We start from the raw sequence: 61044 nt of genomic DNA, 5'->3' as shown, positions 1-61044 counted from the left end.
TTCTCAGCCTGGGGGCCCTGGAAGGCAGCTGTCATGGTATCCCTGTGCCCCAGCACCCAGCATGGTGTCCCTGTGCCCTGCACCCAGCACAGTGTCCCGGTGCCCTGCACCCAGCACCCAGCACCCAGCACGGTGTCTCTGTGCCCTGCACCCAGCACCCAGCACCCAGCACCCAGCACGGTGTCCCTGCACTCAGCACCCAGCACCCAGCACCCAGCACGGTGTCCCTGTGCCCAGCACCCAGCACCCAGCACAGTGTCCCTGCACCCAGCACCCACCACGGTGTCCCTGTGCCCAGCACCCAGCATGGTGTCCCTGTGCCCCTGCACCCAGCACGGTGTCCCTGTGCCCCTGCACCCAGCACCCAGCATGGTGTCCCTGCACCCAGCACGGTGTCCCTGTGCCCCTGCACCCAGCACCCAGCACGGTGTCCCTGTGCCCCTGCACCCAGCACCCAGCACGGTGTCCCTGTGCCCTGCACCCAGCACGGTGTCCCTGTGCCCCTGCACCCAGCACCGTGTCCCTGCACCCAGCACGGTGTCCCTGTGCCCCTGCACCCAGCACGGTGTCCCTGTGCCCCTGCACCCAGCACCCAGCATGGTGTCCCTGCACCCAGCACGGTGTCCCTGTGCCCCTGCACCCAGCACGGTGTCCCTGCACCCAGCATGGTGTCCCTGTGCCCCTGCACCCAGTACCCAGCACCCATCACGGTGTCCCTGTGCCCTGCACCCATCACGGTGTCCCTGTGCCCCTGCACCCAGCACCCAGCACCCAGCACGGTGTCCCTGTGCCCTGCACCCAGCACGGTGTCCCTGTGCCCCTGCACCCAGCACCCAGCACCCAGCACGGTGTCCCTGTGCCCCTGCACCCAGCACGGTGTCCCTGCACCCAGCATGGTGTCCCTGTGCCCCTGCACCCAGTACCCAGCACCCATCACGGTGTCCCTGTGCCCCTGCACCCAGCACCCAGCACCCAGCACCCAGCACGGTGTCCCTGTGCCCTGCACCGAGCACTGTGTCCCTGGGCCCCTGCACCCAGCACGGTGGGCGCCCCGGGTCAGGCAGGAGGCCTGGCTCCGGGCAGGAGTTGACTGACCACGTGAATAAGCAGCTGCCTGTTGTGTGAAGCTGAAAACACCAGCAGAGCTGTCTTGGTGCTGTTTATCTCACTTTCATCCCTTCTGGACTTGGAGTTTCATGAACATAGTGCTCATATCTGTTCTGGCAGCAGATTTTGGCGAAGCGTGATCATCAGTGAGGGAATTAGGAGATATTTGGCTGTAAGTGGCAATGGCAACAGATTAAATAAATGTGTTTATTTATCTTATCCAGAGAAATCTGGAGGGCAGATCCCAGGCTGAACCACAGTGTCTGGGATCCAGACTCCTGATATCTTTCCGTCTGGGACCTAGACTCCATCAGCCCAGCCTCCATCATAAAGCACCTCATGGCCCAAGGTGGCTGCTCTGGTTCGTCAACACATCTTCATTCCAGCCTGCAGGGAGGAGGAGTGAAGTGAGGAAAGGCACAGAGCCTGTGCCGGCTCTTTATTAAGGAAGCTCTGGCCCACCCTGGCCAGTTTTGCTCAGCGGATAGAGCGTTGGCCTGTAGACTCAAGGGTCCCGGGTTTGATTCCAGTCAAGGGCACATGCCCAGGTTACAGGCTCCATCCCCAGTAGGGGGCGTGCAGGAGGCAGCCAATCAATGATTCTCTCTCATCATTGATGTGTCTTTCTCAATCTCCCTCTCCCTTCCTCTCTGAAATCAATAAAAATATAGTTTTTAAAAAAATAAATAAAAAGAAAGCTCTGCCCAGCTGGTGCGGCTCCGTGGTTGAGAGTGGACCTCTGAACCCAGAGGCCATGGTTTGATTCCCTGTCAGGGCACTAGGGGGCGCGCAGGAGGAAGCTGATCACTGATTCTCATCATTGATGTTTCTATCTCTACCGTGTTTCCCCAAAAATAAGACATCCTCCGAAAATAAGACCTACTTCCAGGTTTCCTTCTGAGTGAAATATAAGGCACCCCCCGAAAATAAGGCCCCCCTAGGCTAAACATGAGAGATTTGGTCCACTGATTCTGAAAGAAATGGAGTCACAAGAAATTCACCAGGAAATTCAGGAATTGGATTGTTATGATGATGCTCCAAAAGATGATGACATGATTGTCATTGAATAAATGAGTAAATTCTTGATATGTAGGATTCACAGTTTGTCTAGTTTGTGTTGACAACTACCGTACTACCATACCGTATACAGGTAATAAATTTCCTTTATTTTCATTTAACAATAAATGTGTACCGTATTCTTCTTCATGGAAAAATAAGACATTTCCTGAAAATAAGACCTAGCGCATCTTTGGGAGCAAAAATTAATATAAGACACTGTCTTATTTTTGGGGAAACAGGGTATCTCCCTTTCCTTTTCTTTCTGAAATCAATAAAATATATTTAAAAGAATCATCGATAGGCTTAACGAGCATTCATTTGTTGACTGCCCTGTCAGACTTTAGTAATCCTGTATATACACATAGCCATGCATACTTATATACTTCTTTTAATATGAAACGTATATACTTTCCATGGGATCACAGTACACACAGGCTACTTGAAAACCTCAAAATGCTAAAAACGATCTTGTTGAAAAATAACTTTCCCACCGCTTCACATACCAACATCGCTAGTATTTGTGCTGGTTTCATAGGACCAAGATGTTCTCCCCTGGGGCTCTGTCTCACATACAAGTTTTGTGGGATTGAAAATAATGCTGCAGTGAGCATCCTTGTACACAAATATTTGTGTGAATTTCTGGTTATTTGCTTAGGCTAGCCTCCTACCAGTGGGCCTCTCCTATGTTTTAAAATGTTTGGCCTCACACAAGCCAGGAATAAGAGATTCCCACATTTAAAAAACTGAGCGGAGCCATATGGAGCTCGCAGTCAGAGCTGCAGATCGGCAGGAGAAGGCCCACTCACTGTTCCCGCCCTGCACTGACCTACATCGGAGCCAGAAGTAAAGACGCTGCGCACATTTGTGAGTCTCTGCTGCCTTATTGTGGGCAAACACATCATTTCTGTCCCGGAGTCTGAAATACCAACAGTGGTGACAGCAGCTAATGCTACACGGATTGTGTGTCAGACTCTCACATATGCATTATGTCCATATTACATGCACCTACATTTATGTACGGATGTGCATGTGCAGTCTTCACCAACACTCTCCCAGGTAGGTGTCATTATTACCCCCGGTTCACGGTGGCGGGCGGGGGAGGGGGCATTGAGGCACAGAAGGGCCAGTTGCCCAGCATCTCATACCCACGAGGGGTGGGTGGGATGTAACCCGGGCCCCGTGGTCTGTGGAGCGTGGACCTGGCCGCGGTGCTGGACTCAGTCGGCTTCTAGTGGGCTAGTGAGGTCCAGCTCCAGCCAAACCCTGAGTCTACAGGAGAGAGTTCACGGCCCAGAGAGGGTTAGCAAACAACTTTAGGGCACACAGCAGACTTAGGTGCTTCTCACCCCTCCGTTACCTTCTAAGGTGTGTTTAAAGGGACCAAAACCACCAAAACCGGTTTGGCTCAGTGGCTAGAGCGTCAGCTTGTGGACTGAAAGGTCCCGGGTTCGATTCCGGTCAAGGGCATGTACCTTGGTTGCGGGCATATTCCCAGTGGGGGGCGTGCAAGAGGCAGCTGACTGATGATTCTCTCTCATTGATGTTTCTAACTATCTCTCTCCCTTCCTCTCTGTAAAAAAATCAGTAAAATATATTTTTAAAAAATAATAATAATAAATAAATAAAGGGACCAAAACCTTTCTGAAGCCCACACCTCTCCGGAGCCGCTCCTGGCTTCCCACCAGCACACCTGCAGGCAGTGATGCCAGCTGCGTTTGGGCCCAGGTGGGCATGGCCCTGGCCAGATAGCAGCCGGGCCTGGTGTGTGGGCCTCCTCGCCGCCCCAGGCGCCCCAGCCTCTGCTCCGGGGCCATTTGGCTGCTGGTACCGGTCAGGCACCGGCGAGTGCGGGTGAGAGTGTGGGGCATGGGGTACGAAAACACTGCAGTGGCTGCCTCAGCCCTTTCCAGCCGCAAGAGACTGTGACTCCAATATCTTCTCCTTTACAATGCTAACCACCGTGGGCGTTCTCTGCTGCATCTGGTTCTCCTGAATCCTGTGAGTCCAGAAACCTGTCCTTTATCCCCAGACGCTGCGGCCAAGCAAGGCCCTGCCCTGGCAGCCAGGCAGCGGGCTGCGGGGGCCTCGGCCGCGGGCCGCTGCGTCAGGTCTCTCGGGGGGAAGGGGCCACAACCTCTGAACTTTGGCCTCTTCCCCTGGAACCTGTGGGCTTGTTTTATGTTGTGTGTGGCTCCCAGGAGGTCCTAGTCTTCCTGCCGGGGACCCTCCTTATCTCCCCCTGCAGGCGGGCTGCTGCTCACGTGAGGGGCCCCAAGGTCAAGCTCAGCTGACCGCTCCAAGAGCAGAGTCCGTGTCCCGGGGTGAGGAAATGAGCTCGTGCCGACGCCGGGTGTTACTGCTTTTTGGAAGAGAAACATGAACACCTTGTCCATGTGCCCTGGGCCTCGGGGTCTCGATGAGGAGGGGTGCTCCAGGGCTTCTCCTGGGAGCCCCCCGTCTCTGGACTCCTGACCTTCCTGTTGGGGCTGCCCGCCCCATGGTGCCCACGGCTGGAAAGACAGACTCTGAGTGTTCAGGGTGATGGATGGCACGTCTGGGGAGAAAATGGCCCCAGGGTAGGGCCGGCAGGGACACGGGTAGAACCAGCACCGGACTCGGCCTCCCTGGCACAGCCGGGGGTGAGTGCCGTGTCTGGGTTCCAGGGAGGGTCTGGCCTTATCCGGGCCGACGTGGGATGAGGGGTTGAGTGGAAAAGACTGGCTCGGGCTGAGGGGCTGGAGTAGGACCAGGTGGGGAAGGCGGCATGTGCCTGGGGGCCTCTAGGCGGGGGGACAGTCTGAAAGGGGGCTCCAGGCTGGCGAAGCTGAGGTGGGGCTCTGAGGACGGGGCCAGAGCCAGGGTCAGCCTCACCGGCTGGCAGCCTGCCTCTCAGCTGCTGGGCTGAGAATGACCTTGAATACCTTTCCGCCAACTTACTCTGAACATTTAAAATTACCGACGAGCGGCAAGGATATAGGACAATAAGCACCCGCACATCCTCTGCCCGGGCTCTCCGATGCGGTCATTCCGCCACCTTTGCTCTCTCTCCGGTGTCATGTCCTCCATGTCTACACACACAGACCTGTCAGCGCTCTCCGTCTGGACACATATGTTTTGCCGAACGTTGTGTTGCAGACAGCCTGACACTCCATCCTCCAGTATCCGTCTCTTAAAAGGATGTCCAGCCCTAGCTGTTTGGCTCAGTGGATAGTGCGTCAGTCTGTGGACTGAAGGGGCCCAGGTTTGATTCCAGCCAAGGGCCAGTGCCTGGGTTGTGGGCTCAGTCCCCAGTGGGGAGCATGCAGGAGGCAGCCAATCAATGGTTCTCTCTCTCATTGATATTTCTACCTCTCCCTTCCTCTCTAAAACCAATAAAATATATATGTTTTTTAAAAAGGACATCCACCCACATGACCCATGAGCACCCTCAGGAAATGAAACACTGGCACAATATTATCTCATTTACAATCCGCATTCAAATGTCCTCAATTGTTTCCATAATATCTTTTTAAATATACATATATTTTATCGATTTTTTTATAGAGAGGAAGAGAGAGGGATAGAGAGCTAGAAACATCTATGAGAGAGAAACATCGACCAGCCTCCTCCTGCACACCCCCCACAGGGGATGTGCCTGCAACCAAGGATGCCCTTGACCGGAATCGAACCCGGGACCCTTCAGACGCAGGCTGACGTCTATCCACCGAGCCAAACCGGTTTTGGCCCATAATGTGTTTTTTTTTGTTTTGTTTTGTTTTGTTTTTTTAATTAAGGTCCAGCTCTAGATGGCTTGGCTCAATGGATAGAGCATTGGCCTGTGGACTAAAGGGTCCCGAGTTCAATTCCAGCCAAGGTCACATGCCCAAGTTGTGCGCTCAATCCTCAAGTAGGGGGTGTGCAGGAGGCAGCTGATCAATGATATTCTCAACATTGATAATTCTATCTCTCTCTCTCCCTTTCCTTTCATCATATTTACTCTGAAGGTTTTTTTTTTTTTGTTGTTGGTTTTTTTTTTGCCTTTCCTCATACGTATGTTTTTGACATTATAAAGGTTCTTTCTTTTTTGCAAAAGGAAGAACCCTGGCTGCGTGGCTCTGTTTGTTGGAGTGTCATCCGTATACCAAAAGGTTGCAGGTTCAATCCCCTGTCCAAGGGCAGATGGGAGGCAAACAATTAATTTTTTTTCTCTCTTTCCCTTCCTCTCTCTCTAAAAACATTTTTTTAAATTAAAACTGGTGTATAAATTAAAACTAGTGTGTAATGAAGTTATACTAGTATGTAAAATTAAAACGCTTTTGGGCAGTGATTTTCAACCCTTTTCCTCTCATGGCACACATAAACTAATAACTAAATTTCTGAGACCCGCTAAACAATATAGTATACTTTTTGCTGATCTGACACAAAAAAAAACAGGCATCATTTTCATTCACTCACACTGGGCGGCTGTGGTGTTGGCTGTTGTCATGTTTTTGTTTGACAATCCAGGGAAGAGAGGTCAGTGCTCCTGACGAGTCAGGTATTGCATGTTTTAAAAATTCTTGCAGCACCCCGGTGGAAAATTACTGCCTTTAGGGTATAAAATAAAAAACAAAGGCCTGCCGTGACCGCTTCCACGTCCACAGGAAACAGTGAGTAATGACGTGGTGTGGACCCACGCACACTCACGGGCATTTGCCCGGCTTGGCGGAGCTGCTCAGTGTGTGCCTGTTTATCTAACCAGCCTCTCCTGCGCGCATGAAGCCATCGGTACGAAGCCCAGCATCTCCCTCTGGAGGTCTCTTCCAGAATAGTCTGAGATCCCAGGGCTCCCTGTCAAAGGAGGCCGGTCCCACTGCCACAGGCCCGGCCTCCTGCCAGGCCTCCGGGGACAGCCCTCTCTGCACACCCTCAGCTCGGTCCTCACTCCCTGAAGCGGGAATGATGCCAGCAAGGGCGGATCCGGCAAAACCTCCAGCCCAAGCCACTCCTGGCGTCTGTGCCCCACAATGCCCAGCCTCCGGCTCTGAGCTTGGGTCACCTGCCACACCAGCACCGTGCCAGGCACACAGTAACTATCAGGGAATGTGGGCTGTTGTTATGTGCCCTGCAGGGAGCTCCTGGACCCCCTATTTTATAAAATGGGATCCTCCACACATATCTCCGATAGGTTGCTTTCCTCAGCACCCCCTAGCCCTGTGGTCGGCCAACTGCAGCTCGAGAGCCACATGTGGCTCTTTGGCCCCTTGAGTGTGGCTCTTCCACAAAATACCATGGCCTGGGCGAGTCTGTTTTGGAGAAGTGGCGTTAGAAGAAGTTTAAGTTTAAAAAATTTGGCTCTCAGAAGAAATTTCAATTGTTGTACTGTTGATATTTGGCTCTGTGGGCTTAATGAGTTTGCAGACCACTGAGCTAGACATTTGGAGATTAAACTATGGCTAAGGGTCAAAACCTCCCGTCTTTGTCTCCGTGATGTGTTCTGTTGCTTTAAATCTTAGGAGTTAAAGTTCAGTTCAGTTAAACTAGTTAACGCTTAACTGTGAAAGCTGTCACCTGCTGTTCATTCCTCTGTCCCGGAGTGTGTCTGTCCATCATTTGATTCTCAGCCATGAAGGGTGTCAGGGAGGGCCAGCTCCCTCGGCGTGAGGCGGAGAGGGCCCAGGAGAGCGGTGGAAAGGGCAGGGGAGCAGAAGGCCCATGGAGCAAGGACCCGGAGCCAGGCTCCCAGCATCACCACCGCGGGGTCCCACCCTTCCTTGCTTCTGCTCTAGGAACTTGGGAGTCTTTCTGGTTCCTCCCGAAACCCCCAGCCATGAAGCCTTAAGGAAGTCCTGTGGACGTGTTCCCCTAAATATTCCTCACACCTGCCCCTTCTTCCCCCTCCACTGCCCGCTCCTTCGTTCAGTATCTGCGTAGCTGAGATGGCCCCTTCCGGTCTTGCCACCCTCATCCTGCCCTTTCCTACTCCAGCACCCACAGGGTGGCTAGTGAAAAGCACAGGCAGGACCTGGTAAAGCGGGAGCCCCGCCTTCTGCAGCTCCTCCCTGTTGGCACCAGGACCTGCCCAGCAGAAAACTCACAGCAACACTGGAGAGCAAGAAACTGGAAACCACCCAAGTGTCCGACCAACCAACATGGCGGTGTATGAGCTTCCTCCGGCTGCTGTAACAAATGGTCCCAAACGCGGTGGCTTACAACAACACAGATTCACTCACTACCTTATGGTGCCGGAGGCCAGGAGTCCAAAATGGGTCTCACGGGGCTAAGCGCAGGGTGCTGGAAGGGGTGTGCTTCCTCGGAGGCTCCAGGGGGAGCGTGTTATTTACCTTTTCCAATTTCCAGAAGCCGCCTGCATTCCTTCTCCCTTACAAGCTAGAGAAGGTGGGTCAGGTCTCTCCTGCTGCCATCGCTCTGGGTCTGATTCTTCCCCTCCCCCTTTCCCGATTCAAGGACTCTTTTGAGCCCTAACTGGTTTGGTTCAGTGGATACAGTGTCAGCCTGCAGATTACAGGTCCCAGGTTCGATTCTGGTCAAGGGCAGATGTTTCTCTTTCGTTGATGTTTCTAACTCTCTATCCCTCTCCCTTCCTCTCTGTAAAAAAATCAATAAAATATATATTTTTTAAAAGGACTTTTGTGATTACGTTGAACCACCTGGATAATCCAGGAGAGTCTCCTATCTCCAGCTCAGCAACCTTGATCCCATCTGCTACCGTAATTGCTCCTTGTCAGGTGACAGAGCATATTCACAGGCTCCGGGAACCGGGGCATCTTGGGGAGCCATCCTGTCACGAGTAGAATGGAGATGGGTTGTGTCCTCTTCCAGGACCACATTCTGGGACAGGTTCACTGTGAAGTTGGTCTCACTGAAGTTTTAGGGTCCTCCCCTTGCCCAGCCCCCTGTCAAGGCCCTGAGAGGAACCCCCAAGCCCTTGTAAGGCTCTGTGAGGGACCTTCGTCAAGTGGATCAGACAATAATTAGTAAGAATAATATATTTCTGGATTTCGTGATGCTTGTGATCTTTACCAGTTTTTTTTTTTAAATATACAACTGTGAGTTCTCTTCTTCTAAATATAAATTCAGTTTTTACCTAATATTTTATTAAAATTTACATATTTTTTAAAAGGACCCCCAAATTTGTAGAAACTTTAGGCCCCACCAAAGCAGCATGTGCTCTGACCACAGCAGTGAAAACAAATGAGCCTCGGCTGCTAGCACCAGTGTGATGACCTTCAACAACACAGCGCTGAGCGAAAGAAGCAGGTCACAGAGAAACACCCACACTGGAGGCCATCGGTATGTGGTCCCACGCCAGGCAACAGGAAGCTGTACAGTGTCTGGGAAGAAGTCCATATATGGGAAAACCATAAAGAAAACAAGAGAACTGTTTACGTAACTTGAGGGTAAAGGTCAGAGAGATTGGATCAGGGAGAGACACAGAGCAGGCATCTCAGGGGCTGGTGGTGTTTGTTGTGTGCACTTGGGCGATGGGAACAGTCAGTTCCATGTCAGTTTTAGAATCACAAGTACATTGCGTCGTCTCTAGCTTTAATGATATTGGTTATCAACTAAATTTTTATCTTAAAATAACTGGATTAATTTTTAATTTTTAAATTTTTTTTAATTTTTTAAAAATATATTTGATTGATTTCTTACAGAGAGGAAGGGAGAGAGATAGAGAGTTAGGAACATCAATCAGCTGCCTCCTGCACACCTCCTACTGGGGACGTGCCCGCAACCAAGGTACACGCCCCTGACCAGAATCGAACCTGGGACCCTTGAGTCTGCAGGCTGTCGCTCTATCCACTGAGCCAAACCAGTTAGGGCTGGATTAATTTTTTAAAAGAAACTTAAAATTTTGAGCTTAAAATTCTGCAGTGTGCCAAAACCTGTTTGGCTCAGTGGATAGAGCGTCGGACTGCGAACTGAAGGGTCTTAGACTCTTTACATTAAACAGTGGTGGACAGCCCTGGCCACTTTTTCTCAGAGCACTGGCCCTCAGACCTCAGGGTCCCGGGTTTGATTCCTGGCCAAGGTCATGTACCTCGGTTGCGGGTGTGATCCCCAGCCCCAGTCAGGGCACATGTAGGAGGCAGCCAGTCAATGTGTCTCTCACATGGGTGTTTCTCTCCCCCTCCTCCTTCCCTCCCACTCTCTCTCTAAAGGCCACTGGAAGAAATATCCTCGGGTGAGGACTGAAAAAAGAAAAAGTGATGGGCATTTAGGGACATGAGGAATCTGACAGAGCCCGGCCAGAGGGTTCTACAGTCTCCCCTCCTTCCTGCCAGCCACACTGCTGCCAGGTGACCGAAAAGTGCCCGCCTCCTCAGCTCTGCCCAGCCAGGGCTTTTCCGAACAGGATCAGCCCTGGATGCGAGCTGAGCCCCACTCCGGGCCACAGCGGGTGCGGAAGGATACTGCTCACCTCCCCCAGCCCCTGCCCACGCAGGCATGTGGGTAGCTGCGTGTGGGAAGTAGAATCACGGCTCCCCAAAGACGTTTGGGTCCTGATCCCTGGAACCTGGGGAGATGTTATGTCGCATGAGAAGGGGGGATTAAGGTTGTTAATTGATTGACCTTGGATTATCTACGTAGCCCAATGGAATCTCAAAGGTCCTTACGTGAGGGAAGAGGAAGAAGGTGGGAGTGTCAGAGCTGGAAAGATAGCAGCAGAAAAAACAATCAGTTATTGACAACTTTTGTGATGGAAAGGGTCCACAGCCAGGGAATGCAGGCGCCTGGACTTGGGAAAAAGCAGCAAATGGGTTTTCCCTCCAGCCCAAGGAGACCCATTTTGGACTACTGACCTCTGGAACTGTAAGATAACAAACGTGTTGTTTAAAGCCACCAAGTTTGGAATAATGGTTAGAGCAGCAGCAGGAGACTATACAGCGGGTAATTTATTCTTCCCTCTCCTCCGGGGTAACAGGCAGAGCCCCCAGGACAGCCAGCCACAACTCTCTGACCCCCATCCGGGCGCTGGGAGGCAAAATTTCCTCTACTCTTAAAAGAAGCCTGAATACCGTCATGCGCCGTGTAACCACACTGCAGTCATCACAGGACCACACGTATGACAGCCATCCCACCCTAGGAATGTGTAAAGTATTACAGAAATACTTACCATTGTGTCACATTGCCTGCAGGCTTCAGCCCATCACGTGCTGCACAGGCTTAAAACGTAGGAGCCGCAGGGGAACAGAATCTGTCACCCCAACACAGGTCTCGTTGGCGTAAGGGTTATTTGAGGTTGGTTAATTTTAAGAGGTCCTACCTATCTCAGCGCCTGACACACGTCCAGTGAATTCCTTAAGGTCCCAAAGCCCAGAGTGTGTGCCCTCTGTACAGGAGACCACAGCAGGCCATGGGAAAGTCACTGGCTTGGGAGTCGGTCAGCAGTCACCCTCCTGGGTCACCCTCCTTCACGCTGCCCCCCCTCCCCCACCCATCCCCCTTGGGCACGTCCCTTAGCCATTCCAGACCTCCTGCCTGAAAAACGAAGATGTGATGGGTCAAGGCTCAGTAAACGTGGCTCATGCACATTAGTGAAAGCATGACTCCTGGCACTCTAATGCGATCTCCGCTCTTCCATAAGGGATTTCATTTCACCTCACACCAGCCCACAGAGAGCTGGAGCCCCCTTTTAACAGGTTGAACAAAAACAAACAAACAAACAAACAAACAGCAGGGAGGCCGGGGGTTTCTCCGCACCCGCCCGGCTGGGCGTCTGACCTTCGCCCCGCGCCCTGGGCGCGCGGCTGTGCCCGGTTCCCCGGTCCGGGCTGGGGGCGCAGTGCGGGGCTGGCGCCCGCGGAGACTACATTTCCCAGGAGGAGTTGCCCGCATCTCTGCGGCTCCGGGATCTTAAAGGGCTCGCGTTGGAGGGGAGGAGGGAGTTCCGCCTCCGCCGGGGGCAGCCCTTCCCGGGCCGGGTGGGGCCCTACAGAGGCCAAGTGCGGCCAGGCTAACCCGGAGGCAGCCTCGCCTCACCTGGCCTCCCTCGACCTCGGACTCTGCGCCCCACTCCGGGGCAACCCCTGCCGAGCCCGCCCCTCCTCCCAAATCTCCCCAGCAGGGGAGGTGGGCTGCCAGCCGGTGGAAAGCCCGGGCGACCCTCCCCTCCATTTCTGGCTCCGGTTCCGGGGGGGCGGGGGGGAGAGTTTGCAGGGCGCTGGGACGGGCAGGGATAGGGATGGGGCAGCTACAAAATCAAATCCAAGCCTGGGGTCGCCGGGAGCTGACCTTAACAGCGCGCCCCCCCTCACCCACCCGAAGGAGTCCCTCCGCCGCCCCGGAAAAATAGGGGTGACAGGGGCAGTGATCACGTTGTCTGTCTCCCCAGGCTGGAGGCGCAAAGGTTCAAAGTAACGGTGGAGAGCACTTTGCAAATTGTAGTGCGCCCTGAAAATAAAATTATTCCGTCATGATGGCACTGGATTGATCCATCGGTGCTGGTTCTAAGAGGTGCGCGGATGTGGGGGCGCAGGGTGACACGTCCCTGAAAGCGCAGGATGTTGGTGAACATCTGGGGGTGTCTTCATCTGGATACCTGTTTCCCCATCCAGATCTTGGGAGCCTGGAGAACTGCCTTTGAAAACAGCCAAAGCAAACCCACCAGAACGCTGTGTTTTCAAGTCAGGGAACTTCGGGGTCACTGACACCAAATAAGAACTTGGCCTTCGTCACGTCCCTCCCCACCTGTGCCACCAAGATCACCAGGCTTCAGAATGTCTCTGGCCTCCTCCTCCCCTCCCCCCTCCCCCAATCATTTGGATTAATCCATCCCTTGGTGTGGGGGGAACCCACTAATTTCCCTGGCCTCCGAGTCCTGCACGAGCCTTTCCCCCTCCCCGCATCCTCGCTAAGACCCCGTCCCGCACCTAAACCCTCCATCCCTCCCCCTTCCCTGCGCCACAGCCAAGGCTCCAGAGCAGGGCGCAGACCCGTTCTTTTCCGGGACCAGCTACCCCCCTCCCCCGCCCAGGGCATTGTTTGGGGTGAAGAGTGATGGGCCTCCGCTTAGGGAATGCCAGCGGGTCTGATGCGGGGAGGTGGCTCAGGCACCGGGCATCCCAGGATCCCAACCCAGGACCCTGCCCGAGTGGGAAATTAGACCCTGGGATGCCCAACGTCCGTCGCAAACCAGGGGCTCCGTCCCAGGCGTCCTGAGGGCCCCTCTGCTGGCCTCTGAGCCCCCACATGCCCCCAGAGCCCCTCCAGGCCCTCTGAGGCCGATGGCACCCCTCGCTGGCCTCGCCCATACCTGCCAGAGACGGGGAGAGATGTGTGCATTTTAACAAAGACACTGCATCCTCCCAGCAAAATGGCGGTGGTCCCGGCCCCGGCTCCCCGAGCGACCGCACACTTTCCGAGGGGGAGTGAGGACCACGGGCCGACCCCCTCCTCGCCCCCTTCTCCTCGCCCCGCTCCCCCGCGCCCCGCAGCTCGCAGCGCCTGGTCCCTGCAGGCGCCCCCAGGACCGGCTCTGCTTAGAGCCTGCGGGGCAGCCCCGGGGTCCTGGTCCTTCCGCCCCAGACCCCCCGGGCCTGGAGGGTTCCTGGGAGGGGGACTGCACCCCCAGGCTGGGCCCTGGGGTGGGGGCAACGGGCTCTGCCTCGGACACCCCAAAACCAGGCTGAGGGAGGCATATAAAAGAATTCCCGGTTAAGATCTATGGGAAGTGTGGGGGGCCTTGGAGGGGTGCAGGCGACTCGGAGGACCCCTCCTCACTGTCTCGGGGGGCCCTGGCAGCCCTGGGGGTTCGGCCTCCGGAGAGAACCCCCACCGCAGGGGTCAGGGGGCCCGCTGGGGGAGAGCCGATGGAGGAGGGGGAAGGGACAAAGTTTGAAAGTGCCCTTCCAACTCTTCCAGAGAAAGTTTGCTCAGGGGCCCCATGGGCAGAGATGGGGTAGAGGCGCGGGGGGCCCGGTCGCGGGATGACCCCCGAGAGGTGACCGGACCCCGGGGGAGCGACCCCTCCCCCCTGTCCCGGCTCGGCCCGGCTGGGAGTCGCCCGGCTCGGGGCCGCGTGTGTTAGTTGGGGTCGCTTTCCGGCCACACCGCCGGGCTGCGGGAGCCCGCAGCGGGCCGGGAGCGGGGTCCCCGGGAGCCCCAGGGTGGGGGCTTTGCTCCGGGGGGTTTCCCGCACCCGGGCTCCCCGGCTCCGCAGAGCCAGCCCCCCGCAAAGGGGAAATGTGCCGGCGCAGCAGCGGTCCTCGGCGCCGTTTGGGGCGCCTCGCGGGCTCGGGGGGCGGCGGCCAGGCCGGCGAGCCGCCTGGCGGGGGAGCCCAGGGAGCCGGGCAGCGACCCCGGGCGGCGGCGGGGAGCGGGGAGGCCCGGGGCGAGGGGAAAGGTCGGATTTGCTCGGCGGAAGAAACACAGATGGCGGCGGCGCAGCGCCATTCCGGGCCGGGAGCAGGCAGCCAGCAGCCCTGTCCTCACCGCGGTCCGCCCGCCGCCGCTAAATACCCGGATGCGCCGCCCGAGCGCCAGACGCGGAGCTGGGAAAAGAGAGGCAGCGGAGGCGGAGGCAGGACCAGAGCCGCAGCCGCCGCGCGCGCAGGGACAGACAGACAGACTGACCGACCGAGCGGCTGGCGGGGCCGAGCCACGCAGAACCGGCGCAGCGAGCTCTGCCTGCGCCCGAGCCCGGTCCCAGTTAACCCGGGTGCGAAAGCAGCCGCTCGTGACGCTCCCCTCGGCCTCCGACGGGGGCCGGCCCTTTTGAAGGCGCCTTCTCCAGCGGCGGGACCGGGCGGCCCACCATGACCGAGAACTCCACGTCGGCCCCTGCGGCCAAGCCCAAGCGGGCCAAGGCCTCCAAGAAGTCCACGGACCACCCCAAGTACTCGGACATGATCGTGGCCGCCATCCAGGCGGAGAAGAACCGCGCCGGCTCCTCGCGCCAGTCCATCCAGAAGTACATCAAGAGCCACTACAAGGTGGGCGAGAACGCCGACTCGCAGATCAAGTTGTCCATCAAGCGCCTGGTGACCACCGGGGTCCTCAAGCAGACCAAAGGCGTGGGCGCCTCGGGCTCCTTCCGCCTGGCCAGGGGCGACGAGCCCAAGCGGTCGGTGGCCTTCAAGAAGACCAAGAAGGAGGTCAAGAAGGTGGCCACGCCAAAGAAGGCGGCCAAGCCCAAGAAGGCGGCCGCCAAGGCCCCCAGCAAGAAGCCCAAAGCCACCCCGGTCAAGAAGGCCAAGAAGAAGGCGGCCGCCACGCCCAAGAAAGCCAAAAAGCCCAAGACTGTCAAAGCCAAGCCGGTCAAGGCATCCAAGCCGAAGAAGGCCAAGCCGGTGAAGCCCAAAGCCAAGTCCAGTGCCAAGCGGGCCGGCAAGAAGAAGTGACAATGAGGCTTTTCTTGGACACTCCTGCCTGCCTGCCTCCTGTTTTCTGTAAATACTTTCCTCCTTCCTTCTCTCTTAACGCCTCACCTGCACCCCTCGCCCCTTTCTATATTCTGACTTTATGTGAGACAATTCGGATTCCTTAGACATTAGGGAATAGTTCCTTTTTCCTTAACCAGTCGTGCAAGGACAGCAAAAAACTATCTCATCTCTGTAATGATGAGAATGTACTTATATTTTGTTCTGTTAATTTGTTATTAATCTACTTAGGGTTTGGGGAGGGTTTGTGTGTTTTGTTTAGGTGGATGGCTTGTTCGCTATGAAGGTAAATGGAGGATGGGGGGGGGTTGTTTTGGCTAGTTGAGAGGGAGGGAGCCCAGGAATGGTAAGGTTTGTAGGAATTATCTTTGAGACAAAGTGAGTTTTCTTTTAAGTTGAGCGGCCCTTGTGCGTTTCAGGACCTTGTTGGGAAGCAGGGGGTCGGCAGCCGCTGGACACCGGGTTAGGGAGGTGGGATAAGCCCTCTCCGGCAGACTGCCACCTCCCGGGCTGAGCAGGGGGGTGGGGATGGGGGTCCAAGTCCAGTTTCCTTCACTTGTGTGAGTCTGTCCCGGGGCTTCCTATTGTCCTGGGGGGGGGGGGGGGTGACAGCTGGTCTGAGAAGCTGTGGCTTCTCAGCTGGAAACTAGCCATGGGGGGGGGGGGGGGTCTTTGTGGCTTCGGAAAGCCTGTTGTTCGATGGAAACTTTGGGGTAAGGGTGGGGAGTCAGTCAGCCAAGTGCCTCAGTGTGCCCTGTCGAAACCTGGGTTTTTCCACACAATTGGATTGTGTTCCCGGTGTTTTGGTTCCTCCTGTACCAGAGGTGGCTTGGTGGTCTGGTGAGTCTCCAGCCCTGCCAGCGCCACACACGTCCGACCTCGTTGTTTCCGAGTCTTTTCTAGGTAGTGGGGGGCGGGGGCGGGGAGTGGACAGTAAGACATACCGCAGTGACTTTGAATCGCTCAGTAGTTCACAAGCTAGTCCGTGTCTGTGTAAATGTGTACATACCTCCTTAGGCTAGCGCTTAGGTCCACCGGGAGCGGGAGAAAAAACCTGTACAGTCTCTCAAAATAGGAAAAGGCGCAGTTCGCGTCCTATTCCCCCCCCCCACCTTTTGTAAAAAAACAAAACAAAAACCCACAAGTGTTATTTGTGCCGGGAAGAATTGCTGTCTTTGTAATTTTGAAACTTTAAAATAAAAATTTGGAAAAGGATAAAACCTGGGCGGTGTTTTCCTCACTTCTGACACTGGAGAAGGCGGAGCACTGGGCGGGGGAGTCCTGGGGGGATGTGGGGGCCTTCGCACCTGAGGGCGGAGGGAGGGTCCCAAGAGCTCCCCAAAACGGGAGTCTCGGGGCTGAGGGCACCGGGCGTGCCTCCGGCTGCTGCCCTGGGGTCCGGAGCGGTCCTCCCAGGGCTGGGCGTGTGGGCGGGCCGGGGGCCGGGGGCCGGGCTCCGGGCCCCGCCGCGTGGCCTCCCGCTTCAACTGGAGAGTCCGCTCCGCGCACCGCGCTGGCCCCGCCCACCGCCCCTGGGCCCGCCCTCCCGCCCCTCGAGGGCGCTCTCGTCGCTCCGATTGGCTGTCCGGGTCCGGCCCCCGCCACGTGACGCGGCCGCGGTGTGCTGGGCTCCGGCGGCGCGCTCGCGGGCAGGCGAAGTGGCGCGATGTGGGCCGTGTCCGCGCTCGGCGCCGCGCTCTCCCGGGACCCCGGCCGCCGCGCGCACTCCGCGCTGAGCCGGCTGCGTGGCATCCTGGAGGGGGAGCTGGACAGCATCCGCGGGGCCGGCACCTGGAAGAGCGAGCGGGTCATCACGTCGCGTCAGGGGCCGCGCATCCGCGTCTCCGGCGTCTCCGGAGGTAACTCCCCTCCCAGGCGTTGGGCGTGGGCGGCTGTTGAAAAGGCCGTTGCGAGGCCTTGGCTGGAGGTCCTGCGCTCGTAGCCGCGGGTCCCTTTTCCAGCTATCACACTCAGTGTTTGTTCTGGCTGAACCTGTTTCCACAAAGGGAGGCGATTTGCCCTTGAGCACTTGTTTGACTCGGAGGGCAGAGGGGGCCCTGGAAGACTGTGGGAAAAGAGACGTGCCCACCTGGGACCCCAGCTGCTTCGAGGAAGGGTGATGGGAAGGTGAAACGAGAAACCTGGCATTGCTAGTCAGAGCTGCACGTGACTTCTGTAAACTTCTCCGCTTTACACTAAAAAAGCCCAGGAGGGAGCTGCCCCAAAGCCCCCAGCGAGCCGCCGGCAGAGCTGGGCGCAGTCCGGGTCCCCTGGTGCAGTGCAGCTGGAAGGCCAGCTAATGGGCCGGAGAGGCCAACTTCCTGGCCAGTCTCGGCGAGCAAGGGGCGCATGGGCTGCTGCAGGAGTCACACCAGGAGTTGGACCACCTGGTCTCCCTCCGTGCCAGGTCCCAAATGGTACTGGTTAGAAAGGCTGTCCTCTGGAAGTAGGCATGGAATCCTTGGCGCTGTTGCACTCATTTGTAAAATGGCGGTCCCAGGAAATCCCTCTTTCCCTCCCCCTCCCCCAAGGAAGCTTGGAGCAGGTCAAAAGATGGGAAATTAGGAGACCCCAGATGCTCATCCCTTTTTGCCTCTCCCCGGCTGAGGGAACCTTCCTCAAGCCTCCTTTTCCTCCTCGGGGATAATTCAAGGTCCAGGTCTCCGAGGCACCCCTTTCTGACCTGTAATTCTGTATCGGGCAGCAAAGTCAAGTGAAGTTTGAGAACCACAGTGAGCATCTGACCAAACCCTGTTCATTTACCCCTGAGTAACCAAGACTCAGATGAGGGGTTGTGGTGTCCTCAGGGACAGAAGGAGTTCCTCCTGGGGGGAGGAGGGGGGCAGAATTTAAATTTCTCATCTTTCAAGAGGCCACTCAGACCCATTCCTGACCCTTCCTCTCCTGTAGCTGGTGATTCAGTGCCTCCTAGGGGCCCCAGCTCCCCCTCCTGGCCTCTGCCCCAGAATGGGTCATACTGTGTGGTTGTTGCCTCCTCCAGGGTGAATCCAGACTCATTTACTGCCTGGGTCCCCGGGGCCCAGCACTGACACCTTTTAAGGCCTTTCCTTAGGGCCTTGGGCTGCTGTCTGCTCTCTGTCCCCCCCTTCAGAAATCCTTAACTTCTGTGCCAACAACTACCTGGGCCTGAGCAGCCACCCCGAGGTGATCCAGGCAGGCTTGCAGACCCTGAAGGAGTTCGGAGCTGGCCTTAGTTCTGTCCGCTTCATCTGTGGGACCCAGGTATACAGCGCTGATGTGGGGAAGGGGGCGGGCGGGTAGAGGGGGGCCTTGTCCCCGGCATTGGGCACTGACCCCAGCTGTCTGCTTCCCACAGTCGGCAGGACTGGTTTAGCCAGCTCAGCTCATTCCCTCCCAGGGCTGTGGGCCACTCTCGGCCCAGAGCTGTTCACTAGAAAGACTGGGTTCAGGCTTCTGTCTGCTGTGAAACACCTCCTCCGGCATGTTTTCCCACCTGCCGAACAGAGCCCACCTGTCCCCCAGGGAAGGAAGAACAGAAGGCAGGGATTGAGGGATACGGCTCTGGAGCAATTGGGCTAAAGCCCAATTCCCAGCACCACCTTTTTTTCCTTTGATCCTCACCTGAGGATGTGTTTACTGATTTAAGAGAGAGAGGAAAGGAGAGAGGGAGAGACTTGGATGTGAGAAAGAAACAGCGTTCGTTGCCTCCCACACACACCCCAGTAGGGAACTGAACCCGAAACCTAGGTATGTGCCCGGACCGGGATTCGAACACAAAACTTTTTCGTGTATGGGACAACACTCCAACTGATTGAATCACCCGGCCGGGGCCCAGCAACACCTTTTATTGACTGTTACTCTGGGCAAGTGACTTAACCTCTCTGATTCTCAATCCTTTTATTGATAAAATTGGGATAATAGTACTTATTAGGTCTTTACAAATTAAAGAGTTAATACATTTAAAAATGCTTAGAACAGTGCTTGACACACAGCAGTGCTCAATGAATGTTGGTTATTGTTTTATTTTGTAGTGTTTCAAAATAAACATGTAAACATGAAACTTACTGTGCTTACTATGTGTCAGGTACTGTTTTAAGAACATTACATTAATGCTCAGAACTATCCTCAGTGATCAGTGTTGTCCCTGTTAAAGAGGACACTGAGGCCCAGAGTCTTACTGAAGGGCACACAGGCCTTCATGGTAGGATTTGAACCCAGGTGGCCTGGCTCAGGAGTCCATGCTCAAAATCCTCACCCAGACTGGGCAGTTCTCAATCTAAGATTTCAAGATCCAAATGAGCTTAGAGTTACTTATGTAATTCTCTTCTTTTCCATAAAGCGGTGTTTCCCAAGCTTCTCTCATGATGAGAATCACCTGGTGGAGTTGTTAAAATACAGATTCCTGAATCCCAACTAAAAAGTGCTAAACTAGAATTTTTGGGAACATATAAGTAAAATTGTATACTTACTTAGTAAGTATACAATTTTACCTATATGTTCCCAAATTGTATAATTGTATACTTACTAGTTAAGTATACAATTATACCTATATGTTCCCAAAAATTCTATTGTAGTTTAGTACTTCTTAGTTGGGATTCAGGAATCTGTATTTTAACAACTCCACCAGGTGATTCTCATGAGAGAAGTTTGGGAAACACTGCCATAAAGCAACCAAAAAAGACACTCAGCTTGATATTAGCAAGACACATCTTTTTTTGCCATCAGTACCCATAGTTTCACTGTCCACCCCTCATTACAAAAAGAAGAGCCGACCAGGAAGGGCCCCCGAGCAAGTCCCTAGCTCCTCAGTGAGAACCATTTGCCTGATTCCTGTGGGCTCTGAGGAACCTTGTGAAGCAAGGAGGGAGCCTCCTAGGCTGGGTGTGTTTATGACCTTCTGTCCCCAGGACTTGTGCCATGGGCCCCTGCAGGCATTAACCCGTCTCACTCGCTTTCTTCAGAGCATCCACAAGGATCTAGAAAAAAAGATAGCCCACTTCCACCAGCGCGAGGATGCCATTCTTTATCCCAGCTGTTTTGATGCCAATGCCGGCCTCTTTGAGGTATGTCGGGGCCATGGGTGGGAGTTGGTGAGGCTTGCTAGGCTGTAGAAGGAGTGGGCAGTCAGGAGACCCTGACAGGCTGCCAGTGCCATGGCTAGAGGCTCCAGTGGTCATTTCTTAGGGAGGTCAGGTTAGGCCAGTATGTGCTTCAGAAAGGATCCGGAGGCTTGCAAGGAGGCGAACTTTCAGGGTATCTGGGGGATAACCTACATCAGCTGGAAGGCTGGGGGTGGCAGGGGCCCCAGAGAGAGGCAGAGGGCTCCTTGCCGCCCTGCCCCCCTGCCCAACGAAATGCCGTGGTTGGCAGTGAAATGTGGACTCGGGGGAATCAGAGAGGGAGAACACCAGGAGGCTGGGTGATGGTCTACCCCCCTGCCTTCTTCCAGGCCCTGCTGACCGCGGAGGACGCAGTCCTGTCCGATGAGCTGAACCACGCCTCCATCATCGATGGCATTCGTCTTTGCAAGGCCCACAAGTTCCGCTACCGCCACCTGGACATGGCCGACCTAGAGGCCAAGCTGAAGGAGGCTCAGGTGCGGCAAGCCCAGGTCCACACAGACAGCCTGCACATTGGAAACAGCCCGGATTGGAACCCATGTCCCTCAGACCCAGAGCTCTTTTCCATTGCATCCTGCCACCTTGGTACCTTAGTGTGGCAGGCTCTTAGGCATGGTGATGCGATGAACTTATGGGAAGAACTGGCCCCACCCCACGCTGCCCTCTGAAGGGGACACAGGGCATCGGGGCTGTGTGCTCCCACTGCCCTGGCAGGGATGGGTGCGGCCCAGAGAGGAGGGATGAGGAAGATGTTCCAGTCCCAATACTATAGTGCTTATGTACCCACCTCTGTGCTGGGCACCGGGCAAAGTGAGCTCTTTGAGCCCCAAGTAGCTCAGAAGGTGGGTGGTTTCACCCAGCTCATGACACCAGCCGCCACCTGTCCTCGCCTTACCCTGCAGAAGCATCGACTACGCCTGGTGGCCACTGACGGGGCCTTCTCTATGGATGGCGACATTGCACCCCTGCAGGAGATCTGCAACCTCGCATCTCGATACGATGCCCTGGTCTTTGTGGACGAATGCCATGCCACTGGCTTCCTGGGGCCCACAGGACGGTGGGAGCATGTGGCCCCTGAGGCCTTGGGTCGGGCTCCTGAGGGTGGGAGGGAAACCAGGAGGCCAGCCTCCAGCTCCTCCGTGACTGCTGAGGGCTCAGGCGGCCAGTGGGGGCAGTGGCAGCTTTCCTTGCAGGGGCACGGATGAGCTGCTGGGCGTGAAGGACCAGGTCACCATCATCAACTCCACACTGGGGAAGGCGCTGGGCGGAGCATCAGGTGCCTATGGGTTGTGCCCCTGAGGTCCCCTTGTCCACATGCAGGGCCCTAGAGGAGTCTCCGGGGAGGTGAGGAGGGGACAGCTGGGACTGCGGACAGAGGGCAGCATGGACTATCCTCTCGGCTACCCCCACCTCTGCCCTTGTTTCTCAGGGGGCTACACGACGGGGCCTGGGCCCCTGGTGTCCCTGCTCCGGCAGCGGGCCCGGCCCTACCTCTTCTCCAATAGCCTGCCGCCTGCTGTCGTCGGCTGTGCCTCCAAGGCCTTGGACATGCTCATGGAAGACAACTCCATTGTCCAGTCTATGGCAGCCAAGACCGAGCGGTGCAGTCCCTGGCGGGGGTGGGAAAGGCTGGGGGGGAGCTGATGAGGCCTGCCTTATGTGCTGGCCCAGCCCTGCCTACAGGTGCCACCTCTGCTCACACCACATCTCCCGCCTGTTTCACTGGGACGCAGCTTGGCGTCTGCCCATCTTATGTAATTCTGTCTTTCAACCTCTTTCTGGTCTGTTTCTTCCTCTGCCTGGCTCCCCATTTGACTTTCTGACTGCACCTCTGTCTGTGGTCTCTGCAGACTTCGGCACAGATCTGTGCCCATCAGGAGTGGGTGTGAAAGATCCCTAGCCCCCAGTGGGCCTGTGACACCGTTTGTGCCCACAGGTTCCGCAGTAAGATGAAGGCTGCTGGCTTCACCATCTCGGGAGTCAATCACCCCATCTGCCCGGTGATGCTGGGTGATGCCCGGCTGGCCTCTGGCATGGCGGACGACATGCTAAAGAAAGGTGAGGAGACCAGACGAAAGGACTGGCTGTGGGTCCTGAGAGAAAAGAGGGAGGAACGAACCCTTAGACTGTGATACTCCCCATTGTCCCCACCCTACTCCCCTTTTTGACCAGCTGTCCTAATGCGGAAACCCAGCCACGAGGCAGTCCATGTCGAAGAGACCATGGGCTGCCCCCTTGCTCTCTGCGATCCTTAGGAAGTAGGAGCTGTGTGTCATGCCCCAAAGCCTGCAGGCTCCAGTGAGTCCCAGGTTGGCTCTCTCCACCTTCCCAGGCATCTTTGTCATCGGGTTCAGCTACCCAGTGGTCCCCAAGGGCAAGGCCCGGATCCGGGTGCAGATCTCCGCGGTGCACAGCGAGGAGGACATCGACCGTTGCGTGGAGGCCTTCGTGGAGGTGGGGCGGCGGCACGGGGCATTGCCCTGAGCCCGCCCTCCACGTCAGCCCAGGCCGGAGGCTCAGCCCTGTCCGAGTCCTGGGGCCAGGCCGGTGCTTGTGGCCCTGAGTGTGAAACAAACGTGGAAATTGCTGTGACGCGTTGGTCTGCTTTATTCTCTCTGAGCAGTGAAGCAGCAGGCAGGACGGGGCTCTGGGCAGGCTCCTGCAAGCAGACCTCAGAGCTGAACACCTCCCCACATTAAGAGGAGACCCAGGCTGCTGGGCTGATACAGCAGGGGCCGCCCCTGCTCTGCAGCCTCCGGAGTCTAGCCTTGGGTGTTCCTCCCATCTGAAGGACCACTTACAGCTGCCAGAATAGAAGGATGGACCCCATCCCATGTTTGTGCGAGAGGCTGAGGATTCAAGCCCCAAAGGAAAGATTGTGGGTCACTCCTGGAGAGGCCCCTGTGCCTGGAACCTTGTGTTCCAGCCACTCTGGGCCCCATTCTCTGTGTGTGCCTCATCCCCTCACCCCCCTGCCAGCACGGAGCCTGGATTTATGTTAATGCCGGCCTTCTTGCACCCTCATCTCAAGGCCTAATGGCCTGATGATCAGCCGCCAGGGGGCGCCGCGAGCTAAGACTCCGGCCGCTATGGCCCCGCCCCTCCAGACTCCAGGCCTTGGACTCCGGGCTGCTTCGCGGGCAAGGCCAGGAGGTGATTGGCTGCTGTGAAGGCCCCATCCACCTTTGTCCACCACGCCTCGCTGCGTTCCTATTGGAGATAGTACCCCCATCCCCCCAACACACACACACACACACACACACACACACACACACACACGGTCTTTTCCCCTTGCCCTCCCCACTCAGCCTTATGGGCACTGGTGCGGGCGGGGGCTGGCTCTCGGTGATTAGCCTTGGGAAGCTCTTGCGCAGTTTGCTGCTAGAGCAGGAAGGCTGATAAGGCCTTATTAACAGGGAACTAGGACAAGGTCTGTGATGCCCTGCATCCCAGCCTCCCCTTTCCTTGGAAATGATGGGGTGGACTATCTGATTGAGCTCCAGCCCAACCCTGCAGGATCTTAACACGGGGGTTCTGGAGTCCTAACCTGTGATCTGGAAGAGCTTGAAGGTGGGGTCAAGGAGCCCAGGGTGCTGGGGGATGCAGCAAGGGGGAGGGGCTGCTGTGGCCACATCAGCAAGAACCCTTGAATGCTCCTGCCACCAGTGGAAGGCACCTGGTGCCACATGCACTGCTATAGCAGCAAGGGTGCATAGACTGTAGCTTGATATGTAAAGTCTGCCGGTGGCACGATACATTCCTGGCAGCCACGATCATAGTCACTGTAGGTGCGCCCTACCCAGCAGAGCCAGAGCGCCCGGCTCAGGCCCACTAGCTGTTGGCTAGCTTCCCCCAATGGACACCATAAGCAGCTGGGACATCCTGGGCCTGGCCACTAGTGCACCGTGCAGCTGGCCAGTATGTGGTGGCCTGGTCCATGGCCGTCCGGAAGGGGCCATGGGAAGCACTGAGGAGCAGCAGCTCTGGTTGCATGCAGTTGGGCTTGGCACATACTAGACACTCGCAAGAGGCTTGAGGGCCGGTCATGGGTCAGTGGCATTTCTTACAGCAGGGCTGGCGGCTCAGAGGACCGCTCCCAGGGCACACCACCCACATCCTTTGCAGTGGGCACGGGTTCAAGCTGTGGCCGCCGGGAACAGAAGTCGGAGTGGAGGGAGGAGGGTGCTAGAGGCACGCTGGTGCTGGCCATGAGGACATGCCTTCTTGCCTGCCCCGAGGCCAGGCTTTCCATGTCCCCTCTATCCTCCCTCTGCATCTACCATCAAAGCTGCTCAGCTTCACCGCTGCTGGGAGTGCCCTCGTTTGCCAGAGCCCAGCTAGGGGTAAGGAGTGGCCTTGTGGGCTGGGGGCCCCCAAGGGGAGGTAGGACAGTATGTCAGGGATCTCAGGGCTCCCCAGGTGCAGGCATTGCCACATTAGGGAGCCCGGGCTTCTGGGAGTCGATTGGCACATTCAATTCATAAAGGGTGATTGTGATTCTAAAACCCAGCACTCTTGAGTCTAGGATCCTACAGCCTGCCTTTCAGTGCTCATAAGAGCCCGCGGCAATGCCTTAATTCAGCCTGCTAGCTCTGAATTCAGATTTGGAGTCTAGGTCTGAGTCCTAATATCTTCAGTTTAGGGGTTGTCTGCACCTGGTGAGAGCCATAGGCTAGAGCAGCACTGCTGAGCGCTCCCAGAAACCCCGGGCCTAGCTCCTCTGGCCTTGATGCAAGGCTTGGCTTGGTCAGCACCCCTCATACTACTTCCACCCTCCCAGACTTCCCCCTGGACGTTCGTTCCACCCTCCCAGCTTCTAGAAAGACCATGCAGTCCCTCCCACCTCTTCACTCCCTGCGGTCAGCACCGCACCCCTAGGTGCCGGCCTGTATCCCTTTGGCCATGTGGTCCACTCCTCTGAGAGGTCCGGCCGGAACCCCTGGACTAAGCCGCCATTCTCCAAGACCTTTAACCTGTCTGGCTGTTGGCATGTGAAGAGGCCTCTAACAGCCCTGATTGGTTCGGCTCAGTGGATAGAGTGTCAGCCTGGGGACTGAAGGGTCCCAGGTTCGATTCGGGTCAAAGGCATGTACCTTGGTTGCGGGCACATTCTCAGAAGGGGGTGTGCAAGAGGCAGCTGAATCGATGTTTCTAACTCTCTATCCCTCCCCTTTCCTCTCTGTAAAAAATCAATAAAATATGTTAAAAAAAAAAAAAAAAAGGCATCTAACAGGTCACTTGTTAGATCACTGCCAATCTGTGCATCCTTTTCACCGCAGCCGTGATAAGTTAATTACAAAATAAAGTGGCAGGTTATATCCCTGCTCTAAAACTTCTTCCTAGTTCCCCATTGCCCTCTGGCTAAGCCAGACTCCTCAGGCTGATACACACTCTCCAGTGTCCAGCCAGACTTAACCCCTGGGCCGCACTGATACGTCTCCAGGTTCTCGGGGTCTGGGGAGGGGCCTCACCTGAAGAATGCAGAAAAGGCACTCATTCTGCTTTCCCAGCCTACGACACCCCATTCAAGACTAGGAATCCTTTCTGGACTTGGGTCGGAGCAGGGAGAGGGGAGGATGGGGAGTGGAATCCTCAGGCAGGGCCCTGGGCACAGAGGGGTTAACTACAAAGCAATTCTCAGAGAGCAAGATCAATGGGTTACTCACTGCCCAAAGGAAGCAAAGAGGAGAGCCTGGCAGAAGAGCATGCACCTGGGGGATGTCCGGGGCTGAGGGGGGTGGCCACTGGGCACTCGGGAGCGACTGCCCAAGTCCCGCTCGGCAGAGGAGGGGCCTTAAAGGAGAAGAGGGAGGCGTGAGAGGCAGCTCTGCATCTGAGGGAGGCACCAAGCGGTGGCCACGGAGCTGGGGCAGCCCCAGCCTGACGGTTCACCCAGGATCGAGCGGGAGCCTAGAGCCCAGGACCCAGGTAAGAGTTACCCATCCTGCACTGGGAGGGTCTGGTGCATGCTGGCTGGGGGGAGGGGGGGTACAGCACATCTATTTTCTTACCTCCCCCTGCCTGTTCCCCTTGCCCTAAATTTGTCCCACCCACCTAGGGGTCCCAGGCTTCAGGGGGAATCCGCAGGTAGGAGCCGATGTGGGGTGGGGTAGGGTGAGGGAGGACACAGCTTGCACAAACACACGTGCACATGCACGCACACAGGTTTTCTCAGCGGCACCGGTTACAGACAGGCTCTCGGGAGCGCTCCAGCCCGGGAGTCAGCACCAGGATGGCAGCAGCCCCACTTCTGCCGCTCAGAGTGTGATCCTCAGCTTCCCTGTGCCCGCTCTCGGCCCAGACTTTCTCATGTGCGGGGAGGGGTGGGGAGGGGGACCTATATTTGGAGTTCCCAGCTGTGCTACTGGGGGCTCTCACCAAACTGGACTCCCCCAGGTTTTGCTGGCCTTGACCCATGTCCAAGAGTCTCCCCTGAGCTTCAGATGCCCCACTGAAAAGGAAATATACCTGCTCCCGAGGATGGGGTGCCCCTCTACTCACCCCCTCCGCCTGTGTCTACCTGCACCATTGGTTGGAGGTGTCCATCACCTCCCCAGTCAGCCCTTCTCACTTAGCACTAGGGGGTGTTCTCTAGGAAGCTGGCAAACCCACCTCAGACACCAATGTAACTGCCAGGCGCTTGCACCATAGGGCTCTTCCCCCCCCCCCCCCCCCCCCCCCCCCCGCCCCAGGAGCATCTAGCCCAGGGGATCTAGCCAGGCCCAGGCTGAGGAAACCAGACCCTGTGACCAGGGCTGGGAGCCCTGCCTGAGAAGTCCAGCTTCTCTCCCCAGGTGGTCATCTGCTGGAGAGATGGCTGATGCCCAGAACAGTTCGCTGGACAGCCCAGGGAGCGTGGGGGCTGTGGCAGTGCCCGTGGTCTTTGCCCTCATCTTCCTGCTGGGCACGGTGGGCAACGGGCTGGTGCTGGCCGTGCTGCTGCAGCCCGGCCCCGGGGTGTGGCAGGAGCCGGGCAGCACTACTGACCTGTTCATCCTCAACCTGGCCGTGGCCGACCTCTGCTTCATCCTGTGCTGCGTGCCTTTCCAGGCCGCCATCTACACGCTGGACGCCTGGCTCTTCGGGGCCCTCGTCTGCAAGGCTGTGCACCTGCTCATCTACCTCACCATGTATGCCAGCAGCTTCACGCTGGCCGCCGTCTCCGTGGACAGGTGTGCCTGGGACCGGGCTGGGCCGGGGCGGGAAGACCTGACCAGCGCTCACTGGCCTCAGGACAGAGAGAACCGGGGACCCAAAAGGGAGATGGGAGAGAGGAAAGGAGCAGCTCTGGCCATCACCTACCAGCCTCTGGGCACCTGCAGGGCGGGCTTGCAGGGACCATCCTGCCCTTCCCAACTCCGTTAGGACCTTCCCCTAAAGGTCTCTGTGTCTCAAGCGCCCTCACCAGGTCTGGCACATGCTAGGGGCCCTGTGAGGGAAATGAATGAGGAAAGGGATACACGAACGAACTCAGATATGTATTACCACCCATGCCTGGCCTGGTTGACATCATCCATGGCTGCCTTCATGGCTTGAAACTTGGGGTCAAATCCAGGCTCACTGTCTAGCTGATGACCTTGGCCAAGTCATTTTACTCTGCACTTCCCGGCACTTCTCTAAGCGCTTGGCCCGTAAACCCCCTTAATCACTACCACCCGGGGGGCAGGTTGAGTGGTGACCCCCTGCTCCACCAACCCCCAGGCTCCATTTCCGCGGTGGGGGCGCGGATGCGGCTGACCGCCCCCCCCCCGCAGGTACCTGGCCGTGCGGCACCCGCTGCGCTCGCGGGCCCTGCGCACCCCGCGCCACGCGCGCGCCGCCGTGGGGCTGGTGTGGCTGCTGGCGGCGCTGCTGGCGGCGCCCTACCTCAGCTACTACGGCACGGTGCGCTACGGCGCCGGCGAGCTCTGCGTGCCCGCCTGGGAGGACGCGCGCCGCCGCGCCCTGGACGTGGCCACCTTCGCGGCCGGCTACCTGCTGCCCGTGGCCGTGGTGAGCCTGGCGTACGCGCGCGCGCTGCGCTGCCTGCGGGCGGCCGTGGGCCCGGCGGGCGCGGCGGCGGCGGCGGCGGCGGGGGCGCGGCGCAGGGCGGCGGGCCGCGCGGGGCGCGCCATGCTGGCGGTGGCGGCGCTGTTCGCGCTGTGCTGGGGCCCGCACCACGCGCTCATCCTGTGCTTCTGGTTCGGCCGCTTCGCCTTCAGCCCGGCCACCTACGCCTGCCGCCTGGCCTCGCACTGCCTGGCCTACGCCAACTCCTGCCTCAACCCGCTGGTCTACGCGCTCGCCTCCCGCCACTTCCGCGCGCGCCTCCGCCGCCTGTGGCCCGGGGCGCGCCGCCCCCCGCGCTCCCGCCGCGCCCGCCGCCGCGTCCGGCCCGTGTCCCCGGGCCCCGACGGCTGCCCCTGCCCCGGGGACGCCAGGCCTCCGGGCGGCGGCTGGGACGGGGAGCCCGGGGAGGAGGCTGGCCCCGCCCTGACTCCCGCCGGAGCGAAATAAACCGTGTCCGCCGCACTCCGCTGGTGTCCTGTGTCTGTCACCCCCTCCCCCGGGCCAGGCGCTGCCAGGGGAGGGGATGCGGCAAAGCCAGAGCCCAGGAGGGTGGCTGAGCTGGGGTTCCAGCCCAGGGGACACCCCTGGGTGGTGAAATGAATGGATACAGCTTAGAGCACCCCCAGACGGGCAGCCCCCAGACTGTCGGGCAGGAGAGCAGGCCCGCTCCCGTCCCTGCATCAGCAGCTCCTACACCCTGCCTCCCCCTCCACCTTCACCAAGCCCTTCCCCTCCACGCCCCGTTCTGGTTAATACTAGCAGCCAATGTGGCCAGTACTAGTGAGCACTTCCTAAGACTCTTCTGTGGAGTTACATTCTCCAACCTAATTATCAAAACAGCTTTGCGGGATCATTATAATGTGTCCATTTTACAGCTGAAGAAATCAACAGTCCGAGGGACCTAGTGGTTTGCCTCAGGCCACATAGCTGGTGCTGCGCAGAGGCCGGATTCAGCCGGCTGCGGTGTAATTCTCCAGAGAGCCGCCCCTCCTCCGCCTCCCAGGCCTCTGCTCTCGGTTTCCATGGTTTCCAAGGTGTGTTTATTTTGTTCTTTCTGGTTCTGGATCAGCCCTCTTCCCCACCCCACAGCTCCCCACACCCTAACCTCCGGCTCGCAGTCCCCTTCCTTAGGAGAGTGCCCTTCAGATCCTCGGGCCTCATGGGCTTCAGGTCCTAGGCCCACGCCTGACCCAAACCCCGTGCTCCTGCCTTGGCCAGGCAGTGCTCCTGGCTCAGGAGACACTGTCACATGGGGTCCCAGCTGGCCTCCCCGCAGCCCTGGCTGCCCTGTGGCCCCTCCCCTTTCCCAGCACAGCCTGTGGCGGTGGAAACCTCCGCATTAACCCATCAATCAGTTTCAGTGGTTGCAGAGCCGACCACTTCCCTCCCTCCCTCACCGCTCGCCAATAAGCTTGATCAGCTCCGGCTGGGGCCTGAGACCTTGCGGCCTCCGTGCCTCCCCAGCACACCTTCTGGCTGCCGGGCACCTGGGAGGGCCCCTCCCTGACCACAGGCAGCTGTTGGGCCTGGTCACTGCCTGCCACCTGCCATCTGCCGCAGGCCCAGGGGTCAGAGTGGCAGTCGCCTCTCCCAGGGAGGCAGGGACCCAGCTGGGGGAGCAGCTGCTTCAATGGCCCGGCCCCAGGGCCTGACCCGGGTCCAGTGCTCCTCCTCCCATGTCTCTGCCAAGGTTTCCACCCCACATGCAGGCCGCAGGCTGCAGCGGAGTGTGCCCTGGAGGGCAGCACCAAACGGCCCGGGTCTCCCTGCGGCCTCACACCTCCAGCCCGAGCAGGCAAGGAATATTGCCTCCATCCTCAGAAGCCAAAGCTGAGGCTCCAGAAGGTGAGGCAGCTTGACCGGAGCCAAGTAGTAAATCTGGGCAGAGCTGGTATCCGGGCCTGGTCCTGGGGCTGGCTCTACCAGCGCCAGGCAGCATCGGGAAAACATCAGCGCATCCGACAGAGCCCGATCCTTGGTGACGGTGAGAGCCTGCACAGTAAAGGGAGGGACTAACATCCACGCTGGGCTGCGGCTCCTCACAGTCACCTCTGAGGCACTGACAGGCGACCGACTGGGATGGCCTCCATCTGGGACGGGCAGGAGACAAGCTCTCCCAGCCAGAGAGCCACAGCTTCCCAGTCTGAACCTGCATGAAACCCCAGGCCCCGGGGAGGGGCTGCTCCGTGGAAACCCTCCCCAGCGGCCTGGTCTCTCCTCAACTCTCAGGCAGCCAGGCCTCTGGCAGGACTTTGAGGCCTCCTACATTAAAAATAAAAATAAAAAAAATTTAATATTTAAAGAGAGGAAGGCAGGGAGGGGGAGAGAGAGTGAGAGAGAAACATTGATGTGGGATAGAAGCATCAATTGGTTGCCTCCCGTACATGCCCCCACTGGGATGGAACCCCTAACCTGGGTATGTGCCCTTTTTGGTGTGAGACAAAGCTTCAACTAACTGAGCCACCGGCCAGGGCAGGGCCTCCTACTTCTGAAGGTCTCTTTGGCCCCTGGAGCCGAATAAAGAAGCCAGAGGCCCTGGTTAATGGAGGGCAGTGCAGCCTGGCCCAGAGTGGCACACAGCAGATATCTGATACACGAGGTCAGAGATGCCAGGGAAAGAAAGACACGATCTGTCCCTCCTTTAGCCCCCAAACATTGGAGTGCCTGCCCTGAGCTAGGCCTTTGGGGGAAGACACAGGTGGCATGAGTTTGACCTGGTCTCTCCCTTCTAGGAGACAAAAAGCAAAAGAAGAGAGGACAGCATGTGGGGGGGGGCTGTGAGAGAGCAGGCAGTCTGAACCGGCAGAGGCCACTCCAGCCTTCCCGGGCAATCCGAGCAGGAGTCCAGAGAAGATAGCAATCAACATGCACTTTTCTGGGAAAAGGTAGGGAGGGCCTGAAGGTGGAGCAACAGCCTGTGCCAAGGCAGGGTGCAGGCAGGAGCAATAAGTGGGCTCCTGCCACTGAAGCCAGGCGGGCGGGGTCCAGGGTGGTTGGGAGGGGCTGCAGTGAGACCCCGAGGGCTCCCAGGCCTGCTGGAGCACAGGAGCTTTCACCAGGCGGGTTTCAGGAGGGGCGGGACCCCATCGGACATGAGGTCAGAGAGCCCCAGGGTCACAGTGTGAGGCTGGCTACCCAGAGGCTGCCCTGGGAGCCGGTGGCTAGGAAAACTGCCGCCCAGGGCCCAGCCCGGGGCTGGGAATCGATGTTCGCTGAGGGTTTGGCAGGAAGATGGATGGACTGCTGCTGGGCTTGGGGTTGGCCCCAGAGACGCCGGGTCAGCGTCAGGGGGCTAATGAGATGCTTGGAAGAGCAGATGGCCTTAATACAGCAGGTGCCTGGATAACGTCATTTTGTTCAATGTCGTCGAATTATAACATTGAGGAGATGCCATGGGAACCTCACGCTAGTTGATATCTATTAGGCTGAAATAAAACTGGTTTTGTTAGATGTCATTTTGCTTAAAGTCACGGAACCTATGGACGATGTTCAGTGAGAAGTTACTGAGCTTTGGCTAGGAGAGCACTGTGAGGCCTCAGGGCCCGGGGCAGGCAGCAGGGGCTGGAGGAGAGGCTGAGCGAGCCCTGGCTGCTGTCCCAGAGCCCAGGAGAAGCCACCTGACCGGAGCCCCCTGCCAGGTCTCAGCCCGGGCCTGGGGCGCGAGGGGCCTGCGAAGGAACCCGTTAGTTGGAGGGAGATTATACTCTGCATCCCTTCCTCCCTATTTGTGCAAACCTCTTAGGGAGGGGCCTGTAACATTCGTGTATGAGCGCTTAGTGACCTAGGGGTGTCGAACTCAATCAGAGAAGGGGCCAAAATCTAAAATCCAGCCTAAATCGCGGGCCGAATGGTTTACTGAACAGTCATAAACTGTCATTGTGATGGAAATGCAGCGGAGTGCAGTGATGACAGCGCGGTGAGGGCCACATTGCAAGGCCTGGCGGGACGGATTTGGCCCGAGGGCCTTGTGTTTGACACATGTGGCTTAGTCGGACAGGTTCTTTGCAGTAATGAAAGATGGAGGCACCAGAGAGTGGGAGTCCAGAGGAGGGCCCGAGCCAGCATGGAGAGCATAGAAGACTTACTGGAGGAGCCGCCGTGCAGCCAGGTCCTGCAGTGGGAATTATTAGGGTGGACAGGGAGGAGGAGAGGGAACGTGAGCATGAAGAGGGGTGTCCACAGGGCACCGGTGCTGGACGCCCTGCTACCTTTCAGGCCTTGCGCTTGTTCTAGAACCCGGGTCTCCTCTGCTTTAGAGCTTGAAGAGGAAAACACTGGAGCTCAGAGAGATTATGTAACTACCTAAGATCACAGAGCTGGCCAGAAACAACTGGGTCTTCAGCGCCATCTGTCTGATTTCAGTTCCACGGTTTTCAGGGAAGAGGCAGGAAGGAGTTGGTTGAGGAAGAGAGAGGAACTGGGATGTACAAATAAAGTCAGCCCCCCCCCTCCCCTGTATAGCAACCAGAGTGGGGGCTAAAACGCAGTCCAGGGAGGATGGGCAAGATGAGGGCCCTGGCACAGCTGTGTTAATCAGCCCTCTCCCTGCCTGACGCCAGCAGGCACAGCATCATCTATCAACTCTGAGGTGTGCGTGTGGGGACATCAATACCAATTAAGTACCAAGGTTTCCTATTAACGAACATCAGTTTCTCAGCCCCGATGCAGGACTCGTTTGCAAGCTGCCAGCTGGACCCAAGATGGCCCGAGGCCAGAGGGCCAGGCTGTGCAGGCTGGATGGTGTCTGGGGTGCGGACAGGCCTGATTTATTGAGGGATCTGTTCGGAGCCATGTTGTTCCAGTGGCCCAGGCTCCGTGGAGGTGTGAGACAGAAGCAGGAGGGAGGGTGGCGAGGAAGAGGTGAGCGGTACTGTGCCAGCTCGGAGTGCCTGGGGTGCTCTGGATAGAGGTGACGCCGGGCATTGGGTGGACCAGAGAGGTGGCATAGAGGAGGGGTCAAGGCGGACTTGGAGCCACACTGTGGGGTTGGAGTCCTGGCTCCTGCACCCCCTGGCCCTGACCTCGCTGAGCCGCAGTGGCCGGCAGCACTCGGCTCTCTGCCTGAGTGGGCCCCATTGGAGGCCCGCTGCCAGCCATACGTGAGGTGTCAAGGGCCCCCCCAGGCAGATCCTGGGCTCCAGCTGAGGAGGTGTGACTCATCCGCCTCTGACCCCTGGGTGTGTTAACTGGCAAGTACGTCCACAGCACATGCACCCTCCCAGCTCCCGGATGGGGAGTCACCAGGCGGCCAGGCCGGTCATGGAGAGGAGAGAACACTCGGTCCCTGGTCTGGGCAGGATAATTTTGCTTCCCTGAGCCCGTTTCCTCATCTGTAGCATGAGCTGCTACCTCTCCCTGCAGGCACTAGGCCTGGGTATCAGCTGGTGAGCCAGCACCAGGTGCTGGAGCTGGAATGCCCTTTGGGCCCCACAGCTGGTGGGGAGCAGGGAGTTTGCTGGGGTGACCAGGCAGTGGTCCAGCCTCCTGCCTCCTCACTCTGGCATGGGCTCAGCATCTGAAGAGTCTGGGGAGCAGGCAGCCCTGGGGGCTGGGAGGGCAGGGACTTTCTCCCAGAGGCTTTTCCCAGAGCTCCTGGTGCCTGCTGGGTGAGGACACATCTGACTCCGGTTGGAGTGACAGCCTGCCTCACCTGGTCCGTTACCTTCAGACCTCAGGACTTCTGTGGCTTGGTCCCACCTCCCTCCATGACCAGCCAGTCACCTGCTTGGTCCCAAGCCAGCCCTCCGACCACCTGGGAAGCAGCTTCCAGAGATCAGCAAGGATGACTCAGCTCCATCGCCTCGGGCTGCCCTTTGTGCTCTTCCAGTGACCAGGGACATGCCTTGTCCACCAGGCACACTGTACCTGTGCTAAGTGAGGAAATAGTCTGCCTTCCTGTACCTGAGGCTGCTCACGGAGACACACTCGCTCCGTAAGGCCTATGGATTCCTGCAGCCTGGGTCTCAGGGGCACTGCACATGCTGGCCCTGTGGGAACCTTGGCAGAGATTACGCTAGACCAGGCTGGGCCCCACATACTGGCTGTCTGACCTCAAGCAAATCCTTCCTCTGAGCCTCAGTTTTCTGCATCTGTAAATAGTGGGAGCAGGAATGTTGGCTTCTCACATTTTACTGCGAACGCTAAATCAGAGGGCTTGTATGAAGGGCTGGCCTGCTCACAGTAGGAGCTCGGCTTTAGGACACTGCTCCAGAGAAGGCTTCAGCTCCAGGCCTGGTGGGAACTGCAGGAAACTAGGTCCCAGCCCGCCTGGGGTTGGGTCCCCTGACAAACCTGCTTCCCCGCAAAGCCAGTTCCTCACAGGTGGTTGTGAGAACCCGTGAATATTCTGCTCCCAGCACTTCCCATCATTGGCAGGAGCCAGGTCAGGCAGACTCTGTGTTCCCACCTTGAACAGTGCCCAGGGCACCACAAGTGCTCAGTATCCTCCTATATCATAAAAGCCTAATATGCTGTGTCCAGTTGCCCATTCAACCAATCAAAGAGAAATATGCTAAGACCCCTCAACTGCACACTGTGGCATGCACTGACCACCAGGGGGCAGACACTCAATGCAGGAGCTGCCCCCTGGTGGTCAGTGTGCTCCCACAGGGGGAGTGCCACTCAGCCGGAAGTTGGGCTCAGGACTGGTGAGGCCAGCAGTGGTGGTGGGAGCCTCTCCCGCATTGGTGGCGGCGCTAGGATGTCCAACTGACGCCGGCAGCAGGCCTAAGCCATCAGCTGGACATCCCCCGAGGACTCCCAGACTGTGAGAGGGCACAGGCCGGGCTGAGGGACCCCCCCAAAGTGCACAAATTTCATGCATTGGGCCTCTAGTTCCTAATATGAACAAATGTGAGGTATAAAGCAAAGGACCCTCCCAGAAGGTGAAATCAACAACGATGGATTTCTTCTTGCTACCCACACCCCCATCCCGTCCCACCTCCCCCACAGACTCAGTAACTCCTGGAACAGCTGGTAACAGAACACTCCTGTGTGGGCAACCTCTGTGGAGTTCTCCCTCCTGCCCCCGCCAGCCCAGCCAGCTCAGGGCCCTCTGTGTTTTCTGACTCACTTCAGTGTCGGGGGCGGACAGGAACTGGCTGGCTCTTACAGGTGTGGGGGTGCAGGATAAATCCTGGCTGGAAACGGGGCGAGGCAGATCGTCTGGCTGCCTCCGCCTGGCCTATAAGCCACCTTCACCTGTCAAGCCCTTTGTTCGCTGTCTGCGTGGCCAGGGAGAGAGCGGACGATGATTCCTTCGCTTGCCCCAGCAGCCTGCTCTCGTGGCTACCTGGCTGCAGGGCAAGGGGTGGATGGTGGGGCACCACCGGGATGGAGGGTGTCCATTTCCAGGTGGGGATGGTTTGGTTCAGCCAAGGGCCTGGGAGTGAGCCAGGGCTTCTCCATGCCCGGCTGTCCTGGAGACACAGTCATCTCAGGGCAGCCTCGGTCTCAGCGTGCCCCCCTCCTCCTAGCGCTGCCGGTACAAAGCAGCCTGCCCTAGGCGTTAACGGGCCCAGAAGGGCCAGCCAGTCCCCCAGATGACCTTGGCAGGCCCATCTGCTCCCCAAGTCCCTAACCTTGCCCTAGCCAGTGGCTCGGTGGTTAGAACGTTGGCCTGAGGACTGCGGGCTTGATTCAGATCAAGGGCACGTACTTGGGTTGCAGGCTTGGTCACTAGCTCTGGTTGGAGTGTGTGCAGAGAGACACAATCCATGTGTCTCTCAGGTCAATATTGTCTCCCCCCCCCACTCTCTCTCTAAAAAAAACCCTCGGATGAGGATTAACAAAAGCATTCCTAACCCCTTCCGAGTGTGGATCATGCTGATAATGAAAGCTATGGACCCTTTATCAGAAACACGCACGCGTGCTCTCCACACATCTCGCATTGTGTCAGGGAGTTCGCACCTCCCGAAGAGCCCGTTAATTGAGCACCGTGGATCCGAAGTTGAGAAATCTTGCTCAGCTCTCTCCAGGGTGGTGAGGTGGGGCGAGGCCTAGAGAAGCAGATCCCAAGAGGAATACCCTGTTTGAAGTCCTCCCTCCTGCCCTGCCTCTGCTGCTCCAGACTCTTCCCTGCCCAGCCCCCCTGCTGGGGCCTGGCCAAGGGAGGCCGTGTCCGGGCACAGGCCCGCGGAGCGCCTGTGGGAAGGGAAGCTCACTGAGGCCCTTGAGCCTGCGTGGGGAGCTGACAACATGGACAGAGGGAGAAAGCTGCCCCATCCTGCCCCTCGTCCTCACTCCCCTCACTCCTCACTCTGCAGCTCCCCTCACTGCCCCGCAGCGGCAGGCAGCCCCTCACTCTCAGCAGCAGCAGCGTCTCACTGCATCCTCTGTCCCTCTCCCCCCCGCACCCCCGAGGCCACACTTCCCCTCCTCAACTTGCCCGCCTAGTGGAGCTTTCGGCTCCCCCACAGGGGCCGAGAGCAGCCGGGGCTGGTTGCTTGTACCTACAGAAACCCTTTTTCCTCAGGGCCTGGAAGCCTGGGTGCCAGGAGTTAACCAGATCTGGGATTTGGGAACACGCTCCCCTCCCTCCTCTGAAAAGTAGCCAGAACCCTGCTGTGCTGGGCGGGGGGGGGGGGGGGGGGGGGGGGGGGGCGGAGAGGGGGGGACGGGGCAGAGCCAGTGGCCTGAGGCCAGGCAGGGCCTCCCTTGGTCCCCAACCAGGGCCTGTGCTCCTGCGGGGGAAGGGGGCGGGGCGGGGGTCCCTCCTTCCCAGGGAGTTCTGAGCCTTGTCTAGTGTATTAGTTTCCTGCAACAAATCACCGCAGACTTAGTGTCTTAAACAACACACATTTATTCTTACAGTTCGGATGGTCAGAGTTCTGAGTCTGACTGGGCTAACGTCAAGGTGTCGGCCGGGCTGGTTCCTTCCGAGAGGAGGACCGTTCCCTTGCCTTCTCCGGCTTCCGGAGGCCGCCTGCACTCCTTGGCGTGCGACCCCTTCCTTGCAGGGACAGCTTCTTGCTCCGTCACCGTACCCCCCACTTCCTCTGATCTGCTTCCCTCTCAGACGGTCCCTGTGACCACCTCAGGCCCCCCTGGACAATCAGGGCAACCGCCTTGTCATCACCAAGTCTTTGTGCCACCAGAGGTCACCGGGTCCCGGGATGAGAACCCGGACACCTTGGGGCCACTGTTCGGCCTCCAACCAGGCTGCCATGGTCTCCTGGCGCGTCATGGTCGGGAGAAAAGGGTTGGGTTTTTCTGCTCTGGGTTTAGCAGGTCCTTCCTAACCTGTATTTCTAGGGTCTAGGCTTACCAACCTCTCCTTCCGCCCAGAGAGCTCACAGCAATGTGTCCTTGACAGCCAGGTGCCAAGTCTAAATCTAACGCTGGTGAGAGGCGCGGGACCATCCCAGAAGCTCCTGAGCCCGAGGGCACCTGCCTGGAGCCACACCCTGCCGCTGCATCAAGCCCACGGCCGGGAAGGGACAGGGAGGGCTGGGCCCGCTGAGGTGCCAGAGGCCACGGAGTGGGTGAGCCCTGCTAGGCCCGCGCTTCCGGCCAGAGCTGCGGTGTGGCTGCATGCCCGGGGCCAGAGGAAGAAGCTGGGGCTGTGGTCCCAGCTCAGGGAGGACGGAGGCCATGGCTGGGAGAGGCTCTGAGGCTGGTGAGAGCATCTCTGGCCCACGGCATCCGGGGTGAGGAGGACGGCCTCACAGACAAGTGCAGCTCCCAGTCCCAGGCGCAGGCTTTCCTTAGTAACGGGGCGGGCGGGCAGGGGCGGGGCGGAGGACACGGAGCCCCTCTTGCTACCTCTTCTCCATGCTCTGCATCTGCAAGCTGAGGGAGGTGAAGCTGGCCAGGAGGTCGGTCACCTCATCCACCTGCGGGACAAAAGGGAGGCTCTGTCACGGGATGACCAGCCTGGGTGCCAGGCCCCAGGTCTTCTTCCCAACACCACAGGCCGGAGGGCAGCACCGTCTCTCCTCCCAAGGCCTGTGGGGGCTTCACTGGACTGTGCACAGCTGCCCAAGGGTCAGTCCTCGACAGCAGGTGGTCTCAGACCCAGCGAAGGGCCCCCAGCAGCTTCGAAGGAAGTGGGCAGAGGCTTGAGGTCACAGTGGGCTGCAACCCTCAGCCACGGCCTCTTTCTGCGCTGAGGGTCTGGCTGCTCAGAGCAGGGTGCACTGGCCCTGTGGTTCCTGCCAGACCGGGCCTGGCCCTGCGGCCACGCTCACCTGCTCCCTGGTGCTCGTCATCTGGAGGCGGGTGCACAGGTCGTCCAGCCGCTCCCGCTGCTCATGCCGCCCCAGGCGCTCCAGGTACTCCCTCAGCATCTGGATGATCTGGAACGAGGGGGCGGGCTGGGCTGGGGTCCCGGCTAGGAGGCACCGGAGCAGGTACCGGAGGGGTCAGAGTGAAGTGGCCCGGGAGCCTTGGCGCTGGAGGGGGGAGTCTGTGGTGAGGGCAGCGCCTGTCCAGTGCTGGCTGGTGCCGTGGCTCAGCATGAGAGGGGCACTCACCTGCTTCACCTCCAGCCGCACGGCCTCCAGGCACTGGGAGTGGCCTTCCTGCAGGATGCTCAGCTTTGACTTGGCCAGGTGCAGGGGCGTGCGGCCAGCTCTGTCCAGGGCATCCACACGGGCCCCTGTGGGAGCAGGCCGCGGTGAGCACCCGGGGTGAGGGGGTGAGAGGAGGGGGGAGGGGAGGTGCCACGTACCTCCTCGCAGCAGCGTGGTGATGACAGGCACGTGGTTGGTGCAGGCGGCTGAGGAAGAACAGGGATGTGAGTGCAAGCCACCAGGGCTGGGCCCCGTGCCTGCTGGGGGAGCGGGGCTGTCTCCGAGTGCGCCTGGCCAGGCCATGCCTCCTGGATGGCGTCACCAAAGCAGCAACTCGGGGGGGACTCGGCAATCAAGCCCGCTCCCTCCTGTGCCAGCGGGGACACTGAGCTGGGAGCTGTACCGGCCGCACTGTTCGCCAGGGAGGGAGTCAGCCACCCGGCAGGGCTCACTCCCTAGCAGAGCCGCTGCTGAGCCAGGTCAGGCGCCTCCATCAGCTCCGCTCAGGGCACAGCCAGCTGTGACTGACTGGGAAGACCATGGCGCCCACACTGGGAGCGAAGGCTCTCCCTAGATCCATGGACGGCAAACCGCGGCTCGCGAGCCACATGCAGCTCTTTGGCCCCTTGAGTGTGGCTCTTCCACAAATGCCACGGCCTGGGCGAGTCTATTTTGAAGAAGTGGCGTTAGAAGAAGTTTAAAAAACTTGGCTCTCAAAAGAAATTTCAATCTTTTGATATTTGGTTCTGTTGACTAATGACTGGCCTAGATGACAGCAGATCCTGCAGACCCAGGCTCTTCATCACAGGAGCCTGTCTGTGCCACAGAGAAGGGGTCCTGGCGGCGCTGCAGGCACTTACCCAGGTGCAGCGCCGTGTTCCCCAGCCCATCTCGCTGGTTGGGATCGGCGCCATGGTCCAGGAGCAGCTGCACTGGAAATGGGAAAACCCAGAGGAGCTGTCAGAGGCTCCCCTGGACCGGCCCTAACCCCACCCCTCACCTACCCTCAGAGTGGGTACGGAAACTAACATGGCCCTTTGTGGTTTCATTCATTCGCTCAGAGTTCATGTGCCGAATGCTGAGGGCCAGGAACTGAGCATTCCGGGAGGCCTCCTGCTCTATGCAGTGGTACAGGACTAGGATTTGGGGGAGAGGAGGGTCTTTTTTTTTTTATTGAATTTATTGGGGTGGCATTGGTTAATAAAATCATATAGGTTTCATGAGTACAATTCTCTAATACATCATCTGTATGTTGTGTGTTCTCCACCGCAAGGCAAGTCTTCCACCACCATTTATCACCCCCTTCCCTCTCCTAGCCCCCCTTTCCTTCTTGTAATCACCGCACTGCTGTCTGTGTCTGTGTGTGGCCTCTTCGTATCCTTAGTTGTAGGACTTCTGTTCATCTAGATTCTGGGAGGTTCTAAATGACGGTTGTTCTGTAGTTTGTGTTTTTGATGTGGTTGTGCGTAGTTGTGCATTTACCTACGTTGTCATCTCAACTGGAAGCCATGCTTTCAATTTTCATTTCCCTAGTGATTAATGATGTTTAATATGGTTTTTATGTTTTTTGATGATTTCAGTATCTTTAGTGATGTGCCTGCTCAAATCTTAACCTGGGTGGTGGTTACACCAGTGTAGACATACAGAGAGTTCGGTTCATACCTTACACCACACCCAGAAAAAGACTCCTAAAAGGGCTGTCCCGCTGCTGGGCTGGGCTCTGAGGAAATGGGGCCTGATGTCTTGAAGGACTGGCCCCAACCTCGGAGGCAATCTCAGTCTTTCCCCAGCTGAACCCCTTCCCTAGTCACAGGGCCAGGTCCCCAAGCTCGGAGAGGAGCGGGCACCGCCCGGCAGTGCAGACGGGTTTCCCCAGCACCCGGAGAGAGGCTACTGGTATTTCCACCCGCTCACTCCTCCCCCTCCGGGACTCACCAATCTGGTCATTGCCGTTGCAGGAGGCGAAGTGCAGAGCTGTGCGGCCCTTGTCATCCGCTGAACAGGGATCTGCCCCATCTTCCAGCAGCTGCTGCACTGGGACCACAAGACAGGGGAGAGGGGGAGTGAGTGTTAAACGATGCTCAGGCCCTTCCAGTAAGGCATGATCATGCATGGAGAGCTTGCCCCACGGGGACTACCCTCACGGGACTTGTTCTCCTGAGGGCACCACGGAGGGCAGACTCTGGGTGCTCAACCTACTTGTCTAGGGAGAGGACATCGTAGAAAGATCCTGGCCCTGAGTCAGGAGTTCTTGTCACAGAAACCCCAGTCCCGTGCCACTACCTGAATCAGATGCACACGACCCCAGCTGGCACGGCTGCCCAAGCTGCCGCTCGAGGCTCGCTTTGCTCCAGGAGGCAGCCTTCAGAGAGGTTCTGGAGCGCACAGACTAAACCCCAGGCTAAGCTAAGCTAGAAGAGAGGAAGACACTGCCGGTGGCACGGGCAGAGGGAAGAGCTGGGCTGGGAGTGAGAAGGCTGCTGTGGGCTCTGATCCACCACCAAATGGGAGCAATCTCTGCCCTGCCAACGCCAGGCTGCCGTGATGAGATAATGGACGTGATATTCCTTCCTCCAAAAGTATGGAGCCATTTTAAAGTGGAGGCATTAGCTATTAGATGTGCATTCCAACGAAAATGTGGAAATTGCTGCCAGACATCATTTTAGGGCAGCATTTTCGTCTGCCTCAGCAGACCTCTCAGGGACTGAGTCCTTCCTGACAAGGCCCAGATAGCTCCTCCGCCACGAATCCTTCCTGTCTCCTCAGCTGACTTAGCCAGTCCCTGTCCTGCTTCTCATGCTGTTCATCCTGCTGCTCGAACATTCTCCTGCTATTTTGGAGTAATTGCTGCTCTTCACTGAGCCCCAGCCTGGGGCCAGGTATCTGCCTGCCACGCCCCTCGGCCCCCCAGCAAGGTTCCCCTCCATTTTACAGACCAGGAGACTCAGCACAGAGCACGCGTGTTCAGGAGGACACGCTGGGATGTAACCCAGGCTTTTCTGCCTCCAGAACTAACATCTCTCCAACTGAACACATAACTTCGTTTTGGGGGGTTTTATCTTAGAAATGGTATTGCTTTAATAGTCTTCTTCTCCAAATATGTTGTAGGGGTTTGGTTTGGTTTATCTTAATATTACTTAGCTTGTTCAATGAATGTTGCTGGCTGAGTGAATAAGTGGATGAAGGAAAGGGTTTAGGGAGTGGAGGGGACAAAAGAGCTTCAGGCTATCTAGTGTTCATCAGTGCAATCACCGAAAGATAGCCATATCACAGAGACAGAAACCTAAGGTATCCAGTCCTATTTTGTGATTGGTGCAGCTATAGTCTTTGGAAAGCATTTTAGCAATATCTATCAGAAGACATCAAAACAGGCATACTCTTTGATGTAATAATCCCATACCTGGGAAATTATCTTAGAAATGAAATACCACCCTAACTGGTTTGGCTCAGCGGATAGAGCGTCAGCCTGCAGACTAAAGGGTCCCAAGTTCGATTCCAGTCAAGGGCATGTACCTTGGTTGCGGGCACATCCCCGGTAGGCGGTGTGAAGGAGACAACTGATCAATGTTTCTCTCTCATTGAGGTTTCTTTTTTTTTTTTTTTAACCCCTTTTCTTAGAAATTTTTTTTTAAATTATGTGTACATATTTTAACATCACCCCCCCTCCCTCCCCATACATACCCTCCCTCCCCAGAGTTTTGTGTCCATTGGTTGTACTTATACGCATGTATACAAGTCCTTCGGTTGATCTATTATCTCCCCCAGATTTTCCTCCCCTTCCCGCTGTAATTTGACAGTCTGCTTGTTGCTTTACTGTCTTTATATCTGTCTTTTGGTTCATCACGTTATAATGTTCTTTAATACCCATAAATGAGTGAGGTCATGTGGTATTTCTCTTTCATTGACTGGCTTATTTCACTCAGCATGATGTTCTCTAATTCTATCCAGGTTGCTGCAAATGATGAGAATTCCTTCTTTTTTATGGCAGCATAGTATTCCATTGTGTAGATGTACCATAGTTTTTGGATCCAATCCTCTGCTGACAGGCACCTAGGCTGTTTCCAAATTCTAGCTATTGTAGATTGTGCTGCTATGAACATAGGGGTGCATATATCCTTTCTGATTGGTGTTTCTAGTTTCTTGGGATATATTCCTAGGAGTGGGATTACTGGGTCAAATGGGAGTTCCATTTTCAGTTTTTTGAGGAAACTCCATACTGTTCTCCACAGTGGTTGCACCAGTCTGCATTCCACCAGCAGTGCACGAGGGTTCCTTTTTCTCAGCAACCCTGCCAACATTTGTCATTTGTTGATTTGTTGATGTTGGCTATTCTGACAGGTTTGCATCTCTCGGATAATTAGTGACTTTGAGCATGTTTTCATGTGCCTCTTGGCCTTCCTTCCGTCTTCTTTTGAAAATATTCTATTTAGCCAGGACCGGTTTGGCTCAGTGGATAGAGCGTCGGCCTGCGGATTGAAAGGTTCGATTCCGGTCAAGGGCATGAACCTTGGTTGCGGGCACATCCCCAGTAGGGGGTGTGCAAGAGGCAGCTGATCGATGATTCTCTCTCATCGATGTTTCTAGCTCTCCATCCCTTCTCTTTCTCTCTGTGAAAAATCAATAAAATATATTTTTTTTTAAAAGAAAATATTCTATTTAGGTCCATTGCCCATTTTTTAATTGGATCGTTCATTTTCCTTTTATTTAGTTGTATAAGCTGTCTATAGATGTTGGAGATTAAACCTTTATCAGTGATAACATTTGCAAATATGTTCTCCCATACAGTGGGCTTTCTTGTTGTTTTGTTGATGGTTTCTTTTGCTGTAAAAAAGTTTCTAATTCTCTATCACTCTCTCTTCCTCTCTGTAAAAAATCAATTAAAATATATTTTAAGCCTTAACTGGTTTGGCTCAGTAGATAGAGCTTCGGCCTGAAAACTGAAAGATCGCAGGTTCGATTCCGGTCAAGGGCATGTACCTTGGTTGCGGGTACATCCCCAGTGTGGGGTGTGCAAGAGGCAGCTGATAGATGATTCTCTCTCATTGATATTTCTGACTCTCTGTCCCTCTCTCTTTTCTCTGTAAAAAATCAATAAAATATATTTGAAATATATATATTAAAAATAATAATATGCAGAGAAAGAAAGAAAAATGTTAATCCTACAGCCAGTTTCACCATCAGAGTCCTGCAAGAGGCTGGTAAATCTGAGAGCCATTTAGATGTGAAGATGGTGTGTTAGAGGCACTGAATTACATCCTTTCTATCAAAATAAAAAAAGCACCACACACACACCTGATCCAGGTGAACCAGACGTGGTGCGCTCTCCCTCCCAGGAGGACACCTCTCGCAGGCGTGTTTCCTGTTCCCCTCTCCCCACTAAGCTCCAAGGCCCTTCTGTGCCTCCATAACCTGTTTCCTGAGCCCATTCTTCCACTGCTCACTGTTTCTGCCTCTGTGACTTTCTAGATAAACTTTCTCTTGTAGTTTGGGGGGGGAAAAAAAGATGAACTAGACTTTCTGTGGGAGGGAAGCATAATTAAAATATTCTTTGGTCATACACTAGAGATATTAAAAAGAAAGCTTGTCATTTATCCTTGAAAAGCTATCCAGGTTATTGCCTAAATATTCCAAACATATTAGATTGAGACCAAAGTGAAGAGAGTTGAAAAGCGCTCCAGTCTCCAGGCCCGCTCCCTCTGCGCTTCCAGGGACCAGGGCCATCCCCAGGCCGCGGTGCAGCCCCCCAGCTCCCAGGTAAATGGCCTCCCTCCGCACCTGCTGGACGTGGGCTTTCCTGCCCTTGGCCATGACCTATGCTCACACTGTATCTGTGACCACAGCAACCCACCACAACAGAACGATGTCCATACCAGGCAGACAAGGATCCGCTCCCGAACATGCCACGCCCGAGTCCCCAGAGTTTCTGGATGTCACTTTCCACACCACAAAGGGGCTTTGCAGACGAGATTAAGGTTAGGGGCCCTGAGCTAGGAACATTATCCCGGATTACTCAGGCCCAGTTTTATCCTGAGTCCTTGAAATCAGAGACCCTTTCCTGCGGTGAGATCACAGAGGTGGCCGTGCAAGCACTCAGTCCACTGCTGCTGAGCCCTGCAGCTGGGAAAGGCAGGAACAGACTCCCAGGCCTCCGGGGGGAAACCCAGCCCTGCAGACACCTGGATTCAGCCCGGGGACCTGTGTTGGCCTCTGACCCACGGAACTGTAGGATAACACATCTGTGTTGATTCAGACCACTGTGTTTGCGGTAATTTGTTACAGCAGCGGTAAGAACGAAGGGACCACTTCCCCCGATTCACAGGAAGGAATAAATCAGTGGATAAAATTAACTTTTTTCCTCTAATTTGCCCTTGAACCTTTGCTATTGTTACTGCCCTATCAGCTGGTGAACGCTAGAGAGCAATGACAGGAAAACCGGAGTGGTGTCCTGCGAGGAGCCGCCTATGCCTCCCAGATGTTCTGCCAGAAAGCAAGTGTGAGAACCACTGACCCAACTGCCGCAAAGCCTCGGCGAGCAGCTGAAGGTGCTGCTCTGTGCAGATGGTGGCTCTCCTGGCAGCTAACACCCACTGTCTGCTCCCCCAAAGTTCCTAACCTGCTGGGGGTCAGGGATACCGAAGCAGATGTGTCCCCACCACCAAGGAGCCCACGGGGCGATAAACGCTGACATCAGGAAGTTCCCGGTGACGGGGAAGCAGGGGGAGAGCGAGCACCGAAGCCAGACAAATCTTCTGTAAAGTGGCTGCAGCTAAACAGTAACTTCAGGAAGCAGGATCACAGGGTGAGCTGTCGGACGGGGTGAATTCAAGCACTGGCTTCCCTAACCGGCCCACGGAGCTGGATCCGCTTTGCACACTCACCTGTCTCCACATCGTTGGCATTGGCCGAGTCCCTCAGCCTCTTCAGAGCTGTGAAGAGAGGAAGAGGGTACCAGTAAGACACCAACAATCAGCAGCAGCCACAATGAAGCAGAAAGTGCACAGCTTCCTGGCTACCCACCACGCAGCTGCAGTAGCACCTAAGGAGACAGAGAGGAGCCAGGATACATGAGGCTACCCCGGGAACAAGGAGGCCGGGCACAGCTAGTGCCAAAGCCACATTCTGCAGCACTGGAGCAGCTGGGCGCCTTAGCAGGTTAGCTACCCTAGCACAGGTCTATCCCGGGCAACACAAGGCTGAGCTCCGTCCTGACAGCCGAGAGTTATTGCAAAGACAAAATGGGATGTTTCCATGGAAGCCCTCTGTGAACAGATGACACAGATAATCTTATATTAGGGGTGTCGAACTCAATCAGAGAAGGGGCCAAAATCTAAAATCCAGCCTAAATCGCGGGCCGAATGGTTTACTGAACAGTCATAAACTGTCATTGTGATGGAAACGCAGCAGAGTGCAGTGATGACAGCGCGGTGTGGGCCACATTGCAAGGCCTGGCGGGACGGATTTGGCCCGCGGGCCTTGTGTTTGACACATGTGTCTTATATCCTCCTTTAAAACAAGCCATTCCCAAATGCCTTACTTAAATTTGGTGATTTCTCCTACAATGACACTACCTCCATATTAGAGGCTAGTTGAAAGCAACGCCTTTGTCACCAGAAAACTGGTCAAATACGGCAGACACATCAGCGCAGAAGTTCGAGTCTGGCAGACCCGGGGTCTGATACCAGTTTCTGGCTATGTGCCTTGTGGGAAGGCACTTTCTCTGAGCCAGCTTCCTCTTCCATAAAACGGGATCAGTGTCTGGATCTCAATGAGAACTTACTGTGAGGATCAGAAATGATCACAACAGTGTTTGGTGCACAACAAAAGCAGAGTGACATCTATACATGCATTGCCTCGCTTAACTCTCCCAAAAACCCCTGTAAAGCAAGTGTCATACCCATTTTACAGATGAGAAAACTAAGGCTGAAAGGTCCTATAGTTTGCTTTAGGCAGAATGAAGCTGAGGCGTCCGATCGAGGTCTGCGCATTAAAACAAGCTGGTAGGATTTGGCTACAGGCTCTGGGCTCCCCCCTCGGACGGTAAAAGTAAAAGTAAAAGTATTCCGCGGTGGCCCCTGTTATTGCCTACCAACAAGCACCTGGAGTGGCGGAACGTTTCTATTCCGGAATTACCCAGTGCGAAGAGCCTGGGGGGGACTGGTTCTGAGCGGAAGGCTTTTTTCCCCTCTTTACGTTCATAGTCCATAGCAGTTGCTGGTGTACGTGGTAATTATTACTACTGAAAGGAGACCGAGTGTCAGTCACTCTGGGGTCATAGATCGGACGCCGGGGCGGGGAGGGGAGGGGACCGGGAGGCCTCCAGACTGACAGGGCCGGGCGAGGTCGGGGCCTGTTCCCGGGGAGGCCCGCCCGCCCCCCGCGCCCCCCGCGCTCTCACCGTGCACCTCCTTGCCCAGGGGTCCGAGGCGGCGGTGGGGCCTGGCGGCGCGCCGCAGCCGGCCGGCGGGGATCTTGCAGAGCAGCTCGTCGCGGGGCTCCGGGTCCTGCTGCCACAGGACGTGCAGGTAGCGCAGCGGAGACTGGGCCCCGCCGGACGCCCGGCTCGGGAGGCCCGCGCCGCCGCCCAGCGCGGACCCGAAGTCGGCGAAGGAGAAGAGGCCCTCGGGGCCCGTCAGCGGCTCCGGCGCCACCGCGCACTCGCCCTCCGAGCTGGAGCGGCCCGAGCGCGGCTCCTCGTCCGCGTCCCCGGCGGCGGCTGCCATGGCAACAGCTCCGCGCGGAGCCTCTTTCCGGACCGACTGACGACCGACCACTTCCCTCTCCCGAAGCCTCGCTGTCGGCGGGCGCGCGGGTGGGCCCGACCCGCAACCACGGCAACCGAGAGGCCCGGCTCGCGTAGCGGAGCGCTCCGAACCAATGAAAACCCTCCCAGCCTAAGCCCCGCCCTCCAGCCGGGCAATAGAATTGGCTTCCGGCAGTGTGACTGACGGACAGGGAAGCCAATCATAGTTTGGAAGGACCCACGTTCCAGCCCTACGTCGCTACACAAAAGCCAATAAAGTAGATTTAAAACACTATTTTTTTTCCATTTCCTCCATCGCAGCACGGGAAGATAACGGGCAGATGCTTTAACCAATCATATTAAGATGATCTGCAGCCAATCGCAAAGGAAAGTCAAGAAGCCAAACTTTAGGGAGAGGTAAATACGTATCTCTTTTAAATCAATGGACGTGGAAGAAAAAAAAAAAAGAATTTTCCACAATAGCGCAGGGTAAGTAGGAAAACGAAGGTAGGTTAAAACGTTGGCCTAACACCACGAACCAAGGAGTGATGGTTTCTAAATGCGATAAATTCCTTTATTCTGGATTCTCTCAGTAACCTCAGTGTTGATCATTGATGTACAAAGAATTTTAATTCAACTTGGTTACACCGGAACGACGCTTCAGTCCGAGAACCGGTCCCTGAGTCAGGTGACTGTTCTGGACACAGGATCAGACTCCATTCCCGCTGACATCCAGTCCTATGGGAGAAGTCAGAGCTGGAAAGAGGAAAATATTCCGCAAACAGGTGATGAGTTTAGCAACAGTGCAACTCGGTGCATTGTTTTGTAAGAGTTTTCACACCTGAGGAAGGAGTGAAGATAAGGGATATAGAAAATGGAGTCACTTTAACCAAGCTGCTAAAATTATTAACATTATGAAGGTTGAGGCGTGAGGAAAGACTGTTCTTGTTCTAACTAGCCTGGTAACTTATTCTTTTAACTTTCCAGTCCTGTGTTAATGCCTGATCATACATCTGGACATACTCCAGACCTCCATAGAACAGCTAGCAAAGCCCAGGGCACCCCTGCTAGAAGCCCCACCTGAGTGTATCCAACAGGAGAGGGAATTCCTCAGAGATCAACCTGGGTTCTGGATGGCTGGAAGTCCTCAGTGCCCGCCCGGAGAGGCAGCCATTATGATCATTACTTCACAGACACTAGACTGGAGCTCGGAGGGCTCCCCCAGTTGCCAGGGTGACAGAGCCTCCTCCCTCTGACTGCTGTCTAATGGAGGTCTGATTACCCCCTTCCCCGGGACTCGTGTATCCAGACTTTCTGACATCTCCTGGACCAATCCCAGGGCTAAGAAGGCAGGGCGGCTAATTCTCAAGAATGTATAATACTTTTTACTATAAGAACTTTTCTTTCTTCTCTGGAACACTGCTGGGTTTTTGCCTAGGTCTGTTTCCAGTTTGTATATTCTAAGATCCTCGAATAAATATTTGTCTTCATTTCTAGTCAAAGCCTCCAGAGTCTTCTCAAGTTCATTCAACATACCCACAAACCTTTCTGTAAGGTGGGCAAAGAGGACCATCCCCATTTTATAGGTGAGGAGCTGAAACCAGAGAGAGAAAGGAATTGTTCATCGACGTCCAGCTTCCTTGGGACTAGGGCTGTGTCCAGCAACGTGCTTTCCTCTGACTCAGCCCAGTGAAATGTACAGTGCTCTCAGCACCATTGTGAGGCCCACCACTGTACATTTAAAGGAAGATGTTCTTTGAACTCCTCTGCCCCCTGACTGATAAGGACATGTGCCAACTCCACTTGTGGCTAGAGGAAAACAAAGGAAAGAAATAGACATTGAACATGTACCACTTACCAAGTGCTTTATTATATTATACCATTTAGTTCTCCCTCCCTAGGGCATGAGAAGGCAGATATTATTAGACCCACTTGCAAATCAGTAAATTAAGGTCCTGAGATTTATGAATTGCCCAAGGGAACAAGGCTAGAATGTTGAAGAACTGGGATTTGAACCTTGAAAAGTGTTCTCCATCATACTACCTTTAAAAACAAACAAACAAACAAAAACTACCCTGTTTCCCTGAAAATAAGACAGTCTCCTCTTATATTAATTTTTTTCTCTCAAAGTTGCGCTAGGTCTTATTTTCAGGGGATGGCTTATCTTTCCATGCGCTAGGTCTTATTTTCAGAGGATGTCTTATTTTCGGGGAAACACGGTAGTAACTCTGCGCACGAAGACATGCAACAGTAGCTCTCTATGGGGCCTGGCTGCTCCATGCCCGCTGCCCAGAGGCTCTCTGTGGCCCAGAGGCCCATCTGCACCCCAGTCTGGCCAGAGGCCCTTGGCTGGGTTGGAAAGATTGCCCTGTCACCTCAGCAACGAAGCAAGAATTCTGCCAGGCTGCTCACACTGCCCACTCTCAGAGCCTGCCCTCCCTCTGGCAGGGCTGAGAGGACTGGGCACCACCATCTTGTGGTTATGGGCGTTGCCATATTTGTGACGGAGTGACGGATGATTTGCATATTACTCTTCTATTAGATAGGATGAAGAGCCTGCTGGAAACTTGCTTAAACCAAAGAGTATAAGGGGCATCTGGGTATTTAAGCCTCATGCTTGCTGAATGTACCCTGAAATAACTATTATTCATCCCTCCTAGCCCAGCTGGTTGGCTTTCTTTTCATTCTTTCCATCATCCTGTTGGCCTTTACAGTATTTTAGAGTAATTTGAACTGGTTGCCAACATATAAAAATTGAGAGCTTTCACATAACATTTTTGATTTCCAGATTCTCTTTAAAATGAGAAAGTATGGCCATGTAGGACCAGCTCTCCCACAGGACAGCAGTTGGTCGGAGCTGCACAGTGACTTTCCCCTTCGGATGGGAGTGGTGTTCTGGTTTGCCGCAGTCCCCCCTGCTCTCTGTTACCTCCCCACGGAGGCCTAAAGGCATCTGTCCCTTTTTGTCCTACTTGGGCTATTGTTTTTCCTATGTAGCGTGAAAAGGAAATTAATATATTTCTTGTCTTTATGAAACATGGAATAATGAAAATGTGTGTAGGGAAATTGTCTAGTATCTGAAAATATGATGTGGTGATTATGTGACTTTTTCATATGCTGGAGAGTTTCTTTAAAAAAAAATTTTTTTTATTTATTTCAGAGAGGAAGGGGAAGAGATAGAAACATCAATGAGAAACATCAATTGGTTGTCTCCTCCGCACCCCCTCCTGAGGCTCTAGTCCACAGTCCAGGCATGCGCCATGATGGGGAATCAAACCAGCGACTTGTTGGTTTATAGGTCAGTGCTCAACCACTGGGCCACACCAGCCGGGCTAGGCTGATGATTTTTGACAAATATATATATATATATTTTCATGTGACAACCACCCTAATCAAGAACATGACAGCTGTATTTTTAGCGATTTGAGAACTGTTATTTTAGGCTACAGAGACAGGGCCCTGTATTTTCAGAAAAGTAATTGAATATTTATTTATGGGCAAGAACAATATTCTTCCATGTCAATGTTGATAGAAAGGATACAACCTCTCTGGCTAGGTTACTTGGTTGGTTGGAGTGTTGTCTTGTGCACCATAAGGTGGAGGGTTCGATTCCCATTCGGGAGCATGTTTCTCTCCTGCCCGCCTTCCTTTCTCTCTCAAATCAGTGAGCATATCCTTGGTTGAGGATTAAACAAAGAAAAGAAAAAAGGGATACAACTAACGTGGTCAGGAAAAAGCTTGCTACTTCACTGTTTTTCTCCTCTCTAGTGGCCTCCTATACCAGAAGATCCTTAAGGATGCTTCTAGTTCTGATTTATAAAGACTGAGCTTCTGCCGAAACCAGTTTGGCTCAGTTGATGGAGCGTCAGCCTGCGGACTGAAAGGTCCCAGGTTCGATTCTGATCAAGGGCATGTACCTTGTTTACAGGCCCATCCCCAGTGGGGAGTTGTGCAGGAGGCAGCTGATCAATGTTTCTCTTCCATCAATGTTTCTAACTCTCTATCCCTCTCCCTTCCTCTCTGTAAAAAATCAATTCAATAAATTAAAAAAAAAAAAAAAAAAAAAGACCGAGCTTCTGCTCTCCCAGAGCTCACATGCTATTGCAGGAAAGGAGGGGAGAGAGGGCTTGTGAGATAGACCATGCTCAGGAGAGGGAGACAAACAGGACAGTGAGGGAACTACAAACACGAGGTTCCTGGGAAGTGAAGCTTGAAATGAACCCAGCGGAAGAGCCCAGGCCGGCAGTAAAATATAACTAATGGCTTCTCTGAGTCAGAGAGCTTCCTGCCTCAAATCCCAGGCAAGAGATGAAGAGAATCAGGGCAGTTTTTTAGCCGCTAAATTCTCTCAGCAACTCCCCCAGGTAAAATTCCAAGAGCGTTTGCTCTGTCTGTTGGAAGTTTCTTCCCTTTGAAGATTTGAAGAACTGTGTTTCCATTAGCAAGGGAGCCTTGCAAAATTGCCCTGTTTTCAGAAATGTCCTCGCCTGTAATGGAGCTCCAGCTGTTTTCAGATCAAAGTTGCATTTCTGAGCAGACTCCATGTGCTGCCACGCAATGGCCTGTTTCCACTCAAAGCAATTCTGCAAGTGCGGATTGAAAACTGGAAGCAGGACAGTGAGGTAGCTGTTACAATACAAGAGAGAAGATGGAGGCTGGGATAAGGATAGCGACACTGGTGGTGAGAATTGAGCCTGGGAAGATTTTGAAGATAGAGCCGACAAAATGCATCAAGTGTAAGAGAGTCAAGTCAAGGGTGGTTCTGCAGGCTGTGGCCTGAGCAAGTAAAAGAATGAAGTTGCCCTTAACTAGGATGGGGGAACTGTGGGAGGAACAAGGTTGGGGTAGAAAATCAGAAGCTCCGTTTGGACATGTTAAGTTTGAGGTGCCAGTTAGACTTCCAGATACTTACTTGGGCTATGAGTCCACTCCAGGGGTAGGTCCAGGGTGGAGTTATGTGGGGAGTCAACAGCACCTGGGTGATCTTTAAACCCAGTGGACTGGATAAGCCACCGAGGAGTGAAGGTAATCGATCAAGAAGAGACCAACCCCAGAATGAAGGGGCGGTCTACTATTTAGTGATTAGAAAGATGAGGACGAATCAACAAAGGAAAGGGAGAAAGTGTAGCCAATGAGGAAGGTCTTCTCAGAGCCTTTACTCTCCTCTAAATTAGTAAAGGGGAGAGGTAGAACGTTATCATTTTAAACACGCATGTTAGCTGAAACTGGTTTGGCTCAGTGGATAGAGCGTCGGTCTGCGGACTGAAAGGTCCCAGGTTTGAGAGAAACATGGACCAGCTGTCTCCTGCATACCCCCCTTGACTGGAATCGACCCTGGGACCTTTTAGTCCGCAGACCGAGGCTCTATCCACTGAGCCAAACAGGTTTCAGCACATTTTGCAAATTTTACAAAAACGTAAACACGGGAGCAAATTGCTGGGAACCCTCCTTGAGCCACGGCAGAGTCCCGGGAACCGGGGAAACACTAAAGCTTGAGCTTTTGTTCCATGATGGTACCACCTTTTGGTGATAGTGCAAAGAGGGAAAGGAAAACAAAACCCTGGCGCAGGGAGTTGGGACATGGTGCTACAATCGTACCTGCATAATAAAAGGCTAATAGGCAGAATGATTGGTCGCTATGACATGCACTGACCACCAGGGGGCAGACGCCCAATGGAGGAGCTGCCCTCTGGTGGTCAGCGCTCTCACACAGGAGAAGTCGGGCTCATGGCTGGCAAGTGCAGTGGCAGTGGCAGCAGCCTCTCAGCTGCTCAGGACGTCAGACTGCCGGCTTGTCAGTAGACATCCCCTGAGGGCTCCTGGACTGTGAGAAGCCCTCTAGTTCTAAATAGGACGCGCTGAGTTGCTGATATCAGAGCAAACAATCAAAGGGGATGAAGCCAGCCGTGCGGATATCTGGGAGGACCTCACTCTAGAATCTAGACCAGGTAACTGTGAGTACAAAACTCCAAGGTTGAGCGTGGACCTATGAACCAGGAGGTCAAGGTTCGATTCCAAGTCAGGGCACATGCCGAAGTTGTGGGCTCCATTCGCATTGTGAAGCGCGCAAGTAGGCAGCCCACAATGATTCTCACTCCTCATTGATCTCTCCTTTTCCCTTCCTCTCTTAAATCAATAAAAATTATATATATACAAAAGCCCTGAGACGGAGTGTGCCGCGCTGGGAAAAGCTAGCAGGCCTAGCTTTGTGTCAAGAGGATGCGGGAGGCTGGGGCTCCGGGAAGGTGAGCCATGCTCCTGATACACAGCAAATCAGCGGGAGTGCAAGGGCTGGAATCCAGATTCCCACTGCGTGTGGTGGACGGGCAGTCGGCTGAGCAAAGTCTCTAGGCCCACATGCCGGTTTCTGTGGCTCTATAACCCCGGCCCTAGCTCCAGGGACCCGGGGATCCCGACACCGCCCACGGCCTGAGCACGTGCGTGGGGCCCAGGGCTCCTCCAGGACCTCCCACCAGAGCTGGCCTCCTCTGTGCCTGCTCCAACCTGAACGTCCACCACCGAGAGGCGCCTCTCCTCAATGCCCTCTCACTATGTAGGAACAACTTTCCCCTTGACCCCCAGGAAGTTTAGTCTTTTGAGGCCGGAACGTTGGGAGAAATTTGTCACCGCAGGCAAACCTTGTATACCTAAATCCAACGTCAAGCCCTCTCGTAGCCGCATTTCCCTTCTCGCGAGAAAGCGGCCCGACTAAAGCTGCCAGCCATCTTTTGTGTGGCATTACTCTGAGTTTCTTGGCCCATAGTACATTATGCCGAAACGTTTTATGTCCTTATTTCCCAATTTACGCAAGAACCCCAGAGTCACTTTCCTCGTAAGGCCTCCATTTGAAGAAGAAAGGGAATTTGAGGTGTTTGTCGTATTAGACCTTCCTAACATGGCAGCCTGAGCCTGTCTGCGGTCCCGGCAGGGCTTCCGGCTTCCGGGCAGGCCCGGGCGGGGCTGAACTTCCGGTCTCGCAGCGCAGGCGCAGGACACTCCTTCCGCTCTCTCCCGCGGTGCTCGCGAATCTCGCAGTCATGTCTTACCCCGCCGATGATTACGAGTCTGAGGTAACGTGGCCCTAAGCGGGCGCTGGGCTCCGCCACGGGCGCTGGGCCAGCTGGGAGCGGGCCCCGCGGGGAGACGGTGCCCGGCGGAGCCCCGCGGCCCGCGACCTGGCCTGCCCGCCGCCTGGCCCGCGCCCGCACGCTGCGTCCACCCTCCCGGCTCCTATCAGCCCCGTCTGCCCGCCCCCTTCCCGAGTTCGGTTCCCCCGTCCCGCTTTTCTTAGATCGGGGACTGAAGCTGGCTGTGGGCGCTGTGTGTCTGTAATCGAGCTCTTCTTACATTTTGGGCTCAGTCTCGTCAAATCCTGCGGGTCCCCAGCTTTTCTCTGCCTTACAGCGCCGCGGCGTTGTGTTGTCATTGTGTGTAGCCTCTCCTGGCAGCATGCGGATTTCTGGAAGGCAGGGACCGTTTCATCCAACGCTGTACCCTTACTGCCCTGCTTGACACACCAGCCCCAGGACGAGCAGGTTGGGTTCACGCCTTGGTGTTTCTCGTTGACAGGCCGCCTATGATCCCTATACTTACCCAGGCGACTATGATATGCACACAGGTAAGGTTCGCCGGGTGCTTACAAGGCTGGGCCCCTCTATTAATGTGTGGGAGCAGCGCTGACGGGGAGCCTGTTTAAAGCTGCCCTTTGATGTCTAGGTTGGAGTCAGTTCCTCCCTCTCAGCAGGAGGGTGGTGTAGAGCCTGCTAAACCACGCATTTCCCCCCCTCATTGTTTTTATTAAGGTATTATATGTGTACATATCTTACCATTGCCGCGCCCCCCCCCTCCTGCCCGCCTAAACCAAGCCTTTCTCATAGTCCACTTGGAACCCTAGAAAGGAAGGACTACTGTCCTGGCTCTGATTTTGTTCAAATTGTTCGTCAAAGGAGAAAATCTTGTAAACAAAATTACAGTGATTCAAACCGAGCCCAGAGGAAACCTTTTGTGAAGGTTTTTGAAGTTTCTTGAAATGTCGAAGCGACTTGGTTTGGCTTAGTCAGTGCCCTGCGTTGTTCTGGGTACTTTGTGAGAAGGGTTTCATTCAGTCCTCACAACCGCTCTGTGCAGCGTGTACATTAGTGTTGTCTCCATTTTACAGAGGAGAAGACTGAGCACAGAGAAGTTTAGTTCCTCGTACCAAATCATATAGGTAGACAGTGGCAGTAATTTATTCATTCAAGTAACGTTAAATACCTCCTTACTCTCCTTTCCACAGTCTTCCCCCTTCTGCAACACACACACCTCGTCTAGGTCCTGAGGGTACATCTGCGTACAAGACACAAGGTTCTTTCCTATGTAGGCTTTAGTTTCTGGTGAGAGAAACAGATAATAAGTAACTTTGGTGGTAAATGCTGTGAAGCAATAGGATGATGGGATTGGGAGTGCTTTGGGGAGGATTACATCTGAGTATTGAAAGGATTGCATCCTGTTTTATAACATTGAGCTTAGTTTGGATGATGGTCTTGCCCTTTTGTTATATATGTGGGTTTGAAAGCACTTTGAAAATCTTTATTTATTATCTCCAACCTGTAGGAGATCCAAAGCAGGATCTGGCTTATGAGCGTCAGTATGAACAGCAGACCTATCAGGTGATCCCTGAAGTGATCAAAAACTTCATCCAGTATTTCCACAAAACCGTGTCTGATTTGATCGACCAGAAAGTGTATGAGCTACAAGCAAGCCGTGTCTCCAGTGATGTCATTGACCAGAAAGTGTACGAGATCCAGGACATCTATGAGAACAGGTATGGGCTGCCGGCCAACGGCACTGTACTGAACAGTACAGGCAGGCAGAGTATGTGGTTAGGAATAAGACCAACCACATACTCTGCCTGTACTCTACTGTAGGACAGTGGTCGGCAAACTGCGGCTCTTTGGACCCTTGAGTGTGGCTCTTCCACAAAACACCACGGCCTGGGCGAGTCTCTTTTGAAGAAGTGGTGTTAGAAGAAGTTTAAGTTTTAAAAATTTGTCTCTTAAAAAGAGATTTCGGTCGTTGTACTGTTGATATTTGGCTCTGTTGACTAATGAGCTTGCCGACCAGTGGTACTTAGAAGGTCTTTGATAACCTTAACAAAGTCAGTTTCAGAGGAGTGGTGGAGGCAGGAGCCAGGGAACAGTGGGGCGGGAGAAATGGGGGTTGAGAAAGGCGAATTTGTAAGTGCAGAGGACTTGTAGGGCTATGGAGACATTTTGTGTGTTTTGAAGGGGGATTTGAGTGTTAATTGCAGAAAGGGGAGAGTTGGGGCTTGAGGAGAGTCAGGGACGTTGGAGTAGCTGCCGAAGGAATCCGGAGAAGGAAAAAACGTAACCCTCTCGTGGGGCCGTGAGCATGCTGGACAGCAGTGTGTGGGTTGGATGCTCTAGGTCAGCTGTGGCACCAGACTTCAACAAACTGGTTTTTGTTTTTTATTTTATAACGAACTGATTTTTTTCCGTGTTTGGAGAGAGGGAGGAGGAGGCACAGTACTCCCAAATGGAAATAGTATTGCTAAGGGAGCGAGGAGGAGAATCTGAAAAATAGTTCTCAAATCAGGGATTAGCAAGCACCTAGAGGTCATGATGCGGAGGCAGGAGGTGATCCTGAAGCGCTTGGTGGTGCTAACTGAGAGAAGAGGATATTGACTGTATTAAGAAAGGTTGGCTGAGGTCCAGTTGGGTTGAGGAAAGTTGTAGACTTGGATGGCTCTGGCCCTGACTTCATTTCTGTGAAATCTCCCCCCCTTCAGAGCCAAAGGTCCTCATCTGTAAAATGTGAGAGTTGCCTCTCGGGTCCTTTTTCTTTTCGAATTCTAGAATTGCTCTGCTTGGTTTTCAGCTGGACGAAGCTGACAGAAAGATTCTTCAAGAATACACCTTGGCCTGAGGCCGAAGCCATTGCTCCACAGGTTGGCAACGGTAGGTGTGAGCTCTCTGTCCTGCGTGCTGGGTAGGACCCTGTGACTGGGGGTCATTGGAAGCTCAGGATGATCTATGTCTGTTTTGCTCACCATTTGATTTCCCTGGGGCTTGGTACATAGTAGCCCCTTGGTAAGTAACTTGTTGAACGAAGGTTGAATAAATGAAGAGGACAGAGATCTCTCACACATGAAATTAAGATGTTTTATCTTTTTTGTTTTGTTAATCCTCACACAAACGTATTATGTATTTGGAGAGTATTCTGCATCTTCAGCATTCCTAAGACCACCTCCAAGTTTGATGATTTGCTGGGAGGACTCAGTCCTCAGTGTGTAGTTGGCCCCACAGCTACCAGGGTTTTCAGCAAAAGGGTTCAGAGCAAAGTCAGCAACGGGAAAGGTGCATGCGCTGAAGTCCAGAGGAAACCAGACACAAGTTCCAGCAGTCCTTGTCAGTCACACGGGCTCAAATCCTCAAGCAAGGACTTGGAAGGACAAGTGGAGTGTGTGCCAGAGAAGCTTATTGCAACTTTGGAGTCCAGGGACTTTATCTGGGCTGGTCATGGAGGCACACACTGCCTAACGTCCCAAAATTCCAGACTCCCAGAAGGAAAAGCCAGTGTTCAGAATAAACCATATTGTTGGAACAGTTCAGGCACAGCAGGGAGAGCCCCTTATTAGGGTGTGGATTTCAGAAGCTTTCTGAAATCTAGGTTCCCAGATGCTAGCCAAGTTCCAGCTAAGTCAGTGATATCCATGTATTTGCAGTTTTGATATGTAGCATCATGCTGCTTTTCATGGAGTCATCATTTACTTAAGTGCTGCTTTATTTAAACAGCTGTATGACAAACGTCTCTAAACTGTGAACAGAAATGGTCCTGAATTAAATTGATGAGGTTGAAAGAGTAAATGAGAAGTTAATTTTCTTTTTTAGTTAAATTTATTGGAGTAACATTGGTTAGTAACATAAATTTCAGCTTTATAATACAACATCTGTGTAGTCTATTTTGTGCTCACTTCCTGATGTCTAGCCTCTTTCCCTTGAGAAACAAATTTTCTTGTTGCATGTATTTTTAGGTGTTAAGTGTTGGAGTTTAGCTGTTTAGTCTCTGAAATCACGTGTATCTCTTTACTGCCCTGAAGGGGCTAAAGCTAACAGAATTCCCTAGTTGTTTTGTGCATTACTAAAGCACCCCTTTGCCATCTCTTTCAGATGCTGTCTTCCTGATTTTGTACAAAGAATTATACTACAGGCACATATATGCTAAAGTCAGTGTGAGTATCTAAATGTTGCTGGCAGTTTTTTTGTTTTGTTTTTTTAAAAAATATATTTTATTGATTTTTTTTTTTTTTTTTTTTTTTTTTTTTTTTTTTTTTTAAGAGACAGTGGAAGGAAGAGGGATAGAGCAATAGAAACATCCATGATGATGGCCCTAACTGGTTTGGTTCAGTGGATAGAGCATCGGCCTGTGGACTGGAGGGTCCCAGGTTCGATTCAAGTCAAGGGCATGTACCTTGGTTGCGGGCACATCCCTAGTGGGGGGTGTGCAGGAGGCAGCAGAACAGTGTTTCTAACACTCCATCCCTCTACCTTCCTCTCTGTAAAAAAATTAAAATATATTAAAAAAAAATATATATATATTTTAAAAAGAAGAAGAAAGAAGAAAGAAACATCCATGATGAGAGAGGAACATCATTGATTAGCTGCCTCCTGCACGCCCCCACAGGGTATCGAGTTTGCAACTTGGGCATATGCTCTGACTGAGAATTGAACCAGTGGTCCCTGGGTTCCTGGCTCGATGCTCAACTGCTGAGCTGCACCAGCCGGGCTTCTGGCAGGTTTTTTAGCTTTCTGCCATTTCAGTGCCCAAGAGTGGTTAGCATGTTTTAAGAAATGGCAGTGGGAGCAGAAACCGGTTTGGTTCAGTGGTAGAGCGTTGGTCTGCGGACTGAAAGGTCCCAGGTTCGATTCCGGTCGGGCATGTACGTTGGTTGCGGGCACATCCCCGGTAGGGGGTGTGCAGGAGGCAGCTGGTCGATGTTTTTCTCTCATCGATGTTTCTAAGCTGGTCAATATTTCTCTCATCAACGTTTCTAGCTCTCTAGCTCTCTCCCTTCCTCTCTGTAAAAAATCAATAAAATATATTTTAAAAGAAAAAGAAAAAGAAAAGAAATGGCACTGGGAGAATTGAGTCTAGAAAGCTTCGTTTTATTCCAGACGAACTATTAACACTGCATGGCCTGTCCATCCTTTTTAATTTTTCCATCCCCAGTTCTCCTTGGCTGGGCACTCATTCCCAGACTGTCACCCTAATAGTGTGTTCCAAGCACCTGTGCTGCCTCTGCTTAGAATGTCCTTTGTCCCCTCAGTGCATTGCCACGGAGTCTCCTTTCTCTGAAACATGAATAAAACTGTCACCGTTTGCCAGGCACAGTGCTGGGCTCTTGGAATGTGTCTACAGGTGTCTAATCCCACAGTGATCCTGCAAAATAGCAAACTGAGGTACAGAGAGGGTGCTTTTTCTCAAATTTCTAGTTAAGTGACAGACTCGAAACCAGATCTGTCTTATTGTGACACCAGGGTTCTTTTTAACACATTACCTCAACGTTGGGCACTTGATTAATTCTTTTCTTCCTAATTTCTAAATTTTAGAGTGCCCGAAGCCTCTTAAAATACAATCTGCAGTGCCCTGGCTGATTGCTCAGTAGTTAGAGTGTTCGCCCATGCAATGGTCACAGATTTGATTGCCAGTCAAGGGCACATACCTGGGTTGCAAGTTCAGTCCTTGGCCCCAGTTGGGATGTGTGTAGGAGGCAGCCAATCGATGGGTCTCTCACCTCTATTTTTCTCTCTTTCTCTCTTCCCATCTCCTTCTCTCCCTCCCTCCCACAATCTCTAAAGATCAATGGAAAAAATATCCTTGGGTGAGTATTAACAACAACAACAACAAAACATCTGCAGTATTTATATATACCAGTGACTTAAAAATCTCTTAGGCTCCAGTCTCTCCAGATCCAGATTTTATTCTATTGTTCAACAGCTCCACTTGGCTGTCTGATAGTCAGCTTAAGTTTAACGTGCTTCAAATTCAACTCTTATTTTCTCTCTAAACCTGTTTAACCCATGTTCATTATTGCAATAAATGATACCACCAGGCAC

General features: G+C 54.8%; 5 protein-coding genes across 7 annotated transcripts in view; 4 read left to right on the top strand and 1 right to left on the bottom strand.

The window, feature by feature from the left end:
* The first annotated feature begins 14610 nt into the window (after positions 1–14610).
* On the top strand, positions 14611–16742 carry LOC118728541 (histone H1.0). The gene has a single exon (XM_036455144.2). The coding sequence runs from the start codon at positions 14904–14906 to the stop codon at positions 15486–15488; it is 585 nt and encodes a 194-aa protein (XP_036311037.1). The 5' UTR covers positions 14611–14903; the 3' UTR covers positions 15489–16742.
* Positions 16743–17146: 404 nt separating this feature from the next.
* Positions 17147–23215, top strand: GCAT (glycine C-acetyltransferase). Its single transcript, XM_036458380.2, has 9 exons — positions 17147–17386; positions 18640–18770; positions 20471–20572; positions 20959–21105; positions 21532–21686; positions 21823–21905; positions 22059–22230; positions 22566–22687; positions 22962–23215. Exons 1-9 carry the CDS (start codon positions 17194–17196, stop codon positions 23111–23113), a joined length of 1257 nt encoding a protein of 418 aa, XP_036314273.1. The 5' UTR covers positions 17147–17193; the 3' UTR covers positions 23114–23215.
* A 3612-nt stretch (positions 23216–26827) lies between these two features.
* GALR3 (galanin receptor 3) lies at positions 26828–29583 on the top strand. Its single transcript, XM_045587417.1, has 4 exons — positions 26828–27801; positions 28384–28621; positions 28831–29049; positions 29554–29583. The coding sequence occupies exons 1-4, from the start codon at positions 27443–27445 to the stop codon at positions 29581–29583; spliced, it is 846 nt and encodes a 281-aa protein (XP_045443373.1). The 5' UTR covers positions 26828–27442.
* Positions 29584–37464: 7881 nt separating this feature from the next.
* On the bottom strand, positions 37465–48057 carry ANKRD54 (ankyrin repeat domain 54). Of its 2 annotated transcripts, none has more exons than XM_036457529.2 (8): positions 47585–48057; positions 46068–46115; positions 41125–41223; positions 40050–40121; positions 39348–39449; positions 39151–39275; positions 38866–38973; positions 37465–38511 (listed from the first exon to the last, which is right to left on the bottom strand). In XM_036457529.2, the coding sequence occupies exons 1-8, from the start codon at positions 47907–47909 to the stop codon at positions 38437–38439; spliced, it is 954 nt and encodes a 317-aa protein (XP_036313422.1). In that variant the 5' UTR covers positions 47910–48057; the 3' UTR covers positions 37465–38436. The 2 variants fall into 2 exon arrangements, with proteins under 2 accessions (XP_036313422.1, XP_036313423.1); XM_036457530.2 differs by having other exon boundaries at positions 39348–39395; positions 47585–48053.
* A 6763-nt stretch (positions 48058–54820) lies between these two features.
* Positions 54821–61044, top strand: part of EIF3L (eukaryotic translation initiation factor 3 subunit L) — a 24525-nt gene continuing 18301 nt past the window's right edge. The window contains exons 1-5 of one of the 2 annotated variants that reach the window (XM_036459367.2): positions 54821–54999; positions 55499–55547; positions 56522–56732; positions 57806–57885; positions 59098–59159. In XM_036459367.2, the coding sequence (XP_036315260.1) occupies positions 54967–54999; positions 55499–55547; positions 56522–56732; positions 57806–57885; positions 59098–59159 (435 nt within the window). In that variant the 5' untranslated portion in view covers positions 54821–54966. Of the gene's footprint in view, positions 55000–55498; positions 55548–56521; positions 56733–57805; positions 57886–59097; positions 59160–61044 lie in introns of those variants that run through there. The other variant, XM_036459368.2, reaches the window with a different exon arrangement.

This window comes from Pipistrellus kuhlii, unplaced genomic scaffold, assembly GCF_014108245.1.
Source record: "Pipistrellus kuhlii isolate mPipKuh1 unplaced genomic scaffold, mPipKuh1.p scaffold_m20_p_3, whole genome shotgun sequence".
NCBI lineage: Eukaryota > Metazoa > Chordata > Mammalia > Chiroptera > Vespertilionidae > Pipistrellus > Pipistrellus kuhlii.
Note: the sequence above shows the minus strand (reverse complement) of the source record. Positions and strands in the feature narration are given on the sequence as shown.

Excerpts from the sequence above, each read along its gene's own strand:
- LOC118728541 (XM_036455144.2), top strand. The coding sequence starts at position 14,904 with ATGACCGAGAACTCCACGTCGGCCCCTGCGGCCAAGCCCAAGCGGGCC.
- GCAT (XM_036458380.2), top strand. The coding sequence starts at position 17,194 with ATGTGGGCCGTGTCCGCGCTCGGCGCCGCGCTCTCCCGGGACCCCGGC. Across the intron at positions 18,771-20,470 it reads GCTTCATCTGTGGGACCCAG|AGCATCCACAAGGATCTAGA; the intron begins GTATACAGCGCT and ends CGCTTTCTTCAG. Across the intron at positions 21,906-22,058 it reads GGCGCTGGGCGGAGCATCAG|GGGGCTACACGACGGGGCCT; the intron begins GTGCCTATGGGT and ends CTTGTTTCTCAG.
- GALR3 (XM_045587417.1), top strand. The coding sequence starts at position 27,443 with ATGGCTGATGCCCAGAACAGTTCGCTGGACAGCCCAGGGAGCGTGGGG. Across the intron at positions 27,802-28,383 it reads GCCGCCGTCTCCGTGGACAG|GTACCTGGCCGTGCGGCACC; the intron begins GTGTGCCTGGGA and ends CCCCCCCCGCAG. Across the intron at positions 29,050-29,553 it reads CCCTGCCCCGGGGACGCCAG|CTGAAGAAATCAACAGTCCG; the intron begins GCCTCCGGGCGG and ends TCCATTTTACAG.
- ANKRD54 (XM_036457529.2), bottom strand. The coding sequence starts at position 47,909 with ATGGCAGCCGCCGCCGGGGACGCGGACGAGGAGCCGCGCTCGGGCCGC. Across the intron at positions 46,116-47,584 it reads CCTGGGCAAGGAGGTGCACG|CTCTGAAGAGGCTGAGGGAC; the intron begins GTGAGAGCGCGG and ends CTCTCTTCACAG. Across the intron at positions 38,974-39,150 it reads TGCGGCTGGAGGTGAAGCAG|ATCATCCAGATGCTGAGGGA; the intron begins GTGAGTGCCCCT and ends CCCTCGTTCCAG.